The 70,801-nt window shown below is 37.3% G+C and overlaps 6 protein-coding genes and 1 long non-coding RNA gene across 11 annotated transcripts; 4 read left to right on the forward strand and 3 right to left on the reverse strand.

The window, feature by feature from the left end:
• Positions 1 to 4,794: 4,794 nt before the first annotated feature.
• LOC121052745 lies at positions 4,795 to 7,985 on the reverse strand. Its single transcript, XR_005810095.1, has 4 exons — positions 7,651 to 7,985; positions 6,476 to 6,553; positions 5,863 to 5,974; positions 4,795 to 5,064 (listed from the first exon to the last, which is right to left on the reverse strand). It is a non-coding gene; the product is annotated as an uncharacterized LOC121052745 (long non-coding RNA).
• Positions 7,986 to 18,138: 10,153 nt separating this feature from the next.
• LOC112196507 (splicing factor U2AF 50 kDa subunit) lies at positions 18,139 to 25,281 on the forward strand. Of its 5 annotated transcripts, none has more exons than XM_040518527.1 (11): positions 18,144 to 18,484; positions 18,975 to 19,237; positions 19,401 to 19,499; positions 20,228 to 20,362; positions 21,617 to 21,726; positions 22,623 to 22,664; positions 22,799 to 22,888; positions 23,485 to 23,592; positions 23,688 to 23,780; positions 24,298 to 24,377; positions 24,465 to 25,281. In XM_040518527.1, exons 4-11 carry the CDS (start codon positions 20,275 to 20,277, stop codon positions 24,622 to 24,624), a joined length of 771 nt encoding a protein of 256 aa, XP_040374461.1. In that variant the 5' UTR covers positions 18,144 to 18,484; positions 18,975 to 19,237; positions 19,401 to 19,499; positions 20,228 to 20,274; the 3' UTR covers positions 24,625 to 25,281. The 5 variants fall into 5 exon arrangements, with proteins under 5 accessions (XP_024192636.1, XP_024192634.1, XP_024192635.1 ...); XM_040518528.1 differs by having other exon boundaries at positions 18,145 to 18,484; positions 19,475 to 19,499; XM_024336866.2 differs by having other exon boundaries at positions 18,142 to 18,484; positions 18,975 to 19,499; positions 20,204 to 20,362.
• LOC112196508 (50S ribosomal protein L28, chloroplastic) lies at positions 18,252 to 19,203 on the forward strand. Its single transcript, XM_024336869.2, has 2 exons — positions 18,252 to 18,484; positions 18,975 to 19,203. Exons 1-2 carry the CDS (start codon positions 18,252 to 18,254, stop codon positions 19,201 to 19,203), a joined length of 462 nt encoding a protein of 153 aa, XP_024192637.1.
• A 136-nt stretch (positions 25,282 to 25,417) lies between the features above and the next one.
• Positions 25,418 to 29,421, forward strand: LOC112198457 (cyclic nucleotide-gated ion channel 1). Its single transcript, XM_024339583.2, has 7 exons — positions 25,418 to 25,908; positions 26,862 to 27,306; positions 27,422 to 27,616; positions 27,727 to 27,992; positions 28,096 to 28,207; positions 28,331 to 28,597; positions 28,741 to 29,421. Exons 1-7 carry the CDS (start codon positions 25,904 to 25,906, stop codon positions 29,296 to 29,298), a joined length of 1,848 nt encoding a protein of 615 aa, XP_024195351.1. The 5' UTR covers positions 25,418 to 25,903; the 3' UTR covers positions 29,299 to 29,421.
• An 18,449-nt stretch (positions 29,422 to 47,870) lies between these two features.
• On the reverse strand, positions 47,871 to 51,395 carry LOC112195867 (ATP-dependent zinc metalloprotease FTSH 12, chloroplastic-like). The gene is made up of 7 exons (XM_040518642.1): positions 51,279 to 51,395; positions 50,933 to 51,118; positions 50,096 to 50,280; positions 49,662 to 49,888; positions 48,721 to 48,997; positions 48,019 to 48,096; positions 47,871 to 47,939 (listed from the first exon to the last, which is right to left on the reverse strand). The coding sequence occupies exons 1-5, from the start codon at positions 51,393 to 51,395 to the stop codon at positions 48,792 to 48,794; spliced, it is 921 nt and encodes a 306-aa protein (XP_040374576.1). The 3' UTR covers positions 47,871 to 47,939; positions 48,019 to 48,096; positions 48,721 to 48,791.
• A 10,419-nt stretch (positions 51,396 to 61,814) lies between these two features.
• LOC112198317 (50S ribosomal protein L28, chloroplastic) lies at positions 61,815 to 62,893 on the forward strand. The gene is made up of 2 exons (XM_024339420.2): positions 61,815 to 62,111; positions 62,476 to 62,893. Exons 1-2 carry the CDS (start codon positions 61,892 to 61,894, stop codon positions 62,706 to 62,708), a joined length of 453 nt encoding a protein of 150 aa, XP_024195188.1. The 5' UTR covers positions 61,815 to 61,891; the 3' UTR covers positions 62,709 to 62,893.
• Positions 62,894 to 64,885: 1,992 nt separating this feature from the next.
• On the reverse strand, positions 64,886 to 65,871 carry LOC112200886 (thaumatin-like protein 1). The gene is made up of 2 exons (XM_024341896.2): positions 65,776 to 65,871; positions 64,886 to 65,621 (listed from the first exon to the last, which is right to left on the reverse strand). Exons 1-2 carry the CDS (start codon positions 65,828 to 65,830, stop codon positions 64,942 to 64,944), a joined length of 735 nt encoding a protein of 244 aa, XP_024197664.1. The 5' UTR covers positions 65,831 to 65,871; the 3' UTR covers positions 64,886 to 64,941.
• Between the last annotated feature and the right edge of the window lie 4,930 nt (positions 65,872 to 70,801).

Below are 70,801 nucleotides of genomic sequence, written 5' to 3' on the forward strand. Positions count from 1 at the left end.
TTATTGCCATTGGAAGGAATTTCCATTTTGGTATAAATAGAAGTTTCCCGAAGGAGAAACTTACTATTTTCATTTGTTTCCTTTTCCGGAATACCAATTTTCCTTTCTCTCTCTTCTCTCTCGGCTGCTACCTTCAGAAACGAAATTTTCCTTCTGACCCGACCCGAACCCGGCGATCCGACCCGGTCGGAACTTGCATCTCCGGCGACCTCTTCCGGTGAAATGAGCCCAGATCAGTTCGCCTCCTTGCTCCGGTCGTCTCTGTGGTGGTCTCTAGCAGCGATTCTCTTTCACGGCGGCACTGCAAGGCGGCACAGGTTGTGGAAATCGGACCCGACCGGAAATCGTAGCTCCGGCGACGGCACGGCTTCAAGTTTCCTTCCTTGGCTTCGTGGGGGTCGTCTGAGTCGATCTATGGTGTTTGTTTCGATCGATTTACGTGGAAATCGGTTCAACTCAGTTGGGATTACTGTTCACGGCTTGTGAGGTAGTTTTCGACCCTTTGTGCTTGTTTTCTGACTTCGAGCTAGTTAGGAAAGTTCACAAGCATGCTTAGATGAAGAACTTTGATGTTGGGAGTTTTGTGAAATATTGAGTTTTGGCCGGCGGCGGTGCGCCACCGCCTGTGGCGGCGTTCCGGCGGTGTTCCGGCCATGTATGGGACTGTTTCTGGTATTATATGTCTTCTACTCGTCGATACGAGCGTTTCGATATATAATATGCAAATTTTGGAGTTCATATGGAATTGTTATGATTTTTGCAGTTTCATACCGATTGATTTATTCTATCCGTGAGGATTTGAGCGTCCGATCGACTTGTGGTTTGGCCACATCGATCGTGGACGTATTCCGGAGACTTTGGGAGGTCTCGGATGTGGTTTCGCCTCGATTGGCGCCACTTTGGGGATTTTAGTTCAAAACAGGGGTTTCGGACTTAAATCGTTTGTGAATTATTACTAAGTGGAAACCGATTGTGATTAGGTACTTGACGAAGTATTTGGACGAGTTGTTGGTGATAGTTTTGGTTCGGTTCTGTATTGAAGACGCAGCAGGAGTTCGAGGTGAGTAATCTCACGAAGTTCATTCACGAACAGGTTGACCTTATTGTTTTGAGAGTTATTTAGTTAACTGCAAACTATTGTTGGTATTAGTGGCCTTCCTGAGTGAATGACCACTTATATATATATTTACGTGGAATATGTATATTCTTGTGGGTTGATGAGTGAATTGAAGCAATAGGTATTGATGGGTTTCATTCTATTGTTTGGGGGCTTGACTTTTCGGGAAACATTTTGTGGGAATTGGGAATTTCTATTGTTTTGAAAAGTGTCAAGATTTGGTGTGAGTTGCTTTGATGTGATTTGAATGTTTTGATCTAACGACCGGGGGTCGGAAGATCTGAGAGTCACAGGTTGTGATTTCTCCTTTTGGTTTGATTTAATGTTTTGATCTGATGACCGGGGAGGTCTGATGATTGGAGGTCACGGGGTGACATCTCCTTTTGTGTGAGTTGAGTAACTTTTGGGTCCTGAGTGACCATTTTGAAAGGTTTTGATCTGACGACCTGGGAGGTATGAGGATTTGGGGTTGCTGGGAGTAACCTCAGGCATATATATCGGGACTTCACGCCTTTGGCCGGGTTTGTGGATACGATCAGTTAGAGCTCTAGTCTGTTGCCATAGTACATCATGGGGGGTTGCGGGGAGCTATCTGATGCTCATGAGTACGTGTTTTTAAAAGGGAGTTTCGGGGATTCTTTCTTTTAAATGTCCTGGGAGGACTTGTTTATCATATTTAATTGTCAGAGTCTCAATTATTATGATTTTGTCACGGGGTGACTTGTGTTGATTTGAGAATGTGTTTTAAAAGGGAGTTTCGGGGATTCTTTCTTTTAAATGTCCTGGGAGGACTTGTTTATCATATTTAATTGTCAGAGTTTCAATTTATATGATTTGGTCACGGTGTGACCTTTATTGTTTCTTTTGGGAAAAGAATGTGCTGTTTTGGGAAAACATGGTGTGTGTTCCTTTTTACGAGTTGATGGGTTTCCTCGTTAGGCGAGTTGTGCATGTGTGGTTTTGAGTTACTCATACGGGCTTGCAAAAGCTTACCGGGTTTGTTGTGTGGCAACCCGGTACACCATTCAAACGGTGTAGGGGTTAATCCTGCAGGTTAGGAAAATCGAGGTTGAGGCAGCGAGCTAGCAGCTTTACAGTAGGAAGCCACCTTTGTGACTTTACTTTTGATAAGGACTTCCGTTGTATAGTTACTCTGAGTAGCCTTTACGTTTTATTTTGTTGTTGACAATTTAATTCGTAAGCTTGTGTAATATATAACTCTTTGGATGCGAGTGTATATTAACTTTGAGGGTTCAGGACATCAATATGTGTGTAAGTTTAAGGGAAAAAGATTTCAGGTATTTTGTATTGATGACTGGACGTTCACGCATATATAATTATGGGGTTATATATATCGATTTTCATGTGTGTAAAATCAGGGGTGTGACATCTCTAGCTGAACCCACAGCCTGTGACGCTAGTCATGCCACCTTGTGGCGTCACCATGCTACAAATTCATGGCGGCGGCGCCGTGCCAAACTCCTTTGGCTGATGCCATGTCCTCTTGAGGAGACAACAATCCTTGCAGGCACGTTTGCAGCAGGTATATGTGATCTCGTCACTTTAGCGATATTAGAAAACGCGTCAGGCATCGAATTTGCTACATTCTGAAGATCGAGAATTCTCTGCACTTCTTGTGTGCAGTTCGGGGATCAAGATGAGACAAAGTGGGGGCAGACCACGACAATTCCCGTCGTTTTTGTTGAACATTCTTGTTCTTGTCTCCCCCTAACAACGGAAAGACTATCTAATCAAAGTGACAATCCGCAATTCTAGCGGTAAAGAGATCGCCTGTCAAGGGTTCTATATAGCAGACTTATAGCTAGAGGTGTATATCCAACACAAATATATATATATATATATATATATATGTATATGCATTCGTCGCAATGACCCATTTTGATGCGCTGTGGTGGCGCGATTGGCATATAAACCACGCACTCAAATATGTGAAAGTACGAGATATTAGACTCGCACCCAGTCACTAGTTGTAATGCAAATAAAAGTTGAGTGGCGATGGGTCGTAGAATAAATTAGCATAACTGCATGCGATATTGCATAACCCCAAGCGGAAATGTTGTTGCGCATCACCAATGTCCGGACTACCATCGTAGTCGTTTAATGGTGGCTTTTCTGCGATACCATTTGGGTGTGTATGAAAATATGATGCCTAATATCAATCCCCAATGATATGCAATAATTAGCGAATTTTTTTTTATGTAAACTCTCTAGCATTATCAAGTCAAATTGACTGAATGGGATGATTCAGGTAGTGAGCCCGTAGCCATATGATTTAGGAGAGGAGTTTATCATAAGCAGCATTACGTGTGGACGGTAGAGCGACAAATGACCGGCATGTCTATGTGTCAACCAACACACCATAAAGCATCTAAACAGTCCGTAAGTTGGTTGAAGTGGTCCACATAATCTCCTTGGATTCTATGTAAGAATGGAATAATTTCTTAGTGTCCTTTGCATAGGATGGTCTCGATCCTACTCTTTAGGCTTTACAGATTAAAAGATGGGCCTTATAATCAATCAGTGAAGATTTTGGTTGAGCCACAATGTCACAATTGACTTTGAGAAGTAGAGAGAGGAGTTAAATTAGGGTTCTTGGTGTCAAACCCAAGTGATGACAGCAGGGGGTAGGCAGTGCCTGTCATTGGTGGCCAGTCTAGCATGGTGGCAGCGCCGTGGGGCGCATGGGCTTGCCATGCTTCTCCTCGAATCAATTTTTGATTCTTACTTCTCTTCGTTCTGAAGAATGGATGTTTATGTGAAGTCTTTAACATACGGATCATCATGTCACAACCTGGGCGTCCCAAATGGTCATGCCAAAGCCTATATGTGTCGGTATCTCAAAGGCCATCTCTTATGACATCATTGGCCTTAATTACTCAAATAGTGGTTACATATAACCTACTAGAGTGACACATAAGCTTCTCTAATACTCGTTTTCATCCGTAGTCATTAGAGGTAATGCAAAGGAACTTATGTCTATTCTCACTATATGTTTTCACTACACCAAAAACCTTAACAGACAATGGGACAAAACTGTTGTGTAATTTGGAGGGCCATTGTTATAGACCGAGCTGTTGTCTGTTGAAAATTCAGACAATGGTGGAACACAGTTATCTAAGAAATACACAGCAGTTGAGGCGTTGTCTTCAGACAACAGTGCCAGTTTTCAAGCTGTTGTATGTTAAGCTTGTCAGACAACATATTTTTATTTTGTCCGTTATCTGATTGATCTTCAAACTCCAGTTCTTGGACTATATCTGTTGTATGATTAACTTTTGGGACAATAGAGTTTAATTGGTTTTATTGTGTGATTAACTTTTAGGACAACAGAGTTCAATTAATTATGTTGCCTGAGTATAAATTAGATGACACTGATTTGTTAAAAACCGATGTGTGATATGATTGGTTGGAATGCGTTTTTGTCCCATTTTTGGCCATTCAGACAACAGGCAGTTGTCATTATATCTAATCTGTTGTGTGATCATTTGAACATCCCATTCCTAAATTAGATTGTGCATTCATTTGGTCTATTTACCAAATGAACAGTACTTTATCAAATACAAACATTGCAAACCATCAAATGATTAATCTAACCAATACTTTAAACTTCAAAAGCAAAAGGGGTGCATTTCTCAATCATTGAAGCCAACATTTTAAACAAGAAAAGCATTCTAGTGCATACCCATCTACTTGGGATATCAAAAAGCTTATACACATATATATTGTTCCAAAATATGCCACACATGATGCATGACAATGTACCAGCAAAGAAGCACAAAAAAGATGCTTTCCTTATAGAAAATGTACCAACAACATGCGTGCTACTTCATGACTCATGCACATGTGTTGACAACAAACTTCCCCAACTCATTTCGCACTTGATCAATATCTGCTTGGGTGTATTGGCTGTTGCCTCTCCTCTCCCACTGAAATCAGTTTATTATATCAAAAGGATTAGTTAATCATTTTAGTGAATGAGGTATGGATATAATAACAATCTAACATTTCCCAAATCAAACTCACAAAATTCTCCCACCCCTAACTTATATTCATAGGACCTCCTATCAGTAAGCATCCATGACCTATCCATCTACATTAAACAAAAAACAACAAATCAAAACTAAGTCATCGAGCAACAAAACCCCAATGACATATCCTTCATGCATTCACTAAGTTCCATGAACTCTACCAATTCAAACTCTTGTACTCTTAACAAAAACAGCAATTTATTTACATATATACATGCTCCAATATCAGGCAATGATAAAAAAATCGACATATATTCAGGCTAAGCAAATTCAATAACAAGGATAAAACAGAATAGCATAATATATAAAGAAAAACAAATACAATATGCATTTAGGGTAAGAAACTCCAATAACAAGACAGAATAGTATATCACAATATATAAAGAAAAACATATCGATATACATTTAGGCTAAGCAAATCCAAAAAAAAAAAAAAAAGTAGGTCCATTAACAAACATAGATCATATTCTCCATTGGGAAATGCTATGATAAAACAGCATCCAAACAATTCTCCAATAAGAACATCAACTGCAGATGTAGTATATATGAACCAAACCAGTGCTACACATTTCACCTAAACAAATCCAATGATACCATGATATATGAAGCATAGCACAAAAGATTTCAACAAGTTAAAGCTTCAAAACAAATTTAATAGCAGTTGACAAATTCAACAATCAAGCTCATAATACTCACCAATCTAGCTCCAGCAATGAATACCAACAATACCAGTGAAGCTCACTGCACCAATCAAACTCACTCTATCGCTTCTTCCAACTTCGCCGGATATGCCTTAATTGTGGGGCTGCTGAGAATAATAAACAAGGTCATCAGATTTAAACCAAACCTCAACAAGTCTTAGCTTCCATAATGCACGACTAGACAAGGCCCAAATGAAATTTGTTCAATAAAACCACCAGCGCTAAATGCAAGCTTACTACTCAAAGGCCATAGTTTTTTCCAAACCTATTGGCATTCTTGAATCAAGACTAGAATCGCTTGCTTTCGAAGCTTGTAGAACATGTTTTGTTAAATGCTGGCAATTCTAAATATTAGTAGTGTTGGTAAGTCATAGTTTGTTTGAATGAGGACTTTGATTTTGCTTTCTTATACTATCAAAAATTCAGCTTCCTTCCTGAAGATACAATAATAAACATCAAAACTTTATATCATCAAATAGTTATTTTCTATACCTTGCCACTGTCAGATTCATGCATAACTCATTACAAATACATTTGAGACCGGACCACCGAATGATATATCCTCTAGAACATAGTTCAGTGTACATAGATATACAATATTAACTTACAATTTTGTTGAACTTGTCAATTGTTGCCAATGGTATTGTGCCAAGTGGAACTTGTCAATTATTCATAGTTCCCTCACTCTGAAATTTAAAAAAAAAGAAAAAAGGAAGCATATAAAACAAGTTATGGTGACAAAATGGAAATGATTGGGAAATCACATGCACACAACCACCAACGTCATTATATTCAAGGTCTAATAAATAATATATATGTGTGTGTGTGAGTTACATAATCTCTATTCCACCTTACCATAGACCTGTTAAGTTGGAACAGTTTTCTCAAGCATAAGGGATACAAGTAATAGTATAGGGATTTAAGAAAAGTCGTCGAACCCGCGAGGATTGGATTTCTTTCACTAGCTAAGGTGTGAACCTAAGGAGAGCTAGAATATGCAAATGTATAATCACAAACCTAAATTCACAAGGAAATCTAGGCTCATGGTAAGTATGTGCAAGATGGAGTAGTGATTTGATTTTGGTTTTTGAAGATAGTTTTGAATTAAAAACAACTAGATGCTCAAATGTAAACTAAATTACTCTAAACTAAACTAGTGATCAAATGGATGAAAGTTAGGATTTAGATTGTCTACCACTAACCTCCCTTGCAAGTATTGACGCATTTCTATATGCATGATGCTAAATTAGTTAAACAATTTCTCTCCTTGCATCCCTCTCAGATATGACAAGGACATGCTCCTTTTGTGATATCAAGCAACCCATCTCGGGTGTAGTACTTAACTACTTAAGTCATACATTTCAATCCGGTTAGGTATCTAGTGCATTACCTTAGTGCATAAAGTTTGGAGATGAAGAAATCATGCAAACCAACCAAGCTTATCTCTAAGTGATTATAATTCACAACCCCTACATGCGCACCTAGTGTGCTTTCATGCTTTAACATTCAAAAGTTACCAATCTCTAAACATTATATCATGATATGGCAAACACACATACTCAAAGTGGTAAGGTCTAAGCATATGCATTCAACTCTTGAACTAGCATGCAGACATGTTAAAGAAAATTGAATCACATCATATTATAGCATCAATCCATACAAGATTGGCTAGGGCTTTCAACCCTAGCCCCAAAAAAGTAACTACTCACTCATAATTATACAAATTAACATCAAATTTATAATATACATCAAAATAAATTAAAGAGTTAATGAAAGAATTAACTAGTTGAAGCTTGACAAATTGATGACTAGCTCCTCCATGATTTTCCTCCTTCAATGCCCTTAGATTCTCCTTGATGGTGGAATGAATGGATTATAAACTTGTTGATGTTGATGATGAATGGAATGGTGATGAAGATATGATGCTTCTTTCGCTAATTTTGAGTGGTAGTGATGGAGTTTATGGTGGTGGTGATAGATTTTATGGTGGTGGAAGATGGTAGTTGTGGTGGTGGTGATGGAGGAGATGGAGTAGTAAGGGGAGATAAATATTATGAGTTTGGATTTTGGGAGGTGGAGATTGAGGTTTTGTTGTGGAGATAGAGAGAAAAAAGATGTAATGGGGTGGAATTGGTGATGCCTTAAGAGTGTGATGAAGTGATGCTTATATAGAGAAGAGAGAGAGGAGTAAAATGATGAAGGGAAGCAAAAGGGAGCAGCTTAAGCATTGTAAGAAGCATTGAGGTGGAGTATGAGAGTGGTAATAGATCCTAAAAACAAGGGAAAAGAGTATGGAAGAGATGGAGTGAAAAGAGGGAAGTAATGATGAGCTATTAGAGTGTAGAGTAGAAAAATATGGTTAAAGGAGATGACAGGAGCAGCTGCTCTCTTTGTTGTCCATGAGAAACATGAAAATGAAGAGTGTTGGAGTGGTTATGGCTCACCAAAGTCAAGGTGACAAGCATGGGAGAGAAAGTGTGCAAGGGATGCCTATTATCCACAAGATAAAATGATGGATTAATCTTGCCATAGTCTTGTAGGATTCTTCTAGGGATCTCCTTGATAATTTCAGCATCATAAACCTTCCAAAAATGCACAAGAAATCCGGCCAAAGAAGATTCTAGGCCAAACTGCCATGTTTTGACTTTGTTTTTTGCTTATGAAGCTTCCTTCAATTGAATCTCCACTGAGACTTCAGAATTTGCCTTTGACTTCTTCATACCAAATGTTCCTTGATAAGTGTAGATCATCCTAGTAAAATTTTAGAGTTTAGTTCATCGTGGTTTGACCTCAAATGCTACCGGAATCTGTACAGGTCCGGTTTTGCCGGTTTTTCATCTTTTCTTCAGAAACTTAGACCGATCTTTTGAAGGCCTTACACTCTAAAATAACTCTTGAACTCTTCATAAGAAATGATCCTTAGGATGTCTAGAATGGATCTAGAAAGTTTAAACTCATTTGGAGTTCGTTTGATCAAGTTTCCGCCCCTTCATTCTTGTCTAGCTTGCTTTCTCCTAGCCGGAGTATAAAAATGTGCTAAGGTTGACTTTTTAGTGCATTTCCATGCTTCTCCATAATTTCCTAGAATGATAAGGAAAATAAATATATAAAAATAAACACAAACGTTAAGTAAAAGTACAAGATTAGGAGAATAATGGAATTGGATTAGTCAACATTAAATTGAACTTTAGAACAAGTAATTTCCATGTTTTAGGGCACAAATATGTATATGAATTATGATCCAACAACATGGTACTATCTATAAACTAAATGATAACTATTGAATACACAACAAACCAAATCACGTAGATGCTGAAGCCATTAGCAAAACTCAGTTCATTATGTAACAACAAAAAAACATAATCATGAAACAATAGAGTATGAAAAAAAAAAAAAAAAAACTCTTTTTGAAAACCCCAATTCAGTAAAAATTGAAAATTGGGTTGTTTCAGACCCACTATATAAAATAATCAAATCCAAATTTTCCTCAAATTCACACAACACAACTAAATGAATGCTTCTAGATGTATTCAGAACATGAAACAATTCTCAGAAGCCTAATCAAGTGAGTTTACATAGCCAAAGATGAAACATTCAAAAACATGCAGCAACAGGCATCAATTTCAAATGCAGCAGGACGGTGGTAAAGGTGAACAAATATGAAATGTCAACAATGGAATTCCAAAAGTACGAAGCAAGAAAAACAAAAAAGAGAGAGAAAGAGAAGAAATTTAGTTCTCTTTTAAGAATCTTAAATGAGCAGAGACAGAGCAAAAAATCACAAACCTATTGGAAGCCTTAAAATTGAAGCAAAGATTACTACAGGACAAAGTCTGCCAAGATAGACAAATACTCTATTAAAGGTCTAACATGCTTCCTAAAAGATATCACAATAGATATAGAACTCCGAGTTTCAAGCATTACCTTGATCGATCCTTTCCTTGATAAGTAAACAGACCAACTTAATTGAAACATAGTCCCTTGAAATAAAAAAATAATAATAATAATACTAATAAAAAGGAAATTTAAGCACCTTAATCAAAACAGTCTCATTACACCCACAAAAAACTTGTACAGAAAAATTGAATCTTTTAAATGCTGTTTGAAGAAACACAAACCAAAGCCTCTATTTTTTCCATGAATTTACAATCAATTTACTGCACAGAATATACATCTTCAATCAAGTCAAAGGCATAAAGAACACTGAATCTGCCAAGCCTAAACTAAATTCACTTTCTGGGGTCTAACAATATCATGAAAAGATCAACTCTTCTTCCTAACACTAACACCATCAACTCACCATCAATTTAGACATTATAAATTGTAAGTCTGAACCAATCAAATACTATTTTGTTCCATAGACTCTAATCAAACAGAATTGCTATTTGTTACGACATTACTTGACCAATTTACTTATGTCAAAAACCTTATCTCCAAAAACCAAATTAGTTATCCAATTTCCTAAAGCAACACTCTTTTCCTTTGAAAAAAAAAATCCACAAAAAACCCTCAAATCAAAATCAAGAAATCCAAACATGGTAGAATGGGGTGAACAGATCAAATCTAGAAAAGGAAAATTTGTGGGAAACCACTCACACAATCACAGTAACTACGTCATTTTTTTTCTTTGTGGGCATGCTTGTTTTTGCTTTCTTAATTCCATACAATCACATAACTAATGAAAATAAGCATGAATTACACGAATTTAGATGACCCATATTCAATATTTTCAAAAATGAAATGAAATGAGTGGTGGAATTGGAATCTTACCTAAACCCACAAGCTTCGATAGATCACGGTGGAGGTTAAGTCTGATAGGAGCTGCTGTCAAATTGCTCAGTAGAGATGGGTTCGTGGTCGGAGCACCATTAATAGGGAGTGACAGAGAGAAAAGAGAAAGAGAGAGAGAGATCTGCTCAGTGGTTTCAAGTGGGCTGCGCAAGAACAACAAGGTCAGTGCTTCTGTTAATTAAACTTCAAGCCGCACTGTTTTGGTTGAGGTGATGCTTCAAAACACGAAATTATTATTATTTTTTTTAATTATTTTTTTTGTGGGAATAACCTTCATGGTGATGTTGCTTATAATCAAAACTCTGAGCTTCTTCCTTTTTGGTTTGTAGGTGAGGGGAGATGAGAGAGGAAATCGGTTGTCTTCTGAGAGACAGACGAGTGTAGTGATGGATGAGTACAGTTGAGCCCTAATCGAGATGTGTTTTGATGACAGATGGTGTTTTCATGAGAGACCCGTGGTGTTTTGATGAGAGATTGATGGTTTTTGATGATGTTGAGAAGAGAGCTACTCGACGAGTTCAGGAAATGGCTGTTTTGACAAAGTGTTGATGGGGAGACAGCAAATCCAATAGACCTAGCTAGCTAGCTAATTAAGTTGTCGAAGGTGGGCTTTTAATTTTTGCTTTCTGAATCAGACAACAGAAAGACTAAGTTTGGTTGTTTGATTTTGAACAAATTAAACCTGAGCTAAGGTTCCAAAGAGGGAAAAGTTCTCTCTATAATATTCAACCAAAGTAACATGTTAGGCAATGCTAATTTACACAATGGAAATAACTCATTTGGTTGTGGGATCATCAATTTGGTGCTCTATCTCAATCAAAACTTGTAGGTTTTGGGGGGGCTTGAGTACCATTTTGGCCCAAATGTAGGCAGATCCAAATATTTCTCTCTTATCACACAATAAAAAGTAAAAAAAAATCGTTATATCATGTTTTGCATGCTACTCTCATACAACAGATATAACTATACTGTTGTAGTATGTAGTACCAATTTGGAGCCAAATTTGACTCGATCTAGGAGGGAAATCTGCCGCTATTTTTTTTTTTATGATTCACACAATAGATTATTCTTGTAACCATTGTGCAATGACCTTCTAAACAAAAACTTCAGAATTTTAACCACCTTCTATAACGTGAGTTTAGTAAACATGTTGTGTGATTCACTTTCCTTCATCACACAACACTTTTTTCTTTTTGTTGTGCAAAAAGTGTTGTGAATTAATGTCTTTGCTGTAGTGTTTCCACATGAAAACCATTGGCTTTTATTTCTTTGAAATAATAAAGTTTTAAGACATGTCCAAGACATGAAATAGAATAATCGATACTTTATTAATAATAGCCAATGATTGCATCAAAGTTTCTTGACCAAAATCTAATCCAAACTAATAAAATCAAATGTAGACAAATAGTAATTACTCAATCCTTTCGATAACTCCAATTAAACATGACCAGGAAAGTAGGAAGAGATGTTGGTGGAGCAAAGCTCGCTTAAATACCACTAATCTCAACTAGTTTCCTAGACATCATACTTAATTGCGTGAGCCTAGTGAGAAAGAGTTAAGACAATTGTCATTTATTGATTTAAGACATAATTGCCATTACATAATTCTTGGAAAATAAAAGACTATGAAAAATCTGCGGCATTTTATCTTCATCGTCAGATTTAACGTCTTCCATAACTCGATATCTTGAACACCATTGATCAGGTACTCCATAAAATACCATGAAGAAGATGCTCTCTTGATTGCGGTGTGTTGACATGATACATATAGTCCCTAGGACCAATGGCATTGGAATAGCATCACCATGGCCAAAAGCGGCATCATGGTGTCCAACCCTTATTGACATGCACAAAGTTAGTACTCAATTTAAAACCCTATCAATGTAGAAAAAGTAAGTAGGGTATCGTTCTCAACCGGGGATTAGGGCCTTATTAATTCCTGAAAAATAAAACGTTAGAAAAACAAATCAAAGAATAAATATATACATTTTTATGATTTACACATAGGAAGGGATTTATGATTTATTTTCTAATTTAACAACTAATTAAATATATACATGTGACACATCAAAACACAGAATCAAGTAGAGATAAATCGATGGAACGAAATTAGACATAGTTAATTACTATCAATAGGTTGGCAAGGTTTCAAACATCAAATCACGAATCAAAATATGTTATAGCATAGAATCAATCAAGAACAAAGATGAACACATACAAAGTTCTTTTTACTTCCCTTAATTAAATTAACTAAATGAACGCACCATAGCCCTATTAAGCATGCAATTACTAGTGGTAACTAATCACTAACAAAAACACTTTTAACACATTAAACATAATGGAAGTTTGATCAATTCAAGCCAATAACACAAGCTCATTGTTAATTTACCTAAGTAATTATAGGTTTTCCACTTAAGTTATTAAAGCCTAGAACACTAGCACTTTAATATGGATTCAATTACATGTTCATCAACCTAAGTATGCATCCAAAGATCAACTAACACATAAAAGATGGGATTGAAGCTCGAAATTAACAATCATGCTCAACATACAAGAAATGGCAATTTTCAATTTAAAAACCTAAAACCTAAAACATGCTTCATAGTATTCGAAAGCTACATATCTAGAATCAACGCTTCATCATCACAAGAAATTGCAACATACAATCCAAGAACATGGAACAAAATCGCAATTTATTAGAAACCCAAAATCATTTTTCAAAGTTCAAAAACCGAAAACAAAGTATGGTATTCATGGTTACACTTTTTTATCTTTAAGGACGCAAGAAGCTTCAAATAGAGGTGGAATGGATGAGGATCACGGCAAGGATGCTTGGATGGAGAGGAGGATGCTTCACGGCCTTGAACTTGAAATTCTTGAATGATTGCCGAAACTTGGAAGAGAAGGGGAAGTGTTTGTTGCTTTTGATTCTGAATTTTGTGGTGTGTAGAATGGCTTCACAAACCTCCTTTATATAGTGAATGGCAAGGGTCAGGGTATCAAGATTGAAATCTACTTGTGTCATCATCCGGCTAATGAAAATATTCCATGAGAATTGGAGAGCAAGTCACCTTATATTTTGCCGAATTCTTCCATGCACATAGACCTTATTTCGGCCTCCAAGTATATAAAATGGAATCAGGAATCTGAATTTAATATTTATTCCTTTATTTTCTGCTCCAAAATTTCATAGAAATCCAAAACTATCCCAATTTGGTCTTTGCCGAAAATCCTTGAATATTTCCTCTATATGTCATGACAAAAAAACAATATTAATGGGCCATGGACTCCTCAAGAGGTCATAGATGATTCTAGAGACTCATGTGCAAGTCACATGCTTCAAACTTCAGGCCAAACTTTCCCAAATGATCCAATTCGAAAGTCCATCACATGATTGCCAAAATTTCCTTATTTATTCTAGAACATTTTTGAACTATCTCGAGTCATCTTCAAGACACAGCATCTCCTAGTCTCACCAGGTCTCCTAGCAGCATCAGAGCTCCTAGTCCAACTGGGACTCTGTCAATTCTTCATTTCCGAACATCATTTTTCTGAGCTCACTCCTAGTGGAGTTAGGATTTCTACTTCGAATGAGATTCCTTTTCCTGATAGGACTGAGAAAACTTCATTTCTCCATTTCTTCTCATTTTTGCGCATATAACTCCTTGCCTTCCATTTCCAGACTCAAAACTACCTAAAAACACAAAAGAAGTTAGAAATGACATTGTTAAGAAAATAACTAAGCAAAATGTAGAGAGAAATGCACAAAAAATATAGTCAAAATTAGTCTCAACACTTATACCCTCAACGTCATGACTCATTTGGTCATGTATTCGCCAATTTTGGCGATTACCTTCTTGAGCATGTTGATCATATGGATCATATCGTCCATGGCGACTTTTTCTAGCCATTGAACGGTGCTCATGGTAGCCATCTTGAGGCTTGCATATTCAATGGAGTAAAATCGAGCTAGTTCAAGTTTGACATCCTGAAAAGGAGAAACAAGAACGGATTAGTTTCAGAGTAAATGCTTCCACGAAAACTGATATATATATTAAGATTTCCTAGCCTTAATGCTACCAAGAAATCGATTTCCAAAAAATTTGGATTAGACTGAAACAATGATGTTTGTATGGTCAAATCAATACTTATGGACGCTCTTAGTTCATATAAATCAATGCTTACAGACGCTCTTAGTATGAAGTCTATGAACGCTGTTAGTTCGTATAGCGTGAATCCCCACGATTCCTCTTTTATAGAATCGAACCCACGTTATAGAAAGGTGGGATATAGAAGAAGGGAGGTTGCAAGTCCCCGAAGAAAAAGAAAGAATATTAAAGACAGAAAACAGGAACTTTAATTTAAAACTTACTTGGTGCTTTTTTGATGCTTGATTTTCTTGTTCTTCTTTTCCTCGTAGTCTTGTGATTTTCTTCCCAAAACCATGTGTGGAGATGGTGGCGCGCATGAGGTGATCCTAGGGTAGGGTTCTAGATTTTCACGACAAGAAGAGAGAAGAAAAGAGTTTTTTCCTTCTGATTCAGGGTTAGGGCTCGTGCTGATAACGTGTTTTAGAATAAGAGATTTGAAAGAAGATTGTAGAGAGAAATTGTTGTAACTTTCATTGATAATAGGAGCCTCTATATATAGAGGATACAAGTACATAATCTTTGAGTACAAAGAATCCTATTCTAATTAGAACTAGGACTTTAGAATATTCTCTCCTATTACAATAATAGAAAGTAATCCTAGTTTGGTTAGGCACACATAAATTGAATATCCTTCAACAAAAATGTAAAATTTAGACAAAAGAGAAAAAGACGCAACAAAAAAAGTGCAAGGGAAACACCCTTAAAAAGAAAAGGTGTGGGTGACCATAGTTTTTTGGATCGGGGCAAGTAGCTTTTGGTACTACGGTCCATAGAGTTTGAGCTTATTGTTAGCCAAATAGCCACCCTCAAGTATAAAGGCCAAGTTATAGTGTAGAGATTATGAGTAGGGGATATCGTACCCAAAGAATTGGAAAACCCACTCTAGCTAAGGAAAACCTAAAGGGTGCTAGATAAATATGCAAATGAACAAATCACAAACAAGGGCTCATAAGTGAACCAAAGTTCATGGTGAATATATGCAAGATGGTGTAGTGGTTTGATTTTGGCTTTGGAGATGGTTTCAATTCAAATTAACACAAGATAAGAATTTGAAATGTAAAGTAAGCAATGCTAAACTACATGTGATAGAATGGATGGAAGTTAGAGATTTAGGTTATTTACCATAGCCTTCCTTCCATGCATTGATGTTCAAACTCTAAGTAATGCAATCCCAAGTATCCAATTACCCTCTCAGCATCCGGATAAAACTACTAAGGCCTAAACTCCTTTGATTTTTTCAATTCCCACCGGATAAGTGCGAAACTAACTATCCAAGAACAAGTTATATTACCGGATAAGTATCAATTCCTTGCTCTTAGATGCATAAAGGTTTGAGTTTAGATAATCAAGCAAGCAAACCAATCCTAGGTCTAGGTGATTTTAACTCACTACCCTCACATACACACCTAGTGTGCTATCATGCTATTAATGTTTAAAACTAGCTACTCTCTAAACATTTTCATGTAATGACAAATGCAAAGTATTCAAATTAGCTAGATTCAAATACAAGCATTCACTTCTTGAATTAGCATGCGAAGATGATCATGGAAATTGCATCAAATAAGATTCAAACATCAATTCATTACAAGTTTGGCTAGGGCTTTCAACCCTAGCCCCAACAATAGACTACTCACACATATCTACATAAACTAGCATCAACATAATGGAAACATTAAGCTATCAAAAGATAGAGTTTAGAAATGACTAGAGATGATCACAAGTGAAGGATGATGAAATGGTTGATCATGAAGATGATGTGGTGGCTCCTCTTGTGCTCTAGCTTCTTCCTTGAACTCCTTCTTCAAGACTTGAGATGATGATGATGCTTGGTATATGTGAGATGTTATGAGTAGGAATGTAGTTAGGAACTGAAATGGTGGAGATGGAGGTTTTGTGGAGGAGATGGTGGTGGATTGTGTAGAGAATAGAGAGAGAAAAGGATGTAGTGGCTAAGTGTGGGTGATGCCTTCTTCCTTGAGAGAATGAGTGCTTAAATAGATGGAGAGAGAGAGAGAGGTGTCAAATGGTGTTGCGAAGCAAAAGGAAGCAACTCACCACTTGCAAGAAGCATAGAGGTAGAGTAGAAAAACGGTAATAGATCCTAAAATCCAGGGAAAATGGCATGGGAGTGATGGTGTAGGTTGGAGTAGGAAATGATAAGTGAGGGATGGTGATTAAACCTAAAACATGATAGATATTGGAGTGTTGATGATAATGGACTTTTGAGTAATAAAGAGTGTTTGGTTGAATTGGAACCAAAATGGTTAGAATTTGGTTGAGATAGAATGATGGTGAATGGATGTAATGACATAGATGCTATGATACTCATCCTCCTTGCTCCTCCATGAATGTGGCCAGAAAATAATGGTGGTGCAAGGAAAATTTGCCGGAATTTCATATTTTTCCTTTTCTTGTCAAGATTTTTTACAAAACATGGAATTGGATTAGTCAACATTAAATTGGACTTTAGAACAAGTAATTTCCATGTTTTAGGACATAAATATGTATATGAATTATGATCCAATACTTATATTTAGTAATTATGGTGTAGGCGATTATCTTGTGCCCCACTCACACACACAAACAATTCAAATAAACAAAAATTTCACTGACCAAACTTTGGTCACTTTGTTATTTTTCTATTAAAAAAAAATTGCCATAATATCAAGTATATTTTGCCCAACCAGCTTTAGGAAACTGAGAAGTCTGAATTGAATTGATTTAGAGAAGTATCCAAAGCGTGATTTTGATAAAATGACCCTATGAAAAATGCATATTTACAAAACTAATGTCTATTTAACTGAGATTTTAACCGAAGATATAACAAAGTGACCAAAGTGATTGATAAAGTAATAGTTGAGTGATCAAAGTGATACGTTTAAAAATTGACTAACCAAAGTGTCAAATGAGTCATAAATGAGTGACCATTTATAATATTCACTCAAAAATTAAAAAAGGAAAACAAGCATCCAATCTTGGACTTCAGGTTCCGAGTACAGAGATGAAGCCCAATGCTGTTAAGCCCATCACAACGTATAGCCCTCCAAAACCAGAGGCTTCAATCCAATGCAACTCATTTCTCAAAACCAACAGATAAGAAGTTAAAAACAACAAGATAACAACTCTAGGACATGTTCACTTACTTGGAATGGAATGAAATGTAATGGAATGATTACGGAGTAAAAACACCCCTCTGTTTACTAACACATAAAGGAATAGGAATGATTCAAGGTAAAAGAATTCCTGTGTTTACTAACCTATTTATCAGGAATCAATTCCTGAATACTCAGGAATTCGATTACGAAGGGGGGAGATGGGTTTATGAATCATTCATCCAGAATCAATACCGATTCCTTTCTTCTCTCATTCCACTTGTCTCCGATTCATGATTATTTTCCATTCCAAGTAAGTAAACGTGCTATAGTCTCAACCTTAAATAGCCATGGCAGCTTCCGCAACCGCGGCTATCTTCTTCGGCAGCAGTTCCGGTCTATGCCTCCTCCGCGGAGCAGAGTCCTCCAAGAGAATATTGTCTTCCATGACCCAAGCAGTTTCCGATATTGGGTTCCTCACCAATCAGCTCAGTGGCCTCAAAATCTCCTATGACGTGTCGTCTCAGCTCCCCAAGTCCCGTCTTCACTCCTTCCCTCCCTGGCTTTCAGCGCATTGTTGCTCGTAATTTCCCCACCTAATGTTTCCCATGTTTTCTCAATTTTTGTGCAAATTTTTTCACTGGCTCATTGTGAAAAGTAAAGTTGGGGTTTTGGGTAATGGTTGAAACTTTTTAGCTGAAATAGTAAGCAATTGTTGTACAAGGTTCATAATATGATAATGCTGATAAAATGAAACTGAACCAGTTGTTTCGTTTGTTTGATGAGATATGCATTTTGCTAATTATGCTTTTATCTGCTTCTTATATGATAGTGGAGGATATTTAAGTTTTTCTTAGTAGATAGATAATGGAAACAAGTTAAATGGGTTGTACTGAATCACACTTTAGTTATCAGATTATGTGATAAGGGTCTTTTTCTAATGATGAAGTTGGGTAGATAAATATCCCATATTTTGGTCTCGTTTGTACTTGTCGTTGATTTGTCATTGTAACTATTTGTTAGAATGGTGGGAATTTGATTTGGCTTGTGCTTTGGTTTGATTTCTCACGTAGAATTTGTCCTTTTACTGGGAAGAAAGCAAACTACGCAAACAAGATTTCCTTCTCGGCCCACAAGACCAAGAAGTTGCAGTTTGTGAACCTGCCGTACAAGAGGATTTGGTGGGAAGGCGGGAAGCGCTTTTTGAAGCTGCGCTTGTCGGCCAGAGCAATCAAGACCATAGAGGAAAATGGACTGGAAGCCGTTGCCAAGAAGGCCGGGATAGATCTACGCAAGTGTTGATAACACTTGGTTGGTTCATTGCGTACATTCTTTTGTAAGGCATTCCTAATCACTATGTTTTGTTCTGTTCTACGAAGTACATTTTGTTTCTATCTACCTCACAAATCTGTTAATCTTTGTTTCTTACAATCAATGAATTGCTAGTTCTGCAAGCTACAAGTTCTCTTTTGCTCACTGTTGTATGTATGATGAATCAGTCTGAGTAACGTTGTGCTTTTCTCATTGGCAATGCACTCATCTGTTTCTGCCCTTAATTTTTATGGCAAACCAGTATCCTGAGAAATGGAACGTATGAGGTACATTCCAACTTTCTGATAATATTCAGCCACTTTCTTTTCAAGGCCATTGTTCTTCTAGACTACAGTTTTAGGGTTGTATTCAATTTGCATAATTATGCTTAAAAAAATTGCTGTAGTGAGAATGTACTCTGGTCTTTAGATGACATCTGTACAAGCCTTTTCAAAAAATTGAACAATATTAGCATATGCACATTTTGTGAAAATGGTAAAGGTTGTTTTACTTCACACATCTCAGTTTCTGTGAAGGAATGCTCTAATCCACTAATTAAGAAAAAAATCAAAATGCATAGCCATAAATGGCTTAACTAACCCCCTTAATGATGAGAAATGCAACTTAACCACCTTAGTAAATGAACAGAGCTGAATTCTTCATGTTAGAAGAACATTCTTAGCCCAACAGAAGGTTCATAGGTCTATTTTGCTGTGAACCACACAATTACAGGCTGCCTTAGTTTCCTTCTGTTGGTGATGATTGTTCTAAGGTTGAACATTCACAAAAAAGGAAGAAAATATTAACAGCTTACTAATTTTATGATAGAAGTCGAACCACAGTAAATTGGCTTCAAAAAAGGACAGTTTCATCTACACCCTTCCAAACAGTTGCAAGGTAACAAAATGAAAGATCAAGATAAAATTGAATGTTGTGGGAATGTTCTGTTTTTGTGGTTGGCATCTGCAGCTAAGGTTAATCTCAACCACAGGAATCTTAACTGTGACAAGTGCAGAATGTTGTGCAAAGAATGGATGATATTAGCCTTGGGGAAGTCATAAAATGAGGGATGTGCATCACTGTCAGCGAGTAAAATTGCTGTTTCGAGCGGGACATATCAGTAGGAGTGAAATACAAAGGTCCTTACAAGGTTTGCTTTATTTGACATTCAACATTTAAATTGCATTTATAGACTTTTGGGACTCACTATGCTCTGTCCTATTGTTAGTATCTAATGTTTAGATTTCCCGATTGATGTGCTTGACTTTTAAGTAAATTTTAGTCATAGTTGCTTTTAAGTGCTGTTGCGTTTATAACCTTACCTGTTGTCATAAGCTTCTTTAGTACTGTTCTTCCAAACTCTATTTCTTTTCCTTCTTTTTTAAATTTCTGTTATCCAAGCAATTCTTTTCATAGCATTGCAGACATAATTAAAAACATGAACATGGTTGACAAGGAGCTTTATGTGCTTAAGACTAATGATCAGCGCAATCCGGTGTTTGTTCTTTTGTTTCTGTTTTTTTTTTAACTGATTAATTAATTTATTTATTTTTAACCAACCTGTAGGCTCCCTACTTTAACTACAGGAGTAGGTGGGTAGAGATAAACAATATTGAAGCTCATTCCTGGGTGGCCACATTTATTCTGATATGAATTACGAGCCAATGGTCACTCTGATTCTTATGTGTTGCCTTCTTGCTAACAAAATGACTCATCCTTGTCAGTGTTGCCTTTTATCCTACGCTCCACGCAAGAACAGTTTATCTTCCCCATGTAGTCTTTATCTGTGAAACCTATGGGCTATATCATCCAAAGATACAGACTTGAAGTACCTCCTTAAAAGCCCGAGGGATCTATAATATAATATAATCTAATTTTTTTTATCTTTTACTGAAATTAGCTCCCACTTAATTATAAACATCCAATGTCATTTTGGTACCTGTTATTTTTGAAGTTTTGGAAGTCCGCGGTGTCATTGTATTTATTATCTGACTAGAAAGCTGAGGACCTAGGTTAGAAGATATATTTAAGAAATTCAACCTGGCATAGATTCTTTTGACCAGTTTTCAATTGTTTGATGGGATGATTACATTCTGGTTAAAGAATTAGCACATGATGAAAATGCTACTTAGTGTCGAAGATTTTGTAGTTTCATGAAATATATGCCAAAGATAATTCCACATTGATTTTTATTTTATTCTCAATAATTGATTTTATATATTTTCTTATGACCAATGCCTTTTAATGAAGAGACCATAGTAAAATCAGAAACTTTAATTCCAATAATTTAATGTTTGAATTCCTACAATTCAATGCCTATGCTGTAAACGTGAACTATTTTGGGTTGAACCTACTGCTGCTTTGCCAAATCTGAGGTATGTTGTGCTTACCATCCATGGAGCAGGTTTTCAGACAGTTGCTATTTTCATCCAGACTGGTGACTCCGAGAAATCAGTGGCTGCGGCTGAGAGTATTGAGACAATAAGTGATGTTGTGAACGATTCTCCTAACAAGGTACATTGGTGAAACATGACATAGTAATTGCATAATTAACTTCTCTTACCAAAAGTTTGAGTTTTAACCTTTGTGTTTAGACTTGACTCATAAATTCAGTATAGTGGAAAATGATTTTAGTTAGGTGGTCTCATAATGTACTACTCTAAAGGTAAAAGATTGATGTGGTATAAACAACAGAGCGACGAATTGTTGGTACTCGCAACAATAATTAAGTTAATCAAACTGTTACTATATTAAGAGAACTCTTCTCATAAAAACTTTTAATATGGGAAAGTGTTTTCTTTAGGTTTATAAGGTTATGTTATCTTCCATTATATTAGTTTCTTTACTTCTTTCAGGATAAAGATCGATGTCATGACCTAACATAGGACATATGGTTGTTATAAATAAAATCTACGTAAAAGTTTACTTATTTAAAATATCACGCAAGTTCTTGCTTACCCCCTTAAATTCTGATAATTTTTTAAACATCCATGCTATTTTGGTTATGCATGATTAAAATAATTTTTGAATGAGTTTTGGTGATTCTAAGAGCTGCTGTACTTGAGTTTAGTAAACTCCAATGTTTTGTCTGGGTACAAAAGTTATAACATGTTAAGACAACCTGTGGCCTTCCTGAAAGGGTTGTACAAACACACTTCAGGGAACATTGATCATCACCACTATAACCAGTAGTGTTGAGGAATATCGCTGGATTAACATTACTCATACCCTATATGTTTGTTGTTTATTGACTTTTCCTACTAATGTGTCCTCTTCATAGTTTAGAAAGTATCAAATGTTTATCTCATTGTTTGAGTCAGTGAGTCTGTACTGTATGTGAAATGTGAGGTGCACTTGCCCTTGTTGATATCCGGAACTTTCATGTTTTTCATTTTTCTTTATTAGTGCAGATTTTCATTGGTGGGATATCAAAGGCTCTTTCCTCAGAAATGGTATAATATGCAATGCTTATGATGCATATTGCTTTCTTTCTCCACCAAAACCTCATCTGCTATCTGTATGTCTCTTCTTTTTTTATGCTCATCTACTACTTTAGTGACTAACCTTTCTATGCTACTTTCTTCAGCTTGTGGAAATCGTTAGTGTCTTTGGACCTTTGAAGACACACCATTTTGAGGCCAATGAGGAACTTAATGAACCATGTGCTTTTCTAGAGGTAATGGAACATTTATAGCTCTTGTGAGTTTCAGTTTCTGGTAAATTCTCTGTAAGGGTTCAATGTATATGCTTGCTACATGAGAAAGCTGTTGGTTTTATTTTCACTTTTATTATTACAGTACTATGGTTTTCTTTATCTTTACTAGACAAGGAGTCTCTATGGAGGAGTTTAAAGTAAGGATTCCATGTGGACTTTCAAATCAACGGTTGGATGAATGTTTCAAATTTTAGTTAAATAAACATACAAGTCATCCAACTGTTGATATGAAAGTCTTCATTTTAGAGGTCCTCATTAGAGCCACACACACCCATACTATATAGGGATAGGGAGAGTCTCTAGTGTTAGTGTGTGTGCACTCGCGCGCGCGCGCAGGTTAATGTACTTAATTTTTCTTACAGATTTGTTTTTAGTTTGATTACTATATGACACATTTGGTAGAGAAACATCTGTTCCTTTACATTTATATTGTTTACCATTGTTCATTTTGGATTGTAATGCTGCACCCTTTATTCTTCATCTTTCTTCCATCTTTGTAGATTGAACAATCTTTTTCTCTTTTTTCTTAACCTCGATGACTTCTGATGTTGCATCAGTATGTCGACCAGTCAGTTACTCTCAAAGCTTGTGCAGGTCTGAATGGTATAAAATTGGGAGGGAGAGTGCTAACTGTGGTTCAGGCAATTCGTAGTGGCTCATCCATGGTACTGATACCACCCTTCTTCGTTAAACTTTGATTTATCTGTGTGCACTGATTTACATAGAGATGTTTACTGATAGAAGAACTAACATATGCTAGGTAAATAGTGGAAATGCATCACTCTATGAGATCCCAGAACATGCAAAGCCACTTCTCAAACAACCTTCACATATACTGAAGCTTCGAAATGTGGTAAGGTCTTTTGTGTCTGATCATAAATTTCTTTATTTATGGTAGTTGTCTTTTTTTCCTCTCCACCAATAGGGGAAAGTATAAATACTATTATCGTCAGATTATTTATTTTGCGCTTGTCTTAGACTACTTATTGAAGTCATGGAAAATAAGAGGATTAATAAAGGGTAGTGGCGTTTACGTTCCCATTTTGTAGAATTGCGCTTCTCCCTTTGAGTCTTTTGAGTAAATGAATGGAGATTGAAAGAGAAATAAGGGTGCAAATGTACAAAATGTGATTGTTGAAATAACTACATTCCATAGGCGACACACACACACACACACACACACACACACATATATATATATATATATATTAATATAGAAGTATATACATATAAGGAATCGATATCCCCAGTTTTGGGTCCTTTGACCGAGAAAAAGCTTAGTAAAATGGCATCACTTGAATATTGAATAGTAAGATGCATAGTTTATGCAGGATCACTTATGATCCTTGTTTTTCCACATTGTGAATTAGTTCAATCTGGAGCACATGTCATCACTGTCTGAACAAGAGATTGAAGAAGTTCTGGAAGATGTGCGATTAGGATGTGCCAGGTCCCTGAGAAATTTAATTTTCACCTTTTGACTGTCTTTTTGGTTTTTTGTTTACTTGATTTAATCTTAAGGACTTCAATGCTGTAGGTTTGGCATGGTTAAATCTGTAAAGATTGTCAAGCATGCAAACAATCACATTGTCACCACTAGAGCGTGTGAAGCTGTCAATGATGCAGAATCTGGTGGGCACAGGCAACATTTGTGTTCTGAAGAAAAAGGGGCAAAAACGGAGACTTTGGACCAATAACATATTGATAATGACGGCAAGGAAACTAGTGGAGTGAAGCCTACTGGGGACCATAAAGAAGATGAAGTCCCAGAAAGTAATTGCTTTGGTTAATTGTAAACCAGCAGATGATTTTGTAGAGGACAAGTCATGTCAAATGGGCCAAACAGATAAAGATATTGAAATCCAAGGAAGCAATGACTCACCTAATAGGGATCCCGAAGAACTCAGCAACCTGCCAAACAGCATGGAAGATGAGTCAGAGTATTATAATGATAAAACTACCGAAGTTACAACAGTAGAGAGTTCTATTCTAGAGGAAGTTGATGGTAAGAAACAAGAGACTTTTGCTGGAACAGATGACAATGTGGGAACAGAAACAGCTCTATTCTGGCCAAATTTTTGAACTGAGCGTGTGCTTGCATGCACTGTTTGGTTGGTTGCTGTGACAGTTTCCTGTATATCCATTTGGAAAATCAAAATTAGAGTTTTATTGAAATATTCAGTTTAATTTAATCTGAGGCAGACTCTTTTATTATTGAAGTCGTTATTGGAATATTCAGTAGGAAATGATGTGTGCGCTCTTTTATTAGTGTTTGGGAAGTAGGAGTACGGCATAAAAGAACTTTCCCCGAAATAGGCAAAACTGGACCCCAGTAATGGACCGTCATGCTTTTCTCAAACCCATAAACACGGAGCTGACGGAAGAGAACCCGAAATAGGCAAAACTGGACCCCAGTAATGGACCGTCATGCTTTTCTCAAACCCATAAACACGGAGCTGACGGAAGAGAACCCGAAATAGGCAAATCTGGACCCCAGTAATGGACCGTCATGCTTTTCTCAAACCCATAAACACGGAGCTGACGGAAGAGAACTTGACATCTGTCCCTTTGTCTCAAATCGAAGAAGAGAACAAAGATTCTGAGAAAAAGACAAGAAGAAGGTTCTCATCCATTTGATGCAATTTAATAATGATTTTCAATATTCCTCATTAGTTGACTTAGAGTCAGCACAACAGATCCAGAAGATAAAGATCTGAGCAAACCAGTGTGCTACAGCTGGCCCCTTTCAGAAGAAGATCAATCAAATTGATTTAAGAAGATCAAGGCAATGTACCTGATAGATTCGAGTTGTGAAGAGCAGTTGCAAGGCAGCAAGTTTGGATCAAACGAGGTGAGTCATAGCAAAACCCCAACAGGGTTAACCTACCTCTTACTGATCCTCTGCAGTTGTAACTCTGAGAATCTTGTTTGGCTAGTAACTTTTTGGGATACAAAGAGGAGGAAAACCACATCGAAATGAGGTTAGCTTCTATGCATCTATTATTGTTTCTTTTGATTGAATTCATCGTAATTTATAGGCCAATGCCCATAATTCAACCCATCTAGAGCATCTCCGCTTCTTTTCCCATATTTTCCTTATGTTCCTTGGGACCCAAGGGGCGGATCCAAAGCAACATGGGGTGGGCTCAAGCCCTCCCGAGAATTTTGGGAAAAAAATTATACCTGTGTATAGTATTTAATAAACAATGTGGTTTAGTTGTTGAAGCCCACCCAGAATTAGGACTCCATCTCCTGTGCTTTGTGGCTAGATCAATCAGAGTTCATTTCAGATTAAAAGTCTCTCTCTTACTGTCTAATTACTTATTTATCAATTCTTCTAGTTCTGTTTATATAAAAGGTAGTAGCTTTAGATCAAAGGGTGTGTCCGTGTTTTTTGTTTCTATGGAATCAATAAACACTGAGTTTTGTGGTATCTTTAGATCAAAGGTTAAAAACTGAGTCTTTTGTGGTTTCTTTATATCAGAGGTTAAAAACTGAGTCTTTTTGTTGGTATGGTAATCAAAAGTATACCCCTGAAAGAGAAGTGGTAATCAAAGGCCAATGCCCATAATTCAAGTATTCAACCCATCTACAGAATCTCCGCTTCTTTTCCCCTATTTTCCCCTATGTTCCTTGGGCGATGTATATGTTTTGGCAAATAAGTCTTAATTGCGGACGAGCTCTCTCTATTTTCGTCATTTTTTCCCCCACACAAATTTGAGGACAGATTTGAAGAGGAGTGGAGATATGGTCTAATTAAAAACTTTAATTCCTGCTTTCTTCTCAAGGCAAGAAGATTTTGAATTGAACTATCACTATCCTTAATTTTAACTTGAAAGAGATAGCATAAGTTCCTTTTGTTAGTATATCAGCTAGCTCCAATTTGTTTCTTGATTCCCTTTCTGATTTTTTGTTTTTCTTTTCCTTTTACCAGCGCTCACCCAGGTCGCGCTGTTGAAGATGCCAACGTGCCAGCCGGAAAAGTAAATGAAACAGAGAAGAAATGGGAAACAATGCTGCCTTCAGTTTCATTTTGGAATAACATATCTGGGCTTGCATGCATGATTGCTGTCTCAATGGATCCTTTGTTCTTTTACATTGCATTCCTTGATAAAATTAACTTGTGCCTCGGAATGGAGGAAGGGCTGAGGTCCGCAGTCCTCATTACACGATCACTCACAGATTTCACGTTCCTATTTCATATTGTATATCAAATTTGTGAAGCTGTGAAAGCAGTGCCCTCTGTGTCCAGGCCCAAGCCGGTACAGAGAGGCAACTCAAAACTCTTCAAGTGGTTTGGATACGCTAAGGCAATAGCTAAGAAGTTGTCATGGAGCTCTTTCCTAACTGACATTTTCGCTATTATTCCAATTCCACACGTATGTAACAGAAATTAAACATTATATATATATATATATATATATATATATATATATTTGGTGCGGTAATTAATGGAGGTGTTCTAACTCTTTGTTGTGTATTTTGTCCACGCAGGTGCTAATATTAGCTCTGTTTTATGCTCCCAATCATGGATTTTCACAGAACAAAATGACTTTGAATTACATGCTTCTCGCGCAATATGTTCCAAGGATGTACCGGATCTTCATCTCGTCTAGGCTGTTTAGAAAAAATAGTAGTGTGTGGCTCAAAGCTGCATTCTATTTTTTCATGTACATCCTCTCAAGTCATGTAAGTTAAAATTTATACACACAAAGTTTCTCATTTCTGTTCTTTACATTTTCATTTTCTTGGCTAGCTCTCTTCTTTTGTATCAATAACTAACTCTTTGTTAATTTTAGATAATTGGAGGATTTTGGTACTTCAGTTGTGTTCAAATGGAAGCACTATGCTGGTACCAGGCCCTCAGAGGACGTACCAGTTTCAAATGTGGTGACCCTCCTCTATCTGCTTACAAACATGAGATCATTCGTACAATGTGCAGTGGGACGAAGGAGATATTTGATTTTGGATCATTCCTGGATACAATCAAAGACGGCTTCACAGGACCTATAAAATTCCGCAAAAAGTTATTTTACTTTATTTGGTGGGGACTCAAAAATCTGAGGTAAAGCCAATTGGTTCTCTTTTTATTTTCCGATATAACAGAAAACTTGAAGAAGATTATGTATCTCACATATTTTTGTTTCCATCTGTTAAATTTATTGCAGTAACTATGGTACAAACATCAATACAAGTGAATACATGTGGGAAAATTGCTTTGCAATTCTTGTTTCTTCTATTGGCTTGGTACTATTTGCTCTTCTTATTGGTAATATGCAGGTTGGTAACGATTTTCCCTAACTTTCATCTGTAACTTAACTTTTAAGATTAAGAAGCAGACCATGGTTAAATTTTAAGGTAATTTAAGCTTAATTCTCTGTAATAATGTCGGTTGATCGACAGCAATGTATGCGGTCCTCGGAGGAAAAGGAAGCGGCAATTGATAAGGTTCAAATGAAAGAGCAAGAACTACACGATTGGATGAAGAAATATGATCTCCATAAAAAGTTGGGCAAAGACGCTGAGAAGTTGAGGATAGAGATCATGACAAAGATCACAAAAAACTTGAAAGACGACAAAAATGCTCAAGTACAAAACCTGTTCTCTCTTCTTCCCTGGAATACAATAGAAGATCTCAAGCTTGCTGTCTGCATGGATATGCTACAGAAAGTATGTTCCTCGACCGGCCTCCAGGAATTTTATCTATTTATTCTTTTGGGGAAAAAAAGTTTTGCTCTTCCATATTGATCAATATTAATTAATGTGCCGTAAAAATAAAGTTTTTAACGAGGCCACTATGTGTATATGTATAGGTACGAAGTCTCGAAAATATGGATGAAACAGGATTGAAACAGATCTGCCACCATCTCAAGCCAGTGACCTATACCAAGACAACATTACCTTTTCAAATGGGAAAACGACTTGATCGCATGCTCTTTATCATGGAAGGTATTATGTTGACCTACCCGATTAGTACTACTACTACTACAGCTGATCATCAAGTTGGAAGAGTAAACCCCCCATTAAAAATCCGCGGGTTGCTTGAGAAGGGTGATGTTTATGGAGAACAACTTCTGAGTTGGGCATCACCACGCGATTTGTCCTCTGTCTCTGATGCAGACCTTCCTATCTTGACTGAAAATGTAGAATGTCTTTTGGAAGTAGAAGGCTTTGTTCTCTCTGCCCAAGACTTGAAAAATGTAGTCTCCGGGTCCAAGTTACATGGCAACAGTTCCAGCCTGTTGGTGGAGGGGGAACGTCATAGCCCAAAAGGAACATCAAGGCGTCTTCATCACCGCATTAAATCTATTCCACGGCCAGGCATAGAGGGCGGGGATGAGAAAACAGATATTCAAGATTCAAACAACTAAATGTCCCATATTGTGTCATTGTGTGGGAGATTGGTTCTGATGAGAAACTAGTGGTTTTCTGTTAGGTTTTTCATTCAGTTCAAATAAGCCCTATTAACTGTTGTGCGTGTTTAATGTTTTGACTATTTCTTGCTTCATTTACCACGTTAGTTAGTTGTAAGAGCAAGTTCACCCGTTGGGTTACCAGGTCATCCATTATTCACTACTTTTTAGTGTATATTTTCATTATCTGGGTCACGAGCACAGTGAGTTCACCTGTTGGGTCACCGGGTCACCTACTATTCACTGTTTTTTAGTGTATATTTTCATTATCTGGATCACGAAATACACTGTGCCAGTGACCCAAGGCAAGAAATATACTGTGCAGGTCACCATGGTGACCCAGAACACTGTACAGGGTGACCCAAGCCACGAAATACACTGTGCTCGTGACCCAGAGGGTGAAATTAACACGAAAAAGCAGTGAATAGTAGGTGACCCAGTGACGCAACGGGTGAACTTGCTCTAAGCGTGGGCTGTTTCTCTTCAATTCAGTTAGGGTTATAGAAAGCTATTTATTAGCCAAGTTTGTTCAATGAAGAATAAGTCATTCTCTCATAATTGTTGAGTTCTCTCTCTATTCGATTTTGATTCTTAACAGGTTCAACAGTACCTTCTTTATAGTAATCAAACATTGTACGTTGTGTGTGAGAGAGTTTCTTGAGTGCTATAGTGCTTTGTAGGAACTGATTTGTGCACTAGTAGAACACTACTTTGTGATAGAAATTCCTTTCAATTCTTCAGGATCTACTATTTTGTAACGTGGCTTTTTTGAATGGGTCAAAATGTAAAATTTAGGCAAACTGGTGATGCAACTATTTCTTTGGAAATGAAATCAATATAAAAGGACGCAACAAAAAGAGTGCAAGTGAAACACCCTTAAAAACAAAAGGTTTGGGCTACCATGTGCTTTTTTTTTTTTTTTTTTTGATCCGGGCAAGTAGCCTCTTTTTTTTTTTTGAGAATAAGATCCTTTATTAAAAAGGTGATAGCCTTCATCATGTGATTTCCCTCTTAAAAGTATAGCCGTACATGGTTCTGTCCAAAATATTTGTTCATTCCCTCCCTTTCTACTTAGCATTTCTCTTTCAAAGCCTAAAAAATGAAATATGATGTAGTAGAGGAACATGACATTGTACTGCTATTAGCCATGTCTGCCTTAAATAAAATGTATTTACATTGATTGCAATCATTTACAATATTGCCAAGTAAAGGAAACAAGCTTGTTTACAATCATATGCAGTTTCGTTGCTTTAATAGACATGTTCAAATCGATAAACTACCTCCACAAGACATTTGCATTGTTTCAACAGCACAAGCATGTGTTGCACAAAATATTTAGGGGAGAAGTTATACATACATCTAAAGTTGGTCGCACTATTCTTCTAGACCTTTTTTTTTTTTTTGGATAACGTCTACACCTTTCTTATTCGATGGTTTTTATTATGAGAGCGGCGTTTTAGAATAAAGTAGACTGTTATAGACGAAGACAATAGAAGATATTGTACTGTTAGAATCGAGAGAAGGGATTGGTCTGAGTTCCGCTTGGGTCGATAGTGGGTTGTTATTGTGGTGGATTTTGAAAGGTTTACCATCGAAGGTACTGTGATTTCTATGTTTTTTGGTATTCATTGGGGTTTAAGCATACTGCTTCTTGCATCTTAGAATATTACTTCTTTTTTAAAGGGATAGTTGAAGGACATAATTTGACATGTATAATGTTGGGTACCTTAATTGGCATATTGAAGTCCCTTTTCTTTATGATAATTTTCAGTGTAGAGACGAAGAAGGGATGTTCTTGGTATATTGGGTATGTCAGTAGCTTTGGAAGGTGATAATTTTTTATTTTTTATTTTTTAAACTCAATTCGCTTATGATCATTCAAGGCTTCAATATCTAAAATCTGATTCTCAAAGTCTTGATCTTTTGTTGCTTTTGGTTTACTAGCAGCACCTGTGTACTCAATTGGTCAACAATTTAAGTTTTATTATAATCTCAAGCCAAGGCATCCCATGCTAGGGCTGCGTTTTGGGGGAGGGGGTGGGGCTTTTTAGCTCCCCCGCTTATAAGCAGATGACCCGGAAGCGTTTGGTAACTCGACTTCTGATCAGCTTCTTCCAGAAGCTGCTGCGGCTTCTCTCAAAAAGCAAAAGTGGCCTGACCCCTGCTTTTAGAAGCCAGGATCTCACTATAGCGGTAGTGACTGTAGATTGATGAATCTTTGAAACTACCGGTTTCAATCCTCCTTGGTTGAGGCAATTACGCAGACGCCATGGTGTTTGGACATGATTTTAGCAACTCCCATGTATTTTGACTTGATGGTTGGTTAGGGAGGCATCGAGTCGTTCGACCGGAATAAAAGTAGTGTTCGGCTATTCAGCCGAGATTAGAAGTTTTCGAGATGTATGGTTGAGATGGATGCATCGATGGAGGTTTAGGATTTTGGGTCACATGACCCAAAATATGAAGAAACACGGATCTCATAAACATAAAGTTAGACAGCCCAAGTCCACATGAGTAACTATATAAATGGGCTGCGAGGCAAGGTGGAGTAGTTCAGCCGAACCCAAGTAGTAACGTCGGCCGAAGAGTTCACTCAAGAAAGGAATCCTTGCAAGGAAGGACTTCAAATCAATTATGGATTTTGATTGTGAAGATTTCATATATCAGCCAAGTCAGAATTTTATGAGACGAATCAATCCTAGAAGGAAGGAGAATCCTACTTAAATTCCACGTCTTGGAGGACAAGTTAGCTAGGGTTTTTGACTTGTATATATAGCACATTGTAAATCATTGTAAAAGGGGTCCTGCACCACACAAACAAATCAATATACAACTTTTACTCAAACTTTTCTCTTACTCTTTCATAGGTACTTTGCCTTCTATTCAACTTTCATTACTTGTTTTCATTTTTAGTTTCTTACTTTTATTTCAGTCGTTACATTCAAGCATTTTACTTTCTTGTTCTTTATTTTATATGCACTTTACTTTTCGCACTTAGGAGTAGTTCGTAACATAGAGTTATCATCCATTGATCTCTTTCGGCCAGTCCGGATTGGATTGATGCGATTCGTCGTTCACACACATATCATCTCACAACGTTTTGACAACCGAATCCACTTCACCTTCGTTTTTACCGTGATTTGCGAGTATCTTCACCCAATAGATCTCTCGCTTGTCACCCGAACCTTTGAGTTTACCCAAGAAGTGAGTGTGATAGAAGATCCCGGTCAGGATTGACGCCTAACCGAAGTCCTTGCAACAGAGGCATCAGAACCTAAAGGCCGAGAGGGTTCCTTCCTCGGCTTACAATCATTTGAAAGAAGTCAGATCACGCACCATTCAAATCAGAAACCTCGCTTGGCCATTCGGCCGCGAGTTGGCACGCCCGCGCAATTTCAGAAGGACGATTCAACCACAAGTCCCTCGGCTCTCATTTCGGCCGAGACGATTTTGAGGCAAACACATGGATACTCCTCTTTAGTCTTCACTCTTCACGCAGACGTTGCTCACTCGAATCTCTCTATCTCTCTTTCTGACTGGTATCTCCTCTCTCCAGCTCTCCTTAACCCTCTGGTCTCTCTTTCTTTGTCCTCGTCAATCAACATCACGATTCCTGGTATTGGAGTTATGGAATTAATTGAATATATTTATGGAAAGTTGGGGAATTGGGGTTTAATTCTTCAACATTTTTTTGTCCCAGATTTTGGCTTCAAGGAAATAGCTTTTTGGGTCTAGGTTTCTGCTTATGAAATTGCTCTGGTGAACTTTTGCTTTGATGAACTAATTCAATGCTTTGATGAACTTTTGCCGGACTTTTATTCTAGGAAGGAACCCCACTATTCAATCATTTCAATGCTTTGATGAACTGTATGTGTGGTTCATTGTGATGAAAAATAGAGAATTGAGAGAGAAAAAAAATGTGAAAAGTGTGATTTAGAATTTCCGATTTTGGTTGCTTGGAAGAGATTGGACTGGTTTGCAATCTGGGTAAGTTACTTGTGCTACTTTCTGCTTTAGAATTGTATGTTTTACTTTAGATTTCTCTATGTGAGGAATGAAGGGGAATTTAAAATTTGGGTAAGCTTTGGTTTGCAATCTGGGTAAACTCTGGTATTCAAAATCTTTTATGCTATAGTTGATTGATTGTTGCTCAGTAAGTGGTGTGGTGGATAATGCTATATGTTGGAGATAGTATTGATATTTCAGTATGTAATTGAAGATGTAATTTTAGTCAAGTTCCATGATTTTGCATTTTTCAGTAGAATGAATTTTGATTTCTGTTGCATGCTCTCTTCAGAACTTGGAATGTGGCAACTCAGTTTAGGGTTTAGGATCAAATGTGCATTCCTACTATTCCATACACATGTTAGGCTATATGCTAATGCGTTTGTCTGTATTCAGTTTGTAGTTCAATGATGTAGTGAAGATTATTCTAAGTGGTGCTTTACTAACTTGTTCATGCTAGATTTTACGAGTTAAATATATTTTGTTTGACTTGCTTATTTTGGTTACATTATTACTTTGAATGAGGGACTGGAAAAGCTTATCATATGAGTCAGTAGTGCCTGTGCCTTTTGCTATTCAAATCTGTGTTGTTAGGAAAATCAATTGGAGTTCTTGGAACTGGAATACCAATAGGAGCTGCTGCAGTTGGTATTTGAAATGCCAAAACAGTAAAAATTCGTTCTTTTTCTCTGTTTTTTTACCTTCCTTCCTAGTTTGGTTGCTTGGAAGAGATTGGATTGATTTTGAATCTTAGGGTGGGGATGTAGTTCTCAGATTCGTTCACCATGCTCAAATTCCATTGACAAACATAATTTTCCTGTCACCAGGTTTAGTATTTAGTTCAGTATGGCTTGGTTCATGTGATTCTTCAATACTGTTAGACCCAAAAGAAGATATGAAACAAAAAAAAACAAAAAAAAAAGTAGAAACTACTTGTGGACATGAGTGAGTCTAAAATATTCAAGGATTTTCATTACTGAATGCTAAAAAAGCGACTCGAGTTTTGATTCCTGTTACATAACAAATGCCAAAAAGTTCTTCCTATGTATGCAGTTTCGGCATACTGAAGTTCAATGTGAAGATGACATCCCTTACAAGTATGGATTCTTCCATCTAGTATTTTCCTTGGGGGCCATGTATTTTGCAGTGCTATTCATTAGTTAGAACCTCAATAACTTAGCTAAGAAGCAGTTAGGAGCCAATTACCATGTTTTATACATTCAGATCTCCTTGTCTGATAACTTTCACTTCATTCCGATCATTGTACACAACATTCCAAAACAATCAAGTGGAGCATTGATGTTGGTTGGGCTAGTACATGGGTAAAGATTGTCAATGAGTTGATTTGAGAAATTAGTTGAGAAATTCGTGGCCTGGGTAAACTTGTCTTTGGCCATCATAACTATATGGTGACCAATTAGTTGATTTGAGAAGTATAGATGTGTCTGTTGTAATTCAAGTGGATATTGCAATTCTGCATGTAAATGTAGAGAAATTATGTTTGTAAAAGCTCTACTGAGCTCCCATTCATAGATGGAAATGAGCTTAGTATGACTGATAGATTTGATTACATGATGTAGAATGCAATTTTACATGATGAATAAATAGATTTGAGTACACAATTACTGGCAGAGTTTATTTTATAGATGTTGTGTTTCATCAGTTCATAAGAATAAGGTATTCAAAAGAGTAAGGTCCTCAAAATAACCTTCTATTTAAACTTGAACTACATTATATTACTAAACAATCAAGACAATATAATATTTCATGTCCAAATTGGTCATTCCATAAATAAAAAGCACAAGCCAGCTTCAGTTTACCAAACACTCTGCCACTGCTTTTGTCACTGACAGCACTTATAAAAAACCAGTTTACCAAACACTCAGCTGCTTTGCTTTTCAGCCACTTATTCTCAGAAATAAGCAGAAGTCAGCTTTTTTAAAAAACACAGCCATACCAAACATAGCCCTAGGCATGCAACTGGAACCAGCAATACCTGTGGCAATAATAACAAAGAAAACATGACGTCCAGAAGATGATATGGCAGACTAAGAACTTTCAAGTCTTTCCATGTTCTTATTGGCTATTGACTATTGACCATAGTTTGCGCCGCCACTGCATTCCCAAGTCTATAAATTTGAATATGAACAATGTGGTTCCAAACACAGAGGCACACACCTCTTCATAAAGCATGCGAGCGACCTGGAGTATATTCATCTGTGACCTACGGTAACTATTTATGTTCTATCCCTCATTCTCTGCTATATATTTGAATATTTCCCAGCTAGTTCGTACTTATGATTAATTCTATTCGTGTATATATAACACTAATCTTTCTTTTATATACTTACATATATTTATTTTCGCATATATATATATATATATATATATATATATATATATATACACACAAACACACACACACAGATCCTATCAAGAGCAGAGCTCCACTTTGACAATTAACGTGTGAAGTTTGAGTTTTTGGGTCACTTTGCGGTCCCATATCCACATCTCGACCGTTCAGTTTTTAGGTACTAGTGTATAGATCATCTATATAAATTTTCAGCCAAAATGATGATCGTTAAGGCATTGATAACTGTCTTAAAGCTAGTATGGTTCAGGTTGACAGATTCAGTCAGTCCATTTATTTAAGCGAGTTAGATAGCTTAACGATCATCAATTTGGCTGAAAATTTGCAGAGATGATCTATACACTAGTATCTAAAAAATGAACGGTCGAGATGTGGATATGCGACCGAGAAGTGACCCAAAACTCGAACTTCACACGTTAATTTCAAAGCGGAGTCCGGAATTCACGAACCTTCCGTTCCTCGGATAACTAGAGTCCTAATTTCCAACACAATGATCGTTATTAACTCATTGAGCTGATACTAAAGTTTTGATGATTCACATATCATTCGACCCACTTTTCTTGGTTTGACAAGGATATAACCAACATTGACTCATGGTTGACCAATCGTGATAAGTTCGATAACTATCCAAATTATAGAACATTCTCCTTTGAGCTAGAATATCAATCAATTACAAATGTCTTAAATGGAATTATTTCACTTTCATATTAAGGGCACCCAACTTTAACGTAAACCATGACGAACTTTCTGAAGTCTCACAGTGTAGCATTCAACATGCAGATAAGCCAAGATAAATAAACCATGATTATGCCAAGTCGATTTCACATAGCATACCTTGCTAACCTTAATTAATCTTCAGTGACCAGTAGCCAAACAAAAGGGAGCTACCACGTGCAATTCAACCACACATAGTCAAGAACCATTAAACAATAATTTGATTCTCAAACTCCAATTGTTCTCAAGCAGCATCACCATTTATGATTACTCAAATTAAGCATTGAAGTTAATAACTACTCAACACAACCAACATCCAGTACCTATCCACTTCAAATTTGAAATTCATGACCGTTAGACTCACAGGAAATCATCATGTTCCAAAATCACCATTCAAAACTAATATAACCAAATTTCCAGATTTCCACAACATCGAATTGTCAAACAGAACTACTAACCCGAAACTAGTCCAATCCCAACATTTACAATCATACTCCACTTATGGATTCCAAGTCAATTTCAACACAACTTCCAGCTTACCTTTACTTGTAGGATTGAGGATTGATCCTTGAGTCTACTGCCTTCACTTCACAACACAGAATGAAGCAACCTTGTCCTGTTATTGATCACCTCCACATTCCACCCACTCCAAACTTCTCAATGCAACCAACCCAATGAGCTGAGCTTCCCCGGACCTCAGACGATGCTCCAAGATGTCGGATATGAGCCCAGACAACGACGAAAGAGGACAGCGGCTCCGCCGGTACCCGACACCCATCAAAACCCATCCAAAACTAAAAACTAAGTATACCAGTACGTAGAACTCACCGAGAGGATCGATTTCCATACCTCATACATCCCCGATGATCGCCGGAAATTGCAGAAACTTCGCCGGAAACTCGAAGCTTTCGGGCTTCGATTCTCTCTCCTCACTCCCTGCATGGACGATCCGTGACCACAGCCGTGTTGGCGCTGAAAAGAGGATTCGAACGCGGATGGTCCGCCGTCAAGTCGTCGCCGGACGAAGGATTTCCGGTCGGTCATCATCGCGGGTCAAGGGCTGGAGAAACGGGTAGAAATTTCTGATCAATTCTAGAACGATCTGGGACGCTGACTCAATCTAAGGGCTATTTATAGCCTGAGTTTCATTTCAGACGAACGGTGCTGATCAAGCTGTGGACTTTTGGCGGTCCAGATCACGCCAGAGCATTTCTTTTTATTTAAAATAAATTTCCATAATTCCTAAACTTCGGAAATTCATAATAAATAGTTCCGGTGTCGGAAAAATTCCCCGAAAATTCTCACAGACTCGTAACGACGCGTACTTTATTATAGACCAAACTTTGGAGATTCCACCTTTTGAAAAATCTCAATAATTATTCCTGAAGACCTTAATAATTACCGAGATCGTCAAATTTATTCCAAACGATCCCACCTTATCTCGATAAATTTTTCCGGGGCTCACAATACCCTTAATCTGGAACATTCTCATGAGACAAATTTGAATGTCCATGATCAAAGGATTGAGTTGTGCCAAAGTATCGTTTGAACTCATGGGTCTCCCATGCATCCTAGCTGGAGCTATAGCCTGTAACACTAGAATGCCACTCTCTATAGCGTTGGTGCCATGCCTACCTCCTTGTAGAGTGGCGCTACATCCTCTCGTATTGTCACACCCCCAATTTCGAATAAATAAATTTGAATCCGAAACGCAAAACTTAACAAGCACAAGAAAACACATTGAAAATTCTTCATTTAAATTAAGCGATAAAACAAACCGAGCTCACCAACATAAAATACGGAATGCACAATGAGTTTACAAGTTAAACTGAATGACAATTCAATAAGTAAACACACTCACTACACAGCGGAAGAATAAAACTAACGTACACTTCAACATCCAAGCTACAACAACAACCAACCCTTAGCTTCGATAACTGTTATTCTGACTTGCACAATAAACCCTACACCATGGAATAGTGCACCGTGTTGAAACAACAAACCTGGTAAGATTTTGCAAAGTCATATGAGTAAACCAAAATAACCTCAAAAACGCCTTTCCGACTCGAGGACAACAATCAACACAATGATTAGTTCCAACAACAAAATCCTTTTCTTTTCCTTTTTAGGAACACACATGTCACAACTGTGACAAATCAAATCGTCTAAATGAAAACCGGTAATCCCTGCATAGAAATTTAGTTCAGGAAATCACCAACAGTATACAAACCAAACCCATAGTAATCCCTGCATATAGTTTAGTTCAGGAGATTACATTTAAAATCAAACAATTAGAATGAAAAGGAAAATAGATTAAAAAAATTAAAAAAAAGGTCAAACAACTCACCCTAAAGTCGATAATCACCCATCAACTCCAAATAAATGATCTCACAACATGACTCGTTTTCAAAACTCGACATCCTTACCCCTTAAGGTAACATACATCACTAAAGTGATAAAAATCATATTATCTCGACTCACCCATAATATGAAAATCAAGTCCCTCTTGGACAATAAAAGAAAGAAACCACTTGAAACTCTCTTATAAAAACGTGTATTCAAAGGCCTCATGTAACCCCCGTGTTACTCCCCTGAAATACAATGGCAGACAAACTAGAGCTCTAACTGAATCGTAACCTGTCACCTCGGCCGAGGTTCAGCCTTACGATAATAATTGCCTCTATCACTACTGTAACCCGGATCAGTAGATCCGAAAACATTTAAAGTCGTACATGACTCGACATGATATACTCATAACTCTATCTTGTACGCTTTCAGCACAATATAATCACCAATTACACAAAAAGTTACATTCCTGTAAAGAGTAATTGCCCAAACAATTACTTGAATAAAATCACAATTATTATGCATATCACAATGCCACACCATCAAGATATATATTTCACGTAAATATATATATATATATATACACACACACACACGTAGTCATCCACTCAGGGATGCCACTAATATCAACTATAGTTCATACGTATTAAAACCAAGAAATTCATTTTATACCTAAATTCATTTTTTTACCTGTGAGCCGTAGCCCTATGAACCATAGTCGATCGAGTTCATATTATTTCAAACAAATCTTTAATTTGAAAATGATTTACATTTACCAATCAATTCCGAAAATTAAATAACTCGGTTCGTAAACGAACCACGTGAGATTTACTCACCTCTATATCCCACTCCATCTTATCTAACAGCCAAGATAAGGTATCGAACACGCTCCGTCAGTCACCTAAGTACAATACGATCTTAACTTAGTACACAAATCGAAAATGATTAAAGTTCGAACCCCCATTTGCACTAAAATCCTAAAAGTAATGCCAATTAAGGCGAAACTTCATCCGAACTAATCCGAAGTCTCCAAAATACTTATACGATCAATATATCAAAATTACAAGTCGATCGGACGGCCGAGTCCTCACGGATCGAAAACCGATCGAACCGAAAACCCTAAAACACTAAAATTCATAACTTGCTCATATGATTTCCAAAAATTACAAACTATATATCAAAATGCTCGTATCGACGAGTAGATTACAATGAGGACCATAAACTGCCCTAAAGGTGGCCAGAGGTGGTTTGAAAACACCGCCACAGTGGCGGCGCTGCCGCCAATCCAAAGTTGGAACTTGGCCAAAATTCTTAAATATAAAATCTTCATCTCAACTCGAATTACAACTTTCCCAACTACATTGAAGTCAAATTATAAGCCAATTGATTGAATTTTACCTTAGAACAAATTGGGCGGATTGAAACCCTAGATCTTCAAATCTTCGATTCGTCCTCCACGAGTGAAATCGTTGCAAGCTATCTTGGGAGAATCCTTCCCCATCCTCTGGGAAACAAAACCCCTCAAGAATCACAGGTTATGGTGGCCAGAGGAGGGAGAACCAAGGGAGGCGATCTCGGCCCCGTCGCGGTGGTTTCCCGACCTTGTAGCTCCTCCTACAGCTCATCTCATGCTCGATGGCTACCACAGATCTCGTAGCCAACGGTGGCCGGACGGCGGAGAACGAATCCGGCGAAGGTAGAGGCTATGCACGGCTCGGGTAGAGAGAGAGAGAGAGAAGCTTGGGTTTCTAAATTTGGAAATCTAGGCTTTTCTGCAATTTCTGAAACTTTCGTCCTTTTATCAAAATGGAAATTTTTCCCGAATGCGATAACTTCTTCACACGAACACTGATTTTCGTGTTCCATTTATGCATAAACTCATATCGACGCGCTTTACGACTTTCATGAAGGAAGTTTTCACAGAATCCAAACATACAAAAGTCAACTCTTGAGACGTAGCATTCCGAGCGAATAATTGTTTGAAATACTTTCCACTCCACCCTCGAACCAAAAAATCGTGTTATCTAACACTTGAATAGTTCCCAAAACATTTAGGACTTAATAACAAATTTTCGGGGTCTTACACATACAGATGTCCATCCTTGCAAGCACGTGTGCAGCAGATATGTGTGATCTCGTCGCTTTAGCGGGGATCGAGATGACACATAGTGGGAACAGACCAAGACAATTTCTGTCATTCCTGATGAACATCCATGTACTTATCTCCACCTAACGAAGGGAAGACTGTCTTATCAATGTGCCAATCCATAAATCTAATGGTAAAGAAATCGCTTAGTAAGGGCATTAAGTGGCGGACGATTGTTGGAGCTTCATATCCAACATATATATTCATTCGTCTCTGAGGACCTATCATGGTGCGCTGTGGTGGCGCAATAGGCACTCTATTGAGGCAAAGTTTGGTGGCAATAACATCACCAATGATGTTATCACCATGATAGACGCCATCCATGGCATTATGGATAAGGACGTCACCAGCCTTAGGCTGGTAGTGGACGGAGGCTGCGCTAGAGGCAGCATCAGTGGTGGTATCACTTAGTCCAGGAATCAACCTTTGATTCTTGCTTCGTTTCGCTCGAAAGAATGGATATCCTTGAGTGCTCGTCACTAACGTCTCCTTGAGCACAAGTGTTGGCCTCCTTGAGCGTTAACGTTGGTCTTCTTGAGCGCGAGTGCTGGATAATTTTAGCGTTAGCACTAACCTCCTTGAACGTTACCTCTTTGAGCACTAGTCTCCTCGAGAGTTTGTCCCCTCGGCAATTCTTATCCACAAAAATTTGCTTCCTCGAGCCTTGATATATTCGAGAGTTTGCCTTCTCGAGAGCTTTTTCTAGAAAAGAGTTTTTTTTTTTTTTCCCTCTCTTCGAGAGCTTCCCCCCCCCCCCCCCCCCCCCCCTCCCTCCTTCCCGAGAGCCTTTTTTTTCCCCCTTTCTCGTCGAGAGGTTTTTTTTTCCCCCCAGAGGTTTCGATGCTGTGTGAATAATCTTTTAACCACTCCTATTACTTACCCATGCCATCTTTCCCCTTTGTTTTTCTTTGTTGTGTACGCATAAGCACGGGAAGAAAAACAATTCGTCAATTATATATTCTTACTGCCCTTACGAAAAGTTTAATAACAAAAGAAATACAAGTATACTCAGAGTACCAAGAGTTTGAAGGCAAACCGTATATGATCAATTCATGGGTTGCTCTCGAGGTGAAGAGTCAGTGTTTGCATGGGACATAGAGTTGTCCCCATTTCCTTCAATCCTGATGGACAACATTTTCTTCATTTTGGCCACCGGTCTTAGATATCTATTCGGCCACCGGCCTCGTATATTCCTTTTGGCCACCGGCCTCGTGCAATGAATAGCTATTGTCGACAAATTGATATGTTATTACCATTCTCCAAAAAAGCTATTATCATTTACGATAATCTTTTGAAAAACTATTTGCATCTTTCAAAAGCTGCTGTGTATGAACTATAAAGATGATAATAGCAAATTACTTATAAGGGTAGTTTTAAGACTCATATTATCAATTAAACCATCATATGTTTTAAGCTTTCAGTGACGATGAATAGAAATAATTTTTCTGAAAAATGACACAAGTTTTTTAATTTGTTGATCGTATATTTTTGATTACTCTACAATAATTTTTTTGTTCGACTAAATAAGTTTTTTATTCGTTGATAGTAACTTTTCAATTAATGACAGTAGCTATTTTGACAGTGAAAATAAAAAATGTGGTGGCAGTTTTATAAATATTGATATTTCTTATATTTAGGAGGCTTTATAATTAAAAAAAAAAACTAGCTGACCTAGAGAATAATAAAGTTAGTAAAAAATCAATTAGATGTTTAGATTTTTTTCCTATATCTAGTGAAAGAAGCTTTATTGTTCCCAAAGTTCTCTAAGAAATTGAGAAATATGAACAATAGGTCTTTTATTTTTGAAAAGTGAAATGATTTCTTAGATACTTGATATATTTTCAACAAGTAGCAAAACAATTTTCAATAAAAAATAATTGGAATTCCAATTTTTTTTTTTTTTTTCTATTCTTAAAATTGAAAGAGGATCAAAGGGTTTCACTCCTGCCCCCATGGTGACTCAAACCCATGACTTCGTACATAGGTAGCGGGTGCTCTAACCACTGAGCTAACACCACTTCGTCTAATTAGAATTCCAATTAGCTTTAAGCCAATCTATTATATTACTAATACAATTAATAGTGAACCACACAAGTTTGTATTACATTTTATAACCTCTTTTTTTTCAAGTCAACCTTGAAAAGTCATCACATGTGCAACCAATTCCTACGTTTGAATGGACGTTGAGAAAAAGAAAAAGAAACTGGATCATTCATATTAGTGCGAGTATAATTAAAGTTTGTTGTGATCTTCAACAGGAGTGCTTCAAATCGGCGGAGGAAATGAAAGTGATAATCGATAAGGTTCAGTTGAAAGGGAAAGAATTACGAGTGTGGATGCGCGAATATGGACTCCCTGATAGGCCTGGGCATAACCGAATCACATACGGTTTTCCGACCGTTTCGAACCGAATTTTTCAGTTCGGTTTTCCGAACCGAATCAAGAAAGGAAAAAACCCATATTTTCCGAACCGAAACCGACTGTATGCGGGTCGGAATCAGTGTTGAACTTGTTTCCGACCGGTTGAAAACCGACCCGACCGAATTTCCTAATATATATTAAAAATATATAATTTATATTATGTGTCAATATTTGATTGGTTTTATTTTTTCTTTCAGTACACCTTACCTCACTGAATCTATTCATCTAAAAGAAAACCTAATACCGATCGCACATTCGCACTCTTCTCAGAAACCTAATACTCTCTTGAGTCGCTCTCTCAACACAGGCGATCTACCGATCTCAGTCTCTACGAACGAACACCATGGATCTCCATCTCCAGCGTCTCTCTCAGCCATCTCCGACGTCTCCCTCTTCTTCGACGTCTCTCTCCTCCGTGCTCCGGTATGTGATGAAATTAGTGAAATTGGGAATTTAGATTTAGGGTTTTCTGCTTTGATTTCTGATATTGTTTGTGGGTTTTACAACTTTGGTTTCTATCTCTCAACACAGGCGATCTCCATCTCCGACGTCTCTCTCAGCCATATCCGACGTCTCTATCTTCTCTGGGCTCCGGTATGTGATGCATGTTTGTCTAATTGGGAATTTAGATTTAGGGTTTTCTAGTTTTCTGCTTTGATTTCTGATATTGTTTGTGGGTTTTACAACTTTGGTTTCTACTTTGCAACCGATTGTGATTTATTTGCTCAGATTATGAACTTGATTTATGATTTGTTTCTGACTTGATTTGTTTTTGTTGGGATATTGTTCTGATTTGTTTCATTTGTTATTGGCTTTATGGCTTACTGCATATAGTTAAAGAAATTGTTTCTTCAGCCTTTTTAGAACATCTGAGGCTAAAATTGTGTTCGATATTTTTTGCAGATGATGGAAGGAACTCAAGGAACTCCAACTGGATCAAGCATAGGCACCACTCAATCCCAACTGGATCCTGCAGCAGCTATGGGAGTTGTTCCATTAGCCCAGCCTGCTTCTACTACTGCAACTACTACTGATAGTGCAGCATCTGAGCAACCTGCAGCTGACTCTGTGCCTAAAAGGAAGAACAAGAGCATAGCTTGGGATCACTTCACTAAGCTCACCAATCCTGATGGTTCGAAGATGGACAAGCCTCGAGCAAAATGCAACTACTGCCCGCAAACATATTATGTGCACTCCAAGTCGAATGGGACTTCAAGTATGAGGAACCACATGTTGTATGCCTGCCGGAAGTGTCCCTTATACATACCGTCGAAGAAACAGAAGCATCTGGTCTTTGATTATGCTGATAATGGAGGTAATATTACTGCACTTGGGTATGAAGAAAGCAGGTCTAGAATGTTTTGTGCTAAAATGATCATTAGGGATGAGTTACCCTTTAGTTTTGTTGAGGCACCAGGTTTTATTGATTTTGTGAAGGTAACTCAGCCTTTATTTAAACCACCTTCCCTAGGCAAGTAGTTAGAGATATCTGGGATCTCTACCAAGGTGAGAAGACTAGGATTAAAAACATTTTAGCCACCTACTCTCAGAGAGTCTCCCTCACCACTGACACTTGGACTTCGATCCAAAATGTCAATTATATGGTTCTCACAGCCCACTTCATCGATGAAAATTGGGTTTTACACAAGAGGATCTTGAATTTAATTGTCATTCCTAACCATAAGGGTAAGACTATTGGGAAGCTTGTGGAGTCATGCTTGATAGGATGGGGAATAGAAAAGGTTTTTACCATAGTTGTCCATAATGCTAGCCCTAATCAGGTGGCCCTCGATTATATGAAGGAAAAGATAGGAAATTGGAAGGAGCTGGTCTTAAATGGTTAGTTTTTGCACATGAGGTGCTGCTGCCATATCCTTAACTTAATTGTTAAGGATGGCATGGAGGAGTTGGATTCATCCATCGATGCCATTAGGAACTGTGTCAAATATATCAGGTCTTCTCCTGCAAGATTGGAGAAGTTTAGAAAGTGTGCTTCGCAAGAAAAAGTAGATTCTAATGTGTCCATAGTTCCGTTGGATGTTTGTACTAGGTGGAACATCACTTATTTTATGTTGGACATTGCTGTTAAGTTTAGAAAGGCATTTATGAGATTGGAGGATGAGGATTCTCAATTTGAAAGTTATTTTCAAGAAAGGGTTGGAGGCAAGAAGAGGGATGGGCCTCCACTTGCTGCTGATTGGGACAAGGCAGCAAGGTTGGTGAAGTTTCTGAAGATTTTTTATGATGCAACACTTAAGTTTAGTGGAACCAAGGTTGTCACAGCAAATCAGCCCTTGTTGTGGATGTGCACCATTGTCCAAGAGCTAGACAAATGCATTTGCGGCGATGATCATCTATTAGTAAGCATTGGGACATCTATGAAGAAGAAGTTCGACAAGTATTGGAGGAAAATCGAAGACATGAACAAGGTTCTCATGATTGCTGTTGTCTTGGATCCTCGATACAAGTTGCTTTATCTTCAATATTTCTTCCCCAAGCTGATGCAAGACAAGGAGATGGTTGCAGACGCTGTTGCTGAGATCAAAAGCCTTTTTTTGGACATGTTTCAAGAGTATTTGGAGGCTGATCCAGAAGCTGCCCAAGCTTCTGCTCATGCAACCATTCCTAAATTCGACACTGCAGTTGCGGATGCTTCTGAAGAGGACAGCCATGCTCAAACCATGCATGAGTTTATGATGTTAAGACAAGAGAAAGATGTTGTGGAGATTAAAAATGAGGTTGACAAGTATCTGTTAGAGGCTTCTGAGGACCCTTCAAATAAGGATTTTCCATTATTGGACTGGTGGAAAGAGAATGCACCGAGGTACCCTATTCTGTCCCAAATGGCTAGAGATGTGTTTGGAGTTCCAGCTTCAACAGTGGCATCCGAGAGTGCTTTCAGCCTTGGTAAAAGGGTTATCGATCCTTTTAGGGCTAGCTTGACACCAAAGATGGTTGAATGCTTGGTTTGCTGCAGTGACTGGTTAAGGGCTAATGGTGTGGCCCAATTATATCAAGAACCTACTAGAACTGAGTTGGAGATGTATGGTGAGCTGGAAAAGCTTGAATCAGGTAAAAGTTTGTTTAATTTCAGTCATTATATGTATTTGACTATTTGCATATATTTTTTAGTTTTTTTTTTTGTCTAATACATGTTCTTTTATCTCACTACACCAAAAAATGAAACAGACAACGGGTAAAATTCGTTGTCTGATTTGGATGCCCACCGTTGTGTATCGGAGCGTTGTGTGTTTAAAATTTGCACAACGGTGCAACACCGTTGTATGATATGCAATCAGTCGACAGATTTTCGTTATCACCGTTGTGTCTTCTCTCGGCAGATGGTAGGCAGAGCTGCTGCACAGCATGGCAGATGCATCATTCATACAACAGAACTTGTTTTCAAACTGTTGTTGGAAAGCCTAGTCAGACAACGTGTTCTTTAATGTCATCGTTGTCTGATATACTATCACACTTCAGTTTTATTGTCTATTTGTTGTGTGATTGTAAAATGAGAAGACATTTTTTTTTTAAAACCATTGTGTGATTGTTGGGAAGCCTAGTCAGACAACGTGTTCTTTAATGTCATCGTCGTCTGATATACTATCACACTTCAGTTTTATTGTTTGTTTGTTGTGTGAATTGGTCTTGGACAACATTAGTTTAGTTTTTATCGTTGTGTGATTGTAAATGAGAAGACATTTTTTTTTTAAAACCATTGTGTGATATGTAAAGAATGCATTGACTGAATGGTCAACTTTTATGTATTCAGACAACGCTGGATTGCCACACTATAAACCTGTTGTATGATCAATTTCATTTGCTATATTTTGTGCATATATAGCTCCATTTTACCTAATGAACAATGATTAATTGGAAAGAAAACACATTGCAAACCATTAAATTAGTAATCCAACATTAAACATACAGAATGCACTACACCAGAAGTTCAGAACAAGAAAAATGAAGACTTAAGGAAAACAAAAGGCGGCAACATAACTGTTTAAACATATTTAACAGGGATTTTAAGAATCCAAGTTCCTGTTGAACCTCCAACAAACTGTGAAATCCCTTTTAATGGTTCATCAGTTGGAGTCATCTTTTTGGCTGTTTGAATGATCGGTATAGAGTCAGGAACATGAACAAATTCAGCTCCATAGCTCACATCCTCGAACATGACTGGAGAAAGGTCCTTAATTTTCTCTAATCTCTATAACCTCCTATAATTGGGAACCGCAGATTGTGAGTTTACAGATCTAACAAGTCCAGTGCAAGAATTTCAAGAGATATGAAAGTAATTGCTTTAGAATCAATATCATAGTGATAATGCCCTACAAGTACGTTTTATAACTTACCAACCCAATAATCCTTCTCTAGTAGTTCCTCAGTAATCATGTCCAGAATGTGCCTGTTGTTTCTCAAACCATTCATCTCAAGTTCTTCTGTCGCAAGTTCTTCTGTTTCTTCGATGTACTGCAACCAACACCAAATATCAAGCAGGTATATTTAAATGAAAAACTAAGGGAAAAGAAGATCAACTTCAGCTCCAGAACTTGAGATATTCTCAAACAAATACGGGTGTAGGGGGATATCAACCTACCATATACAGAGAGACATTAAGCATCCATGAGTCAGACATAAGAATCAGGTCTGTCAAAAAGTTGAGGAAACTTACAACATATTCTAATGGAAAACCTTCTTTCATAGTAACATATATTCTTTTTAGGTCTTCTGTAAATACAACAGCAGCAACCTGTCCAAGACAAACCACAACATCAGATACTGCCAACATAAACCTTTACACTTTTAGCCAACAATGGAGAAAAAATCGTCTTAGATGCATGATGCTTCCTGTTTCATTTGGACATGTGGACAATTGACATGGCAGCATCCAATGAACCACCAAGCGAGGCATAAAATACACAAAGTTCACAGGCAGTTGGGAAATGAGTTCACGTCTCTCAGTTTACTCAGCCTCCTTGTACAGTACCATATTTATTTGTCTACTAGTATTAACTACTACTGAGCAATATGGCAAGGTGCCATGATCACATCCCATTTCATAAATCTACACCATACAGTACTATTTTTAACTATTTTAGTCCAGAAAAAAAAATGTTTAGTCTTCTATACTATGGAATATGAAAGGTCATGTGCTGCTTAAACACACTCGCTGAAGTACAAGAGAAGCCCAAATGTTACAAACTCTTGCATGGAAAGCAGTATATGCATGAGATTACTCATAATTAATGCAACACCAGCTCATATTTAGTTCAACACCAACTCATAATTAGTGCAACACCATTCAACAAGGAACAAGTGGATCAATCTACAAGGTGTATAACAAAGATAAAAACAAAGGCGAGCAACAGGTTACCTCAGAGCTGTCAAGCTTTTGAAGAAAGTATGTATAAGGAAGTTTGGGACGATAAAGCCACCATCTTTTAGCTATCCATAACGCCCTTTTCCTTGTGTCTCTGTTACCTTCTCCACTACATCCTTGCGAAGACTGTTTTCAACCTCTTTCATGTCAAATTCAACTACATACTTGGAATTTGCAGAGTCCAACTGTTCCGCTAACTTTTCTTTTTGGAGGATCTCCTTCCATTTCTGAAGTCTTTCACGCCATGTTCCAGTATCCTCTTGAACTTCACCTGCAAAGCAAAAGCCACAATTGGGCCATAAGGGTAGAGATAACCAAAGACACTATTGATGACAAAATCCAAGACAAATTTCCGTGAAAATACATGATATTGTCTCTGTAATAACCACCAGTGAGTTGCAGTTATCTATGAAATCTTTAGAATGCAGATTTACACCAAACAGGAAGAGAAACGCAAACGGCCAATTACTGTGAGACCATTCCTTGAGATTCATTGTTGCTCATTTGTAGAGGGGTTTCAGACAAAATTATAGACCAACACCCTAAACAGAATTAAAAAAATAACAATAAATAAATAGATTTTCCGACTGAATTCTGTTTCTATTTAGGCAATAAACTTCTTGAAAAACCACAACCTTTTTTACTAAAAGACATAATTCTCATTAAAATCAATAAGTTGTCCACTACCTATAATATAATTCCCACAGGTGCAATATCATAATTGCAATCATTCAGACTCCAGCTAATACCACCACAAACTTTGCCACATACACATATAATAGAACAGGATATGTTCAAATTTCACAATTCATAATGAAATATGCTTCCTCATTGAATCGATTTCATAAGACACTCCTAAAATAAAATTTTCCCATGTTGGTTTAAAGTAAGGATCAACTCAAGATACTTCACGTAAGTTCCAAACAGACACTAACCAGAAATTCCCAGGTCTTCTTTCAATTCCTTCTTTTCTTCTGGATTTAATTTTATATCACTGTCAATAAATTGTTTTACATTGTCCTGAGGCAGCTGCGGATCATCATCCCATGCATCCTCTCCCACATAAGAACTATCATGGATAAGTGTTCCATCAGGTCCTTCAACAAACTTCTTCATTTTCAGGCCTTTGGGCGTCGTCTTCCTCCACATACTCTTCTTAAGCCTGCAAGGTAAGTTAAAAAAAAAAAAAAACCGGGATTAAATGTAACACAGCTCCTTAAACTTCTCTATCTTTATTCCTCTTTCTTCCTTCTAGTTTAAAAGTTTAAACCATGTCTATATTAAGGCAATATTCAAATTCTAAGCAGAAATGTCATGCAGTTAAACTGACCAAAACGGAAAATACACACAACATGAGGAATCAAATTACTTGCTAACATTACTCGGAGATGGCTCAGGAATCACTGCCTCCATATAAGCCTCCGTCAACTCTTTCCTCTGGCGATCTTGGATAGGAGCTCGAATTGCTACATATATTCTTTGGCACGAAACTACGGCAATAAAAACATAGAAAACCAATGCAGCAACTCTTTTAGGTTCCCATGTCTTGATATCCTGAGAATAACAAATGACAGTGTTATCAGTAAATCAACTAATTGAAAGTTACACTCAGTTCCCGCCACAACTTGATCAAAACAAAAGACTAAAGCTTTGTAATAACTTCCATTATCTTCTAACACATTGCAACAACGAAATGAGGAGCTAAAACTAAATACAAGAACTTCCCTTCCATCTTTCCCACTGATTCCCACTTATAAACTCGGGCACTAACTCAGTCCTAAACCGTTCCAACTCTGCCCCACCTCTCTTTAATCCTTCCCTAGCTTGCCCCAAATACTCCCCCACCTTCACATTCACCTCCTTCAAATCAAACCCAGTTTCCTTCTACAACAGCTATCCAGTAATATGGAAATTCAAGTTCTCAGCCAAGACACCAAGTGACAGATAGTAACTTCCAGATTTGTAAAATTCTGTTATTTGATTATCAATGGGTTCAAATAGGTTCTTTATGCATAAATGAAGCATCTAAAAGTTCAATTGGTACTTTTTAGCTCTCGGATGCCCGAATCAACATCATCTATATTCTCAATTCAATCAAATTTTCTCAAATACAAGCAAATGGGGTTAGGATTGTACCTGTAGAAGACCCATGAGATAGGTGAGATTGAGGAGCCATGTGCATTTGTTTTGGTGCCGAATCCGAAACTTTGGAGATTTGGGGGTTTCCACTGGCATTGTAAACGTTTATCGAGTTCTGCAACCCATTCAACAACTTCTGAACCCTGGTTTTCTCTTGCTCCACCTGAACCTTCTCATGGTCCAACACTTTCTGCTCCTTCAATGCTATGTACTTGATCAAAATCTCAGACAAACTCAGCAAGCTCTTTGACACCTAAAACAAATTAAACACCCAAAATTAAAAACCTTGAATTAGAATTTTTTTTAATTTTTTTTTTTTTAAGATTTTAATCTAAATTGATTGGGAAAAAAGAAGTGGGTACCTCTCGAATCAAAGACTAGGAGAAGAGCAAGGAGGCTTCAGTTTGGAAAACGAAGCAGGCTTCGATGTAGCCTGTTATCGGAGAGATACTGGTTGACGAGGAAGGCGATCTGGATGAGGTGTGCCCTGGCCAGATTCTCTGATTTCTGGCTTCAGATTGCTTTGCCATTATTCTGAATTGGGAGAGAAATAACTGCCGGGGAAAAATTAGGGGATGGAGTTGAGATCTGAGAGAGATGAACATAATGGCGCAGTCTAAAAAGGATAGGCTAAGGCCACAAAGCGGGAATTGTGTTGGAGTGCGGTGGTGTACGAGGGGCTCACAAATGAGTTGGAGAGAGCGAGTTAGGGTTTCAGTGGAGTACGAGGGAGTGGTGAATCAGTTGAGGAGTTGACAATTGGGGATCTGAGGGATGCAGGTTTCACTGGAGAGAAGGTGAAATCCATTGAGCGCTTCGATTGAATAAGGGATTTGCTTTTGAGTCGGACGAAGGTTGGCTGTTGATGAAGAAGACGGTACTTGTGTTTCGGGGAGAAAAGAAGAATGATGAAGAAATTGCGTTTTCATTGTGTTTTGAAGTATTGGAAATAAATGAAGTGGGAAACAAAGTTGCTAGCCTTAACTTAATTAAGTTGTCAAAGGCCGAGCAGTCTGCTCTTTTTCTTTTGTATTCATGAATCAAACAATACATGAGTGAAGTTCTGTCGTCTGATTCTACACACATTAAATTTGAGCTGAGGCAGCAAGGCGGGGAAGCTCCCGCTATATGCAATCAAAATTTCAGTTTCGATGGGAAATGAGCGGCATTTGGAGGCAGATCCAAACCTCCCAATATATCTTCCTAGATCATACAACTCAAAAACAAAAACTGTTGTATGGCATTTTACAAGCTACACTCATACAATAGATATAACTATTCTGTTGTCCTTTGGAGCACCAATTTAGAGCCAAATTTGAGTTAGGCTAAGAGGGAAATCTGCCGCTATTTTTTTCTTCATTCACACAACGAACTATTCTTATAACTGTTGTGCAATGATCTACTAGCTAAAAAGTTCAGAATTTTAACCACCTTATACAACGCAAATTTTGTAAACGTGTTGTGTGATTCACTTTTCTTCATCACACAACACATTTTTTTTTTCGTTGTGCAAAAAGTTTGTGTGTTTAAGTTATTGGTGTAGTGTCTGTTTTCTTTTTCTTGAACTAGAATCAGGGGTTACTCAGGTGGCATCTGAGGAATGAACTGCTTGTGATGATGGCATGATGAGTTGAGCTGCTGAAGGCCTGTATTTGATGGCAGCAATGTTTTTTTTTTCCCTACAATGCTAGCTATTCGGTTTGTAATAACTTAACTTATTTTGCTTCATTGCTTTGAACTTACTTGAGAGACTAATGTTGGAAACTTGAACTGCTTAGTGAGTTAGTGATGTCTAAAATTTTAGGTTTGATAATTTGCAGGTTTGATTCGTTTGAATTGCTTAGATTTGGGTCTAAGTCTTTTGCAGGTTTGAATTTTGAAATGGTTATCATTTCCTACATGTTTGTCTGTGATGGTGATGCATTTGCAGGTTTGAAATGTTGATAACATAATATGATGATTGATGCATTTGCAGATGTGCTGAGTTATCATGTTATCATGTTATGAGTTATGGTTGAAATTTTAGGATATCATCCATTCATGCTTAGATTTTGCAAGTTTGAGTTCTTGGATTTTGAATAATGTTTGTAATGTTACTATGTTAGTGATGCTTTTGTGATGCTTCTTTTCACGTTTGTGAAAGACTGAAAGTGAAAATAGACTGAAAAAGTCATTATGGGCTGAAAATTGACTATAATATGCCTAGAAATAATATTTCACATTGGGCTTGAAAATGAAAATTTGGGCCCATAATAAAACCGAAACCGACCCGCCCTGATTTCAGAATTCGGCCCAACCGAATTTTCGGCCCAGCTAGCAACAATGTGGTGTTCGGTGTCAAAAATGGTATTTCTGATTGGATCGGTTTGACTTCGGTTTGGGCCTGAAACCGACCCGGCCTGACTATGCCCAGGCCTACTCCCTGAGAAGTTCAGTGATAAGAGCATATTTATGCGATGTTAATAGCGTTAATCTCCATACTTTCTTTGTTAGTTTAGTGTATTTTCTGGTTATTTACTTTGTTTATTTGTTTTATAGGTAACTTGGAGTAAAGAAGAAGAAAAGAAGTAAAAGAGGGATTGAAAAGCAAAATCGGGAAATCTGCCTGTGCAGATCAGTTAACTTCGACAGAGCACTGAGACCAACTCAGAACGATCCAGAGGATGATCTTTATATTGATGGATAGCCTTGGATGTCTAGTTTCCGAATCTTTTTACGGCTCATCAATATCATTTTTCTAGAGGAAGTTATGGCCGATTTAGTACAAGAGGTCAGGCTGAGCGTGAATCTGAGGTTGGACGGGAATTTATGTTTCGAGGCCCAAATCACACCAAGAAGCCCAAGGACGAGTTTGTGCTTCATATTCCGACTCATGATGGACAAATGGCACGATGTGAATGGTTAGAATAAGTCATCAAGTTCAAGAGCCAATAGGAAAACTCCACCTAAGCACGTGAACCCTAATTCTTTTAAGTTTTGGATTTCCTAACCTCCAAGCATATAAAAGGAGATCAATCTGCAGCAGCTCTCTCTTCTTCTTCCTCCCTTTTTCATTATTTTGTGTTTTTGATTCCATTATGTGTAACTAAATTTCCAGTAGTTAGGGGGCAGTTGAAGCCCCTAGACATGATCCATAACATGCTTTGACATTCAATTTGTTTTCCAATTAATAAAGTTGAGGTTTTGTTTACCGATTTCTCATTGATGAATTCTATGTTTGTGTGCTTTGGAGGCCTACTTAGTATGCATGCTAGGGTTCTAATACTTTGATTGTTTGATGCCTGGATCAATAGCTGGATTCCTCAAATGGTCTAGAGAAGTAATTGGTAGTTTTCACTAGCAAGTAAACAAAACCCTAGGTTTAGCAAGGCTCTAAGTTAATTGCGATGCCTAGTGATTGCTCAAACTCTTTTCAAACTTAATGATCTCTGCATGTTTAATCTAATAAGCCTACCTTTAGGTTGCATTGCTTGGGAATAGTTTAGGTGTAGAGCACTTCCTGCCTAGCGTACAAAGTAAGAAAGAGTAATAGGTTGTGTTCAAGCGTACCGAGCCAATCTGAGTGTCTTCAACTAAGTTAATTGGTAGTAAATTGGACAAAGTGTGTTGTGTGTGATTGTTGGAGGTGGATACTTCCTTCCTAGCTAGTTTCATTATATTGATATCAACCAATCTCAAATCTGTTCCAGTTTCGTTTTTCTTTCTGTTCTCTGTTTTGACATATTTTATTCTCATAGTAAACGAACTCCAAAAATTCCCAAATTTTGTGTGCTGGACGCCTTGTGTGTCTAGTACGTCTCTGTAAATTTTCATATTTTTCTGGGTTGTTTTGGTTAGGATTTTAGTTTGTTTTTCGACTGTTGTTCAGTAGGAACTGCAGTCACGTTTTGTGACTTTTGTTGAAGCTTTTAGTTTAACTTAATCCTCTGCGGGAGACCCTTATTTCCCTATATTACAATTGACATATTTGCAGGAGAATAAGGAAAATCAATAGCTTTAAATTTAGCTATCATTCAGTCATACTGAGAAGTTGAAGATGAACATAGAAATTATGACAAATATAAAAAAAAGAATGAGAGAAAACAAAGATGCTGATTTGGAAAATCTATTCTCTCTAATTCCCTGGAATTCCATGAAATCTCTAAAGCGTGCTCTCTGCATGAATATGCTAAAAGGAGTATGCTCCTCACAACTTTTTTGGATTCGCAATAGTACTTTCAAACTATCTAAAATGCTTTTGATAACAACTGGCCAAACAAAAAAAGAAAAGAAAAAAAAGTAAAAGTATTTTTTTAATAATTATCTAATATAATTAAGCCTTTGAATGATTAAATTTTTTAACTTCCTGTTATGCCAATAATTTATTAACATGCAAAAGAACAATATCTTTATCAAGAGAAGGCAAGGTTGATATTAGTCATAGAAGTTACCATATATTTTCTTTTTAATTTTTTAATTTTTATTTATTTTTCAAAATTTTGAAAAACAAAATGTCAAATGGCATGCACAGCGTGTCAATATGCTAGTTTTTCAATTTTAATAATACTTTTTGTTTTAATAGAACCGAGAACAACCAAACAAACTAAGTAAAGAAAAAACAACTTGTATCTTTAACTGCCTCCTGACCGACTTATTGATCTTGTTGCCCCGGGCAATTTGACATGTACTTCCTAAAAGAAACACCAAAACTTAAAAAAAAGAATTTAAATATATTATAAAAGATCTCTCCATGTTTAACGTTTTTCGGGAGCTTAGACTCTAGTGTATGTAATATCTTAGTGGTGTCTCTGTAAAGCCTTGAGAATATATGAATATTCATTCCCCTTAAAAAAAAAAAATTAAAAAAAAAAACTGTTTTCCATGAACCACTTCATAACAAAAACACTCTTAGGGGGGTGTATTATATATGGAATTAGTGGAACTTTTAAAGAAATCTATGGAATTTAAAAGTCTCGGTGTATTCAATATAGACTTTTAATAGTCCATGAAAGTCTTGAGGTATTCAATTAGGATTTTTAAAGACTTCATGAATTCCACCAAAATCTAGGAGTATTCAATTAGGACTTTTAAAAATGAATAAAAGTACAGAGGTATTCAAAATATCATTCATACTTATGGAATTAGAAAATCATGGATAATCATGGACTTTGTAGTGTTAACTATACCTACCAAACTCCAATGATTTTCCAGCCTCCAGACCAAAGATTTAAAAAAGTCTATCAAAGTTTCCTCTTAAAAAAAAAAAAAAAGGTCTATCAAAGTTATTCTCTCTACACACAAAGAAGTTTGTTCTTCATCATCTCTCTTTTTTAATTTTTTGTCTTTTCTCTAATCTTTTATGATATCAACCTTTTTTGATACCCAACATGTTCATTGTAGTTGTTGAATGTGATTTTTGTTTTTTTTTTTTTTTTTCAATTGTGATACTTCGAATCCTAATAGCAGTAAAAATGATTTATGAAACTTTAAAACTCAAATATTGTGGTCTAACCCTAAACCTTGAACTATACTAAATGTTATTTTATTAATTAATTATTCTCATTAATTTGAATTTATCTTATGGTTCAAAAAAAGGTTGAACAATTGAATTTCAATTGATTGATTATAGATCAAGACATTGACCAATATTGCTAGAATATATGTTAATCGGCGAAAACAAAATTGATAAGAATAATTAACCATAAACATCAAGTGATCTATATTGTATATTTATGTTGTTGAGAGATTAGGAATGAGAACAAACTCACTAGACAGACTAACAATCATTTATTTGAGTAAATTTTTATTAGAAGATATTGGAGCATTGAAGAGACAACAAGTTATTATTTTGTTTAGTGTTTGGGTTGCATTTGTTTTATTTTTTTTTTGTTTTTGGTTTTTGTTTTTGTTTCTTTATATTTTGTACATCTTAGAAAATATGTATAAGTCATTCATAATAAAGTATATAGATTTTCATTAATCAATAAAAGTCTGTTGCTAAAATCAATTGTTTTAAGAAATCCATAACAGTCTATCAATTTTTTAAAGAGTATGTGGACTTTTCAAAAAGTCTGTCATTTAAAAAAAGTCTACAGAAATCCAAATACAATACACCCCCCTTAGAAATATAATCCCAAATAGAGGCCTGCCGCATTATCTAATTTAGACTTCCGTGTATATTTCATTCTATGACCTATGACTTCAATGAAATTCTTTCTCTGTGATAAATTTAATCAACCTGTAAAAAGAAGTCTTTCTCATTGGGACTGATCAGCGACTATCTCAAGCCAGTGACCTACAATGAGAAAACAATTGTTTTAAAATGGGAGAACCACTTGATAGCATGCTCTTAGTTCTGGAAGGCATTATGGTGATCTACACAACTAGTACTACTACCGATAGGAGTACTCTTGAAGAAATTACAGGTACCCCATCAACGGTCCTTGGGTCCCTCGAGAATGGCAGTGTTTATGGACATGTACTTTTAAGTTGGGCATCACCAGACATGCCTGTAACATATGCAACCCTTCCTATCTCGACCGGAAATGTGAAATGTCTGTCGCAAGTAGAAGGGTTTGTCCTCTCGGCCAAAGACTTGAAAACTCTAGTTTCCAAGTACAAGTTACAATGGAATTACCGTAATTCCGACCATGTGGAGAGTGGTGGTGGAGAAGGTGGAACCTTCTACATCGAGAGGAGCGTGGATTAATGATCCGTCATAGCATAAGTCCACCGTCGATCGAGAACAGCTAGCGGGTGGTGAGAACATGGATCAAGAATCAATTAATTGAGACCTCCATGGATATATAGCTGATCCAAAGCAATATATGAAGTGTGGTGTGTAAGACTATTGCATCAGTACTAGTATATGTTTGTAGTATAAATAATCGCGCGCCCATCTGAATAGTAATTGTTTACCTATAATACACTTCTTGAATTTATAGTATCATTGTGTGGAGTACTGTGCATTTCGTCTTCTGCTGTTGCGCGGTAATTTTAGGTTGTGCAGATGTGTTTTGGGCCACTACTTGTGGCTGACGCTCTAGGTATATTTGTGTAATATTGAAGCAGAGATTACTGATGTGGGAGATGACGGCGATCTGATTGAAGTCTTTATTGCTCTTGATGCGGCCAATGATAATTACCCGTTTCCAACCCACTTAGTCTATTTAATATATAGGTCGTATCGTGTTAGACAAAATGACTCAATTAAAAATTAGAGCTTTTTACCAATAACTACAAAATGACACTATTAATTACCAATAGCAAAGTCTAAAACTAATATCCCATGCGGCCAACAATTGCAACACCCTGTTAGCCCATCCTAAAGAAAAACACTCAAATATTACAAAAATTACCAAACATGCCACTCTCCCAAAATCAGAACCGATCCAAAATCCAGATCCCAAAATCAAAACCGTCCCAAAATCTAGATCCCCCCTAAATTGATCTAGGGCTCAGGCGAAGCTAGGTGACGAAGCAGCCCGCCAAGCTCCGACGAAGCAGCCCGCCAAGCTCCGACGAAGCAGCTGACCAAGTGAGCGGCAAAGCAGCTAGCCAAGCTAGGCGACGAAGCTGCAGCGAAGCTAGGAGACGAAGCAGCCGGCCAAGTGAGCGGCGAAGCAGCCAACGAAGCTAGGCGACGAAGCAACCGACCAAGTGAGCGGCGAAGCGAGGCTGTGAAAAAACCGAAACCCGCTTCTTCTATCAGCAAAAGCCCAAAGCTTTCAAATCTCAGGGGCCACTGAACCCAACCACTCTAGTTGGTACGTTTGCTCATCAATTCCTCAAATCTTTGAATTTTCTTGCTTTCTCAGAATTGATTTGCTCTAGTGATTTGTGTATTGGTGCGATTCCCTTGTAGATCTCGGTTTGTTTTTGCTTGATTTGTTGGAAATTTTGTGGATTTAGCTGCTGGTTTAGTGGGTTTGGTTTTGAATCTGATTCTGGTAAGCAGAATTTTTGTGGGATTGGAAAAGTTAGAGACTTTTTGAGTAAGCAGATTAGCGTGTATTGTATTTGTGGGCTCATACTGATAGTGGAAATAAGCATGAGATTTTAAGGGGGTTTGGATTTAGGTGAAAAGATGATTCTTTACTGAATTGCTTGATTGAGAGTGCAAGTGACATCTCTTGTTATTTGTGATTGTCGTCTGCTCAAATTTAGATCGCAATTGGAAGTAGAGATTGGAGGGAAAGAGTGATGATAGGTGCGATATGATAGAGGTTTAGCTGAGAAATTTTGGTTGAGAAATTTGTAGTTTTAGCTGAGAAATTTTGGTTGAGAAATTCTGAGGGTCAGTACCTTCAACCTCATGTTGTCACAGGTTTTGGCACGGGTAAGCTATAACGGATTGTGTGTTCAGTAGCTATAGTATGATTATTAGTTTTGTATTGAGGGTCAGTAGCTTTAGTTTTGTGTTTATGTTAGTTTCTGATGGGATTGTTGGTATTGTGTAATGCTTTAGTTTTGTATTTTGTCATCCCTTATGTTCTGTGTTGCCGGTTGACTTGCAGGATGGAGCTAATGAAAGCAATGTTGATGTGAGCAAATGCAAGAAGGCCATAATATACTACTGGGGGTCAGTATACTACTGATAGGGCTAGTATACTACTGAGGGTCAGTACTCTTGAAAATTCTGCTGGAGAAACTTCTTCACCGTGAGAAGATGTGAAATTCAAAGCAACTTGTATGTGAAAGCAGCAAAACCAGAGATAAATGATATAGTGTTCAAGTTTCATATTGTAATATGTATAAATAGTTTTTGGAATTATTATTCAAATGTATTGTTTCTAGAAATATTATTTTTTCATAATGCTACTGACATTCAGCAGTGTTCAAGTTTCATATTGTAATATGTATAAATAGTTTTTGGAATTATTATTCAAATGTAGTGTTTCTAGAAATATTATTTTTTCATAATGCTACTGACATTCAGCAGTGTTGATTCACATTATCAAACCCATAAGGGCAGATTCGTAATTTACTTGTCAATATAAATAATTCAAAAATGAAAGAAATCTGACAGCAATGTATAATACCTTGCGCATGGGCCCTACACACTAGCTCATGGGAATTTATAAAAACAGGCCTGCTCATGGTAATTTATGAAAAAAAAGTGTAGGTAGTGGTAATTTGCGTTAAAAATTAATATTGTGACCCCATCTAACTAAAAAAAAAATACATGAATTAATTAAATTCACTAAAAACTCCACAAGACGAATAATATAAATTATATATAATTATTTATAAATAATTAAATCCAATAATGATAATGAAAAATAATTCAAATTGTCCAATCCTAGGGTCAAATACTTCCAACATCTAAAATTTTAAGAAGAAATATAGCATAATTAGATTATACGGGTTCACTTCGTGTTGACGGGTTGACCATCGGCCTATTTGTTAATTAAATGGGTCACGGAGAGTTGGCTAGCGGTCAACCTGTTTTTGATCATGCGAGTTCAACCTGTTTTATTCCTTAAGGGTTTTGAGCCGTTTAATTGAGTCGTGTCAAAATTGACAGCTCTAATATCGTGATATCATACTCGGGTTTGGGTAGAGGAGAAGATCTTAAAAAAATCTAGAGGTTTTGGTGATTTCCAACGGCAGAGCGATTTCCTACAAGAATGTATAGAGAGAGAGAGAGAGAGAGAGAGAGAGAGAGAGAGAGAGAGAGAGTCCAAATACTTTCTTTGGTCCGTGAAAGTTCACGTGTGCTCATATGAGTAGGCGGTTACTTCTTTGGGAGTTTTTGTTAAAGCTCTCCAAAAATTTTTAGATTGCCATTTAATTTTTAGAAAATTTTCACCGTGCGTACACCTGCTTCACAAATACCGCATCTAACCCTAAATCCCACTCCGTTTGGATGCTTGATGCTTCCTAAGGGCAAGTTCACCGAGCCTCCTTTTGCCCGGGCACCACGTCATATCATGACCCAAGTCAGGAAAAAGTCCAAAATGTTGCTTCCACCGAGCTTGGGGCAAGCCAATAGTAATTGACCCAGGACAATTGCTCAGTCAACTTGGTGACTGAGGCCGTGACCCAGGGCTCCACTGTGGCACAAAGGCAGGAGAGAAGGAGAGGCACGTGGAAGGCCAGAAAAGCAAGTAGCTGGGCTGCTTTGAAATCTGGGTCGTTGGGTTTGAATGTGAAAATGATCCTACGGTGGATACTTAAGGACGAATGAAGGTGAAAAAAAAAAAATCAGTTAGATTACAACAGGTAGATTACAAAGGTATGAAAAATAAAAAAATTATAAAATTATAAAATTTCCTATAAATACCTCACCTCCTATTTTATCTCTCACAAAAAAACAATCTTTTTTACTTCCGAAATTATTTTTGTTCCTATGATAAAAGTGTCGGTGAATTTTAAAAAAAAATGAGTGGTTGGAAAATGAGTATATAATTTGTTTACCCAACAAATTTTCTTTACTTGGATTTCCAAAATGTTCATAAATAGTATTTATTTACATCATACATTTCTCATTTACATTAAAAAAATTAATAAAATATTCGATGAACAGTAATTGACTGGTGACCCTGACCCCAACGGGTGGAAGCAAATGTCCAGTGGCAATGAATAGTTTCCTGCCCTGATGACTTGGTGACCTGGTGACCCAACGGGTGAACTTGCTCTAAGGTTCTTTTGGGATGGTTGAAAGAGAGCCATAATCTCGAAACGCACTATTTTTTTTTTTGTTATATTGAAAGGAAATCAAACTCTTAATCTAATTTTCATTCCTCCCTCACCACTTGAATTAACCCAAGCTCATCTCAAATTCAAGTTTTGTCAGCGTTTTTTCAAGTTAAAATTAATTTAGTCCGCAAAATCCCGTCATTACTTCGGTAGAAGCAAAGATTTCCGATTTTGAGCTTTCTAAAGCCCAATGTCTATGTTAGGCCCATCATACCCAGATCGCAGACCGTAGCCTCTAGCCCTCCAAAACCAGAGGCTTCAATCCAATGCAACTCATTTTGAGAAACCAAACAGATAAGAGCAACAAGATAACAACTCCAGACTAGTGAAAAAAGCTCAAACAACCATGGCAGCTTCCGCAACCGCGGCTGTGTTCTCCGGTCTATGCTTCCGCCGAGGAGCAGAGTCCTCCAAGAGAATATTGTCTTCCAAGACCCAAGCAGTTTCCGATATTGGGTTCGTCACCAGTCAGCTCAGTGGCCTCAAAATCTCCTACGACGTGTCGTCTCACCTCCCAACTCCCATCTTCACCCCTTCCCTCCCTGGCCTTCAGCCCATTGTTGCTCGTAATTTCCCTAACCTCCTGTTTCCCATGTTTTCTCAATTTTTGTGTTTTCAGATAACACTTTTGCTTATATTGGATAATGTGGGTTGAGAAACTTCATAGCTTTTAATCTATTTTGCGCAATGAGAAAATTAGTAAGCACATTTTTCTTTCTAGATATGTAATGGAAACAATGGGTTGTACTGAATCAGCGTTTTAGTTATCAGATTATCTGATAAGAGTCTTAGGCTGATGACAAAGCTGGGTAGATAAATTATGCACCTTTTGGTCTCATTTGTTCTCTCATCGTTGATTTGTCATTGTAACTTATTATTTGTTAGAACGGTGGGCATTGATTTGGCTTGTGATTTGGTTCAATATCTCAGGTAGAATTTGTCCGTTTACTGGGAAGAAAGCAAACAAGGCAAACAAGATTTCTTTCTCGGCCCACAAGACCAAGAAGTTGCAGTTTGTGAACCTGCAGTACAAGAGGATTTGGTGGGAAGGTGGGAAGCGCTTTTTGAAGCTGCGCTTGTCAACCAAAGCAATCAAGACCATAGAGAAGAATGGACTGGAAGCCGTTGCCAAGAAGGCTGGGATAGATCTTCGTAAGTGTTGATAGCACTTGATTCATTAGATTCTTTTGTAAGGCATTCCTAATCACTATGTTTTGTTCTGTTTGTCTTTGTTTCTTACAATCAGTGAGTTGTTAATTCTGCAAGCTATAAGTTCTCTTTTGCTCATTGGTGTATGTATGATGAATGAGAATGAGTCTGAGTAATGTTGTGCTTTTCTGGTTGGCAATGCTCTCTTCTGTTTCTGCCCTTCTTTTTTTATGACAAACCAGTATCCTGAGAAATGGACCGTATAAGGTCTTTCTGACAATATTCAGCCATTTTTCTTTTCTGGTGTCAAGGCCATTGTTCTCCTAGACTACGTTTTTAGGGTTGTATTCAATTTTCATAGTAAGGCTTGAGAATATTGCTGTAGTGAGAATGTACTCTAGTCTTTAGATGACATCTGTACAAGCCTTTGCAAAATTTTTAACATGAAATAGTTGCATATGCATATTTTGTGAAGATACGGTAAAGTTTGTTTTACATTATACATCTCAATTTCTGTGAAGGAATGCACTAATCCAATACAGAATATCAATATGCATAGCCAGAAATGGCTTAAACATCTTAATGATGAGAAATGGAATTTAAGCCTGAATAAAAAGTTGAAATGAGGAACATTTTAGTTGGAACATTCTAATGTTGAGAAATGGAATTTAAGTTGAGTGAATGAATAAAGAGTTGAAATGAAGAACACTTTTTTTGTTTTTTTTTATCGAGATCACATGGTTCCTCAATGGCTTTACACTTTAGTTAGAAGAACATTTTTCGCCCAACAAAAGGCTCATACATGTGTTCTGCTGTGAACCACATTACTATAAAAGAGGCTGTCCTAGCCTCCTCCTGTTTGTGATGATTGTTCTAAGCGTAAACATTCACAAACAAGGAAGAAGACATCAACTGCATGCTAACTTTCGGATAGTCGAACCACTGTAAATTCCAATGTGTTGTTCTTGTGGCTAACATCTGCAGCTAAGTTAAGATCAATCCACTGAAATCTTTAATGTGACAAGTGTAGCATGTTGTGCAAAGAATGGATCTGATAACACTTGAGCCTCGGGGAAGGCATAAAACTAGGGATGTGCATCACTGTTGGCGAGTAAAATTGTTGTTTCGGATGGGACATATTAGTAGGAGCGAAATACGAAGGTCCTCACAAGGCTCCTATTGAGATGTATGTCCACGGCGAGTTGCAGGCTCCGACAGACTCCAACTAAGCTACTCAAAAAGAAACTATGGTTGTTTTAAGAACATTAACATGCTCACCTTATCGGAGTGCGGAACTTTTGACGGCCAAGATATAAACATACTGCAATCAAACTGAGGTTGAGCTTCAACAATTCTCGAATGAAGGATATAACTTCACTTGATAGCAAAAGTTTCCACATCAATGTTCACATTACTGCACACGAAGACAGCATAAACACGAATGGAATCCGTATATAGGGCGTTCAACTTTAATCAACATTACTGATTCAAAAATTGAAACTGGGAATGACGTACTGTGTCAAAACGAAGAACCCGTGGACGGAATCACAGTCAAGAAGTGCAACCTGACTGGTACGCAAAACATGTGTGAGTACCAGAACATGGCCTGCTTCTCCTACAGCTAGTAATGCCTCAGAGGCACGCTTGGAGGATATTGCCATGGTTAATTAATGTGAAAGCTTCTATCATCCTAGACCAACAGTACTGCCCTTACCATCAGCGTAAGATTGGCTTTCCATTGAAAATTAGGATCTGATAGTGATTCAAGAACATAAGGGCTCATCTGCAAGGCCACTTGATTGCCATGTGAATGTGGATTTGGCCGACATTCATCTCACATAGAAACAGAGGTCCTATAATCTCTCAAATGTGCAAACCTGCAAATGTCAAGACCACAATCACTCGCGCCGCAATTGTTCTTGCCTGTGCAGTTGTGCTAATAGTACCTCTACTTTTCTAGCAATCTCTGAACAAGAGGAATTACATAGTACCATAGAGGCCATCCTCATGTCTGATCCAATAGAGTGACAATTTTTCCCAGGAGGTGTTTTGTATATTATCGCACACGTTTGAAATCTGGCAAATTTGAAGCAATTCACTATTGAACAGAGACACCAAGTCTCAAGAAACGAAACTAAGAACACTCAGATTGACAATGAAATAAAAACTACTTGTTGAGATTCAACCTTTGTATTCTATTGGTGAACAACGAACAATAAATATAATGTTCCGTTCACTCATATAAGCTCAAGGACAAAAAGCAATCACATAATTAGCTCCTCCGTTACATGTGAAAGTGCTAGACTTATCATCATAAGCATAACTATAAGCCTGGGGGCACTGGTTCTTGAAGATCTTCGAATAATCAGTCGGAGGGCAGGTTTGCGGTGTACCATGGTCGCCGGTGCAACAGTACTGAGGCTGATTAAAAACCAAACACGCACTTTTACAAGCAATCACACTGCCATCTGATCCCTTCACAGCCAACTCTGCGGGACAAACTGAATTGACATTGGCGGCGCAGCTCGTGGCACTGCACCCACCGGAGCCACCTTGTGGAACCAGTTGAATAGGCACGTTGAAGCCATCAACCAGACTAACATCATAGAAGTCTTGGCCGCCGTTCGCTGCTAGGGTCAGTTCCACCAGCGACGCCGGTGGAATTGCACCAGCGCCGTTGCATGCGACTTGACCTGACCCGCAGTCTGCGGTGGCGCAGGTGAACTTTCCCGATGAGTCTGTGGAGCACTGAGTCCGGCCCCAGAAGCGGCCGGACCATGGGGCAGGGACATCTAGAGTTGAGGAGGCACCGGCTGCTAACTCGAACCCGGTTGAGGATAGTTGTGCACCGCCACCGCCGGTTAGGGTTCCGGGCCAAACTGTGAAGGGGCATTTGTTCGTGAAAGTGAATGTAGCCGACTGAGCCCCTGCACGTCATGCAACTTGTATAATGGTCAAAAACTATAAATTTAAGCCTCACAAACATATAAAAAAATGTCCTAATCATTTGCGGAGAGTCCAACCAAAAACAAAGAATCAATTTGAAATCTATCTAAGATCGATTGTTGTAAATGTACTTGCCTGAGGAAACAATGGAGACCACCAAAAGAGAGAGCAATGAAACTTGAGATTTCATTGTTGATAAATGGACTCTGATATCTTTAGATCTGAATGAGATTTTTGATGAATTTGTGCGGTGATTACTAACACACAAGAGATGGTTTTTATAGTACACAAGATGTATTAGCATTGAAGATTATGTATGGTAGATAAAATTGTATTTCTCTTGGCGTAGCTCTCAAGAAAGGAAAAGAAAAAAGGAAATTAATCTTATCCGGAGAAGACAATCCAGATCCAATGCATGCTTATGAAAATTAATCTCCAGCCAAGAATTGAGATTCGAATATGGATTCTCTAATTCATTAGCTACTAAATAAAATGTTCGACTTTGTGGTAGGTACGTGCATTCAATTAAGACTGCTTCCATAATAAATGGAAAAACAAATTCCAAGATTTTCAGATTTTCAGATTTTCTTATGCCAAAAGTATTCCAAAGTATCGATTTGTTGTACCTTTTTTTTTGTGAACGTTGATTAATTATCACTAATTCTGAGCCTTTTTTCTCTTGAGCTTTTTTCTTTTTCTTTTTTGAGCACTTAAATGTCAGAATCTAAGAACATCTTTAGTAAACTGTCTATTTAGGCTTCTTATTTATTTTAGAGAGCATGTTTAGCTTTTTATATATTTTAGCAGTTGCACCAGACTTCTAAGTGGCTCTCCATTATAACTTTTAACTATCTCGCTCCTAAATATAGAGAGTGAGATGAGGCTTTCTATAATTTAAAACATTCATTTTGGGTTATAGTATGTAATTTATAAATACATTTAAACCATTTAATCTTCATTAAAAAAAAATAATATAAACTCAAAATTAGCTAAAAATAGAGGGTACTGATACAGATGTATTTCTAAAGTGGTTAGTCAAAATAACTTTTTAGACATTTTGGCTAAAATTTGATTCAAGACTGGCTAGCATTGCTAAAGATACTCTAAGATCAAGAAGTTTGGTGTGGAGGAAGGGATACAATAGACAGAGTCATATTGTGAGGCGCTTTATTTTATTTTATTCTGGACGACAATTTTTCCCCACCCTACCCCGATGTCAATGAAATTTGAACTCATAACCTTACAGTGTTAGTTAGGCTAGCTCAACATGGCAGCTCACGGAACATCGATCGGTTAATGGTAAGTGATTAAATGATGGATGCCCTCTTAAAGAATAAGCGTGTCACTACAAATATTAAATATGGCTTTCAATAAAGAAAAATTAATGGCATTTAACCAAAATGGTCATTACATGTGTTATTAATTCCGTTTAATGAACAAACAAATAAGTTGCACGGCCAAATTATGGAAGACTTTGTAGTAAAATAAGCTTAAATAAAAAACACAGGGTGGGAAAACTTATACAAAGAAACTCTAGAGAGAGCGGCGGCAGCGACCCTATCTTTTCCGCCGGCTCTAGCAACGGAGGTTTCCCGTTGTCTGAAGCAGATTAAGCTAGTGTTCTTCGGACACGCAGAGGACGTTGTCTTCGTGTGAGACAGGGGTGTGAACTGGTTCAGGCTCGTCGCTTGGGTTGAAGAGGAGGCGTTGGGGACGGTGCGTGGTGTCTTCCTGGTTCGTGGAGAGAGACTGAGGTAGGTCGAGCTCTGATTTAGTCTCAACGATGGTGGTTTGATCAGAGTTGGGTAGTTTCTGGTTCTCAACTACAAGAGTTTTACCTCTGGGTGCTTGTGTTGGTGGGTTGGGTTGGTATTGTGCTGCAACTTTGATGAAAGAAAGGTTAATGTTTGTTCGGAGAGGCTAGCCGCCGAAGGCGGTGGCGGTGGTGGTTGCAGGTTGGCAGTAGAGACAAGCAAGTGTTCCTGCTAGCCATTTTACCTGGGTTTGGGTCTTTGGGTCTGGGCCTAGGGCTCATTCTCCTATGTGCCCATTTGAGTAGGTCTGGTTCCTTTCTGAATTGGACTAGGGTGGAGGGTACCTTGACATCTTCATTTATTACTTAGTGCTTGACGTTGGCCTGGCCCGAGATTTTGACCTCCTTGGGAGATGTTGGGTCTTATGGTCTCTAAAGTACTAGTCGTAATTCAGATTATGGTTCTACGGAATTAGTAATTATCTCGAGTTGGAATGGAGAAAGAGGCTTATAGATGATGAATTTACTCCTATTTTTTTCCTGGGAAGTAGCTTTCTTTTCGTATCGCAATTGTGTGCTTGGCTCGGATGAAGGGTTAGAAGATGATTTTTCCTCAAAAGACACGGAGTTGTTCTTTGTTTATGGATTCGCTTTAAAAGCGGGCTCAATTTGACTTCTAATGAGTTTGCAGTACTTAGATAGGAGCTTGGTTGTTACCTTGCCATTTTTCTATCTTTAAGTATATGTAGACTCTGGCTTTTTGTCTGATCATCTAATGCAATGAAACGTATTCAAAATGAAAAAAATTATTTTATGGTCTCTGAGCATAGTATCTGTAGTTATCCGGATTAATAACTATGTTATGGGCCAATTATATATAAGGTCATTTTTAAATGTTTTTTAGCCATAGGGCCACCAACTATTTTTTTCCCCCATAAGGCCACTAGATTAAAAATTATATTAAATTTTGGATACAAAAATCAACATATTTACGTAAATTTCATTAGAGGAAAAAGATACAATCATTCTCTCTCCTCTCCAGCTAGGGTCTCCAGCAACTTCCGGTTAACTCCCGCAAGGTCTCCGACGACTTCTGGCGAGGTCTTCAGTGATCACAAAAATTTACCGTCACTAACAACAAAAAATACTGTCACTAGCAACAAAATCCACTCTGGTAAGATTTTCGGCGACCTCCATCGAGGTCACAAAAGCTACTGTCCCCATAACCAAAAACTACGCTCCCTAAAAACAAAAGCTAATGTCATCAATACCAAAACTACTCTCACCAGAAACAAACGCTACTGTCACCAACACCAGTAAGCTACTCTCAATAGTAACAAAAGGTACTCTCACCATCACCAAAAGTTATTCTCATCAACGCTTAAAGCAATAACCAAGCATAACAAAAACTATTACTAAGCAGAACAAAAACTACTCCTAAAGACTAAGAAAGTTATTCTCATCGACTAACAAAGCTATGGAAATGTAAATGATACAACCAAAATAAAAATGCTACTGCAATTGACATATTCAATGAAACAAAAAGTATGCAGGGTTCAATAATAATATAACTATGTAAACAGCTATTTTTATAAATGTAAAAAGCTACTGCCATTATTGTGAAAATCTATTACAGTAGTTGTATAAAGCTACTATCAATGTTGTAATGCTACTGTCATTTTTCAGTTGGACACTGTTGATGTTTTTGGTTATGATGCTCTACCACACTACATTGGCCATAGGCATAATTTTGTCACCTTCAGCACCAAACTTCATTTCAACATTGCTTGGTTTGCCGGATGAATATTTCTTGGTCAATGAAGGCTTCACTGTCCAAATTCACATGATTTTCAGAATCTACTACTGCAAATGCAAAGGAGAAGAAATTTGCCAAGAACAAAAATACAACAAAATATTAGTATTTGAAATGCCAATTAAAAACAGCAACGTGTTGTTGCACCATAAACTTGGCACTCCTTACCAACTAGATAATTAAAAACAAGCAATGAAAAAGCTACTGACATAAGTATATAAAGCTACTATAACACATGTACAAACCTACTTGACCAGTATCAAAAAAACTACTGACATAGATACTAGTTGTAACAAAACCAACTGATTATCCATGTTGATAGTCTAACAAAAATATCAAGCAAAAAAAGCTAGATATACGAAATCACAACAAAAAGAAAATTGAATTTCATAAAAAAAATCCTGATTTTCCAATTTGATAAGCTATTGACAGAAGACGACTTGAAAACAAAAAAGCTACTGAAATTAGTTTAAAGGATACTATCATAGGCATAGAAAGCTAAGATGAAAAACCACTATACTAGTTATAGAGAGCTACTAACTTGAAATCAATCAAAAATAAAACGGAAAAGCCATTCACATCAACTTGAAAATATATTAACGTAAGCACCAAAAACTACTATCACTATGTTGAAAAGTCACTATAACAGTTATAGAGAGCTATTGACTGCAACAAAAAAATGAAAGAATTTTTGGAAGAACAAAGATATGACAAAGATCAGTAGATAGGCGTAAATGAAAACACATGAATCTAAAACTCTATCAACTAGATTATTAGCTTCTTGTTTTGACATGAATGAAAATACATAGAGTAACTAACAAAAATGAACAGTAGGCTTATTTGAAAGTGATAGAGTTTTTCAAAGTATACTAGTAGTATTGTCAAACAGTATTAGTAGCTTTTTTTTCCAATAAATCAGTTATTTAGAAAAAAACAGAGAAACTAATAATAGATTTGTTTGATGGTAATAGTAGCATTTCAAAACTATTCAAGTAGCATTTTCATAGAATATTAGTATCTTAAAATCAATATACAAATAAAACTCATGAATGTCAATCTAACAGACTAATCTCTAATCTTTAAGGAACATTTATAGTGAGCACTTCATACTATCAATCAACCATTATAGCAACATCCCACTAATCACTATGCATAAAGGTGAGCAAATTAGTTAAATTCAACTCTAACTCCTTTTCTTTTCCCACCTGCCTGTCCTTGACCTTTTTCATTGCTTCAAACCCAATTTTAAACTTTAAGAGGTGAAATGTAGCCCATTTTTCATTACTTCAAACCCAATTTAAACTTTAACCAGATGTACGGGTAAAAAGCTAGACATGTATGTATTTTTTTACTTGATATTATTTGTCTATGACATTTTTTTTTTTTTTTTTTTTGAAAAATTTCAACTTTTGTATTGATCATGGGAATTACACCGCCAACACCATATCGCCCTAAAACGAAATTTTTTGTGTAGGGCAGATCATAATTAAAAAAAAAACGACAAAGGGCAATGCGACCGTGGAAATGGAAATTTTCTTTAAATCCCGAAATACGAAAAAAGAAACAAACAAAATTTTTTTCCACAAGGTTGCCGC

This window comes from Rosa chinensis, chromosome 4 (genome assembly GCF_002994745.2).
Source record: "Rosa chinensis cultivar Old Blush chromosome 4, RchiOBHm-V2, whole genome shotgun sequence".
NCBI classification, from domain to species: domain Eukaryota; kingdom Viridiplantae; phylum Streptophyta; class Magnoliopsida; order Rosales; family Rosaceae; genus Rosa; species Rosa chinensis.

What these genes read in the sequence shown, in the direction of transcription:
- LOC112196508 (XM_024336869.2), top strand. Translation starts at nt 18,252, where the DNA reads ATGGCAGCTTCCGCAACCGCGGCTATCTTCTTCGGCAGCAGTTCCGGT. An exon ending in CTTTCAGCGCATTGTTGCTC is followed by an intron (nt 18,485 to 18,974) that starts GTAATTTCCCCA and finishes TTTCTCACGTAG; the next exon opens with AATTTGTCCTTTTACTGGGA.
- LOC112196507 (XM_024336866.2), top strand. Translation starts at nt 20,275, where the DNA reads ATGAGGGATGTGCATCACTGTCAGCGAGTAAAATTGCTGTTTCGAGCG. An exon ending in TGAACGATTCTCCTAACAAG is followed by an intron (nt 21,727 to 22,622) that starts GTACATTGGTGA and finishes TTATTAGTGCAG; the next exon opens with ATTTTCATTGGTGGGATATC. An exon ending in AACCATGTGCTTTTCTAGAG is followed by an intron (nt 22,889 to 23,484) that starts GTAATGGAACAT and finishes ATGTTGCATCAG; the next exon opens with TATGTCGACCAGTCAGTTAC.
- LOC112198457 (XM_024339583.2), top strand. An exon ending in CTATTATTCCAATTCCACAC is followed by an intron (nt 27,307 to 27,421) that starts GTATGTAACAGA and finishes TTGTCCACGCAG; the next exon opens with GTGCTAATATTAGCTCTGTT. An exon ending in TTCTTATTGGTAATATGCAG is followed by an intron (nt 28,208 to 28,330) that starts GTTGGTAACGAT and finishes GTTGATCGACAG; the next exon opens with CAATGTATGCGGTCCTCGGA.
- LOC112195867 (XM_040518642.1), bottom strand. Translation starts at nt 51,395, where the DNA reads ATGGCAAAGCAATCTGAAGCCAGAAATCAGAGAATCTGGCCAGGGCAC. An exon ending in GAAACCCCCAAATCTCCAAA is followed by an intron (nt 50,281 to 50,932) that starts GTTTCGGATTCG and finishes TGTTATTCTCAG; the next exon opens with GATATCAAGACATGGGAACC. An exon ending in TCTCCGAGTAATGTTAGCAA is followed by an intron (nt 49,889 to 50,095) that starts GTAATTTGATTC and finishes CTTACCTTGCAG; the next exon opens with GCTTAAGAAGAGTATGTGGA.
- LOC112198317 (XM_024339420.2), top strand. Translation starts at nt 61,892, where the DNA reads ATGGCAGCTTCCGCAACCGCGGCTGTGTTCTCCGGTCTATGCTTCCGC. An exon ending in CCTTCAGCCCATTGTTGCTC is followed by an intron (nt 62,112 to 62,475) that starts GTAATTTCCCTA and finishes TCAATATCTCAG; the next exon opens with GTAGAATTTGTCCGTTTACT.
- LOC112200886 (XM_024341896.2), bottom strand. Translation starts at nt 65,830, where the DNA reads ATGAAATCTCAAGTTTCATTGCTCTCTCTTTTGGTGGTCTCCATTGTT. An exon ending in GGTCTCCATTGTTTCCTCAG is followed by an intron (nt 65,622 to 65,775) that starts GCAAGTACATTT and finishes CATGACGTGCAG; the next exon opens with GGGCTCAGTCGGCTACATTC.